Here is a 72,089-nt window from a genome sequence, read left to right as displayed (position 1 = left end):
CGAGTGCTCAGGTATCAAGGGATGCTAAATAATCAGGATAGGACCCTCCATTCCCACCACCTTCGCATCTCTCCCACAGCCAATACGAAAGAGCACCTTCTCGCATCAAACTTGAAGGCCAGCTCTGAGAGTCTCACCAGAGCTCAAGGCTTCTATTTTGCCACCTGGAAACTGAGAATAAGGACGTGGCTTTCTATTTATAAATGTTGTAGCACCACTGACTACAAATAGAGATTTTTAACTACGGTGCCTTTAAAGGTGCTTAAGCTTGAGAGAAGACCTAGGTACTGAAAGCAACATGTCCTTTCTTGCCGGAAGATATTATCAAGTACCTTACCCCAGAGGTTATCATGAGAGGCTTGGATCATCAGAAGCTTGATAACTACATCCCATTGCACTTTTAGGGTCAGCTTTCAGAGTGCTGGGACACCCTGACCTGAAACAACAAAATTATGCCTCTCATCACACCGAGGACCAAGCCCTACAAGCTGCCAACTTCAGGATGCTTTTGAGAAGAAAAAGATTTTTTTGTTGTTGTTATTCTTATTACTGAGAGGTGCCAGCAGCAAGCTCACTATCTCATTTGCTGTCACCACGTTATCATGTGCACATCAGATGCCCCCAACTTTATTACAGCGCACCCCCAACCCCTGCCAACGTTCATTCCCACAGTTACTCACAGCAAGGCATTTTTGTGACTCGCAAAAGCCTAAAACATCCTTTTTCACTCTATAAAGAGACACGTACCTACAGGGACTGGCTTACAAAGTTACTGAGACCCCTAAACTGGACTGGTTGCAAAAACCAGTCAGGGCCCCTGAGGCCCTTGAACTATGTGTTCACTTGGGCAGGCATTAACTCATTCAGTGCTTGCAGACTGCCTCGTGTACCAGGTTCTGGCCCACAAACAGCATTTTTAGTATTGCTCTGGTTTTAGATATTACCCTGAATTTCTGGCTGGACCTTCACTTGCAGGCAGACAGCCCAGTGGCTCTGGTGCTTCTTACATATTTCCATCATTTACATCAGCTGAGAAACTGGCTCCTATTTTATGGATTTTTTTTTTTTTTTCCTCTGAATCACAGTCTCCAGACTAAAACGCTACCAAAATCTCTGCAGACTTCTCCCTCCCTCAGTGGTTTCAGCTGTTTTTATTGCTGTGAGGCACCAGACAGTTTTGTTAATAACGGTAAATCCTTTTAGCCTCTGGTTAGTGCAGGTTGTGCTGTGATTGACAAGGTAATAAAAGTGTTAATGAGAGAAACTGGCACAGCCAGAGATCAATAGTTGCCAATAAGAAAAACAATTCTGATACTTAATTTTGTAGAATTCCCCCAAAGCGGTTGAAAATACATCACAATTGGTCTATTTTATTGTTTAATAGATGTTCTCTCCCTGGTGCTCTCAGATAGCGATCAAATTAACAAGAGACTGGGTAAAATGGCAAAGAAGGGAAGAGGATCCTCGTTTCTCCCAAGTTTGCAGGACTGTTGGGACATGGAGCTCTGGGGCAAAGCCATTTCTGAAATAAATGCGTTTGGAGCTACCTTTCCCAGCCAGATGATTTCCCCAAATTGCTCCTTTGTGTGCATTCTTCCTGCAGTACAAATATAGGGGGACTAATAACACACAAGGCCAGCTGCAGTGCCAGTGGTCACATCTAGGTTAGGGCCATAAGATCAACCATAAGCAAAAACGTTGCGTCAACTGCGCTGCCCCAAAGGGCAAAGCTACAGGGATGCTGAAGGAGCCAGGGCAAATGCCCTTTCAAAACAAGCGGGTTTAAGATTAGTGCCAATCAGTGTTTCTGAGAGTTAATCAGGGTGGTAAAGCAGATGAGGTGCCTACAACTTGTAGTACAGATTAACATGTCGCCTGCTAACAGGTTCCCGTGCACAGCACAACCCTGCGTGGCCCTAAGCACCCTGTAATACCCTAAATCTCCTCTCACAAATCTATCTGGGGCCAGATGCATATAAAAGCCTAATCCCGTTTCAAGGGCAGCTGTTAAATGTAGGAGAACGTGTGCTGGCAGTAGGAAGCGCTGCCAAACTGGGAATACACTGAGAGGAGGGAAGCGATTTCAAAAGGGGCACAGAAAGGCTGTAAGTCAAATGGAAGAGAGACTGCGATGAATTTATGAAAATACGGAGAAGAGGAGAAGGACCAGTCCTTTACAACACAAAATGACTGGGAATACATTTTCCAGAGGCTGGTAAGACTATCTGGACAGCTAACAGATGACAGTTTGTGCAGTCCCACTGGCTGTGCACAGGGTGTCCTAGCAAAGTCAAAGTGGAACACTAAAGGAAGCCTCTCCACGGGAGCTGTGCTCACGGAGCACACTGCTGTGAAACCCTTTGCTGCACAGGACAAAGAAATCCGCAGCTGCAGTGCTGACAGCAAAAATTTTTGGTACATATACATTATTATCTGACAGAAAATTTCCGTTTCTACCCCTGCATTATGAGAGGTTCGAGGCATTTTGTCAAACTGGGGAACACAGAGGACAGCAGAGGATCATAGAATGGTTAGGGCTGGAAGGGACCTTCAAAGGTCATCTAGTCCAACCCCCCTGCAACGAACAGGGATATCTCCAACTAGATCAGGTTGCTCAGGGCCTCGTCCAACCTGGCCTTGAACGTCTCCAGGGATGGAGCATCCACCACCTCTCTGGGCAACCTGTTCCAGTGTTCTACAACTCTCATGGTAAAAAATTTTTTCCTAATATCCAACCTGAATCTACCTCCCTCTATTTTAAAACCATTACCCCTTGTCCTATCACAACAGGCTCTCCTGAACAGCCTTCTCCCCATCTTTCTTGTAGGCCCCCTTGAGGTACTGGAAGACCGCTATAAGGTCACCCCGGAGCCTCCTCTTCTCCAGGCTGAACAGCCCCAACTCTTTCAGCCTGTCCTCATAGGAAAGGTGCACCAGCCCTCGGATCATCTTCGTGGCCCTCCTCTGGACCCTCTCCAACTGGTCCACGTCCTTCTTATGTTGGAGGCTCATAAGGATACTGGTACAGGGCTGACTTTGGGCTCTGAGCCCAGCAGTCACCCAAACTGGTGGCAATACTTCACTGGACTTGAGAAATAGCAGAGCCTGGGGGATGTTGAAAGCTTTTGGAAATCCCCCATCCGTTGTTTTTACGCCTAGGAATAATACACAGCCTCTAACGTAGACTCTTCCAGCATCACACCTCGCAGGTGTCTGTGGGCTTTCGGGCAGGCCCAGGGAAGGCTGGGGGATGCAGATACTCTCACGTTACACCAGGAACGCTCTGCCCACTGATAAAGCCAGGGTAATTTTTCAGCTACCCAAGCATGCAGATAGCAGCATACCAGAGGGATGCTCTTTCCTGAAAGCTTTGGCACGAGCTCAGAGGTGCTGCGAGCTGTGCTCTCAGCTGGGAGGAGAGGAGCTGGTGCCTGAGTTTTCCAGCATGGGCCCTTCAGCTTGCAACTAAACCTACATGGAGCCCATCTGCAGGTCCAGTCGGGCACGTGAAGTCTTCAGAGGCAAGCTCCACCAAGGCAAGTACTGATTTCTGCTGAGCAAGTACCACTTCAGAAGAGCCAAGAAAGGGTAGCTAGATCCAAATCTGTTCTTCCTTCTCCCTCTTGTCCCACAGCATAATTAAACAAATATTCCTGCCTGTAAAGAGATGAGAATAATTGGAATCAAAGAGCACAAAGGGGGAGATCAGTATGAAAGGATACCCAGATGACACGAAGGGGTTTGGCTTATCCCTTTGGCTTTATCCCCCTTTTCTCGTCTGTATTAATGTGGTGCTCAAACCTTGTATTGTCTGACTGCGTTATTATTAATGGCAAGTGGAACCCCAGAGGTCAGGCTGGCACTGCAGCTTGCCATTCGCTTTAATTATCGACGCACATCACCAGCTTGAGAAATAAGAAGAGATAAGGTGAGGATTATTGAATCCCATTTATGCTGTGTGTTATCACACACTCTACATCCAGATCGGTTCCTATCAGCCTTTCTCAGTTCACTGTGGGAGGGGAGGGGGAAGGAAGAAGGCCTCCCCTTTACATTTTAATTTTGCCCACATCTTTACAAATTTGGCCAAAGCAAATGGTGATCATCACATTAATGGCTACGTCTGCCCAGGGGCTTGGCTTGTGGCTGCAATATTTAGCTCTTTAACCCTTTAGATATCCAAATATTGAAGTATTTAGCTCTGTAGAAACTCAAATGCTTAGATGTGTCTGCAGGAGCTCTTGTTGTACTTCAGGACCTCCACTGACACAGGTCACGTTAGAAGTACATGGCTTAGTCTCACTTGGTAGGACCAGATCTCCCAGAGAACTTAAAGATGTAGATAAAATTCACCATTCTCTGATAAAACTCACGATTCGCTGTCATTTTACCCAGCCTCAACACTGAGCTAAGCAAGAGGAAGCAAAACAGAGGAAGGGATGGATTTTCCAATCAATTAAAAAGATGAATAAGGCCTCAAGTGCAGTAAATATTTTCCCAGCAGAGTCCTCCTGACCCAAAGACCGAGTTCTTACGTGGCGTATTCAAAGAGAGAGACAGTCATCGGGTGGAAAAAAATGAGCAGATTCCCTGCATCTGCAGAGAGTCCCATCCACCTAGGGGGCATTGCCACTAAAATAATATTAATGTATTATTTATGGAAATGTATGCAAAAGCTAAACAAGAGAAGCTCCCCATATGTGCTAAGCACTCGTGCTAATTTTTGAAAGGCAGCTCAGAAAAACCGGCAGCATTTTATCCATCCTGTCATTTACAAGCCACGTAACTCAGCTCTGGAGTTGCAACAGCTTGCGTGCTCCCAAACGTAACTCGTCGTGTTTGTTGGTGATAAAACAAGATTAAGAGGAAGGAGGGGGTTGAGAAAAGCTTTCTGTGGGGAACACTGCCCAAGCCACTACTTGGCTTTGTCCCATTTTCATGCAAGGCACACGTACCTTGTTAGCATTTCTTTCAATACTTCCGATTGCGATCAAGAGGCAGGTAGGGCCGCCACGTGAGTCGAAGAAAAGGTCTTTGACACCCCCATTTCTGCACTGAAGCAGTGAAACACACACACAGCTCCAAACACTTCACTCCCTTTCAAAGCATGATGATTCCCTCTTACGGATACAATGACAAGAGGTGCCTTTGGCGATCCCACGGTCCCCTTCTCCTTCTGACGACTGGCAGAACGAGGGGGAAGAAAAGCCCAGAAGCCATTTTTAGCCTCCTTATTTTTCTTTGTCACATCATTAAGGGTTCAATGAATCTCCAATTAAATTTCCCTGACTGCTGTCACCGTTTTGAGTGATGGGTGTCCTTGGATCAACCTCAGTAGGGCATGTTGTTGCACCGAGCCCCTCTTTCCCCTTGCCATCCATTATCAGCCCCTTGTCATCATTACCTTTACATGTCAGTTCATTTACCACAGCAACCGTGTCACCAACTAACAGGGGCAATAGAAAAACATTTGTTACAAATAAGGGAAAACTCTAATAAATCAGGTTACGCTTCAGTCTGAAACTCGTAGAGAAATAGTATTTCTCCAGCACACTTGTTCACCAGTCTTTAAAATATTTTCTCCTGCACTTATATAAAACCCCAAACAAAACACACACAAAAATACTAATTCTCAGAAGGAACAAACAAACAGGGCAGAGCCATGTGCAGATAGAGTTAAAACAGCTTTTACACCTTTGGATTTTCTTCATTTTCAACCAAAAAAACTCCACCTCAACACTTCAGTTAACCTCAAGTCCCCGCTACACTAACAGTATTTAAGCTACAGAAGCTAAGAGTCCTTGCTACTGACCCTGTCTGGAGACTTTCTACCAAAATGTTTTTTTTTCATCAGAAAGCAAATACTTTGTCAAAATGGAAGCCATTTGTATGAAAGGGTCATTTGTGATGAATTTCTAAATTGCAAAAAAGAAATCAGGAAGAAGGGAGCAAGATATTTTAGGCCTCTCAAAATTATATATTTTTGAATTTCATCTAGTTTGAAACTTAAATTTATAGTAAAAACTATTGTTAAAAAATGAAATGTCTACAGCACAATGTAAAATTTCAAATTTATCACAGAAAGTATTTAAATGTATTTAATCTGATTTAAAAGAAATATAAAAGTTTCCTTTTGACTTTCGCAGTCTCGGGACAGAATTTGACTCCGTTTGGGAACTTCTCTGAAACTCAGAAAAATCAACATGGGGTGGGAAAACCGTTCTGTGTTTGGCACCAGAGCAAGGAGCAGTGCACACAGACTTCAGGTTACATACGTACTGTCCAGGTGACCTGGCTGGGACAACAGCCAGGTTTTTGCTCCCTAATTGTTCAGCATCTTATGGAGTCTTGTATCTGTGACAGAGGTGCCTGTCCTGGCAGTGATTTATCATATAAAAAGGTCTTTCTATGTTACACAGCAAGGACTGTATCCCCAAGGACTGACACACAACCATTGCTGCAATCTTTCTTCTCCCTTTTTCCTCTGATCACCATCAAAGCATGGAAACAGCTCTAGTTGCCTGTCAATTGACAGCCCAGCAGGGAAGATCTGCCCTTCAGGAATGAATACGGAAAACCAGAACAGCCTTGCTAAATTATTTGCAAATGAAACCTAACTCCAAGTGTGCTGCAACACATCATCATCCCCATCCCAGCAACAGCTCCTGATAGGAGACAAGGTCAGCACACACTGCCCTGGAGCGGTTAGGGCTTGGCGAGCCGCAGCTGTCACGCGTAGGAATGAGTTTCATCCTTTGCTAGAGGTTTTTCCACCACAGCAGAGGTGTTGGTGCAACATATTGGGCAATTTTCCTCAAGCTCCAGTCCAGTCCTTACCTCTAGTTCCCACAAGCTCCATCTATTCCAAGGGGGACAGCCAACCTCACGACGGGGGAAGACTAGCTTTTTCCTTAGAGGATGTTTGGAAGACCATCTAAGCAATTAAAAAGCTTGGCTGCTATTGCAATCAAGAGGATTAATGCTTTTAAACCCCAGGGATCCTTGGCTCATGAATCCACCAGCACGTGCTTTTTCCTATCTGCTTATAAGTGATTTTGTCTGACGCACCCAGGAGCAGCAGGACAGCGGGTTGACACGGGGCAGCGGCTGCTTGGTGAGCAGAGGACGCAGGTTTGCAAAGGCCACTCTGGAGCACCACAGCATGGCGCAGTTTGCATTGATTTATTACACAATTAGTGGTGGGTGCAGCTCAGTGCACCGTCTGCGAGAGACAACAATGGCAACACTCGGTGCTCAACGCTGACTTTGTACCCAGGCACCTAAATAACCACTCTGGTTTTCTTCACTGATTTCTATGAGAATTTTGTCTGAAACTGCAGGTGAGTTCTACAGATTGTCAGTGCCGAAAGACTTGATTGAAGACCACAAAACTAGGAACCATGATTTTAAATGGATTGCTTTCACGTAGCCTTACTGTGCTGGATGCTACACAGACACGGAGCAGAGTCTCAGCTTACTGCAAAGCCACAGTGCAAACGTTGCTATAAAATGGAGATGCACAGACAACCAGAGATGAGGGGTTCCTGTGGGAAATCAAGTCATATTGTAGCTTGTCCTGGTTTAGCCCAGCCAGCAGCTAAGCTACCACGTGGCTGCTCGCTCACTCCTCCTGCTGCCAGTGGGGTGGAGAGGGGAAAAAAAACCACAAAAAGGCCTGAGGGTCAAGATGAGAACAGGGAGGGATCACTTGGCCCCAGGCAGAAGAGAATCCGCTTGGGGACAAATCAATTTAATTCATTATCAGTTACTTTGGAGAGTATAAGGAGAAAAAAAGCCAGATCTTAAAAGCACCCTCCTCCACCTCTCCTTTCTTCCTGGCTCTACCTCCTCTCCGCAGTGGCACAGGAGGACAGGCAACAGGGGTTGTAGGTCAGTTCATCACATGCTCTTTCTGTCACTCCTTCCTTAAGGGGGAGGACTCCTCACACTCCTCCCCTGCTCCAACATGGGGCCCCTTCCCACAGGAGACAGCTCTCCATGATCTTCTCAGCCATGAGTCCTTCCCACAGGATGCAATCCTTACCCATCAGATTGCTCCCGAGCAGGCTTTTCCCATGGAGTCCCGGCTTCTTAGAGCACAGCCACCTGCTCTGGCATGGGGTCCATTCTGATGGACTGCAGATGCATCTCTGCTCCACCATCAATCTCCAGCAGTGTGGTGGTCCTCTCCCATGGATACATCCCTCTATGAACTCTTTTGGGCGCAGGCATCTCTGCTCCAGTGTGGGGGCCTCTCCCACAGGTTGTGGGTGAGTCTCTGCTCCACTGAGCCTCTCATGGCAGCAGAGGGGCCACCTGCCCTCTCACCATGGGCTGCAGGGGAATCCCAGCTCCAGCTCAGGGAAACTTCTCACAGCTCATTACAGGGGCTATCTCTGCAGCCCCTCCGCTGCTACCGAAACCACCACCACATAAACCCAGCACATAGCTATAAAAACCAGACGCGTATGGGGAAGGTGTTGAACACACACGCATGGACCATGATAAACCGCAGGCACGCGAGGGCTGGGTGGATCAGGTAGGGCTCCTTCCCATACCCCAGAACACACCATCAGGTGGCAAAATATGGGGTGAGCATCACCTTGCAAAAGGCAACGTGGTTTGAACTGCCTGATTTTCTCTGCAACTTGCTTTCCTTCAGCTGAAATCCTCTGTTTGCGGCAGAATTCTCAACTCCTGGGCCCCTCGCAACGTGGATCAGAAAAATGACAAAGTCACCCGCTGCGTTTCTGTTGGATATTTGTTCCAGTGGCTGCCGCTCGCTCACTGGATAAAGGGAGTCAGGGTGAGACAATTACTGGGGAGTTTTTCAGATGGCTGTTCTGAGGTCTGTGAGCCCCTGGCTCCCAGAGGCTATTGAAGGTGCCCTCAAGGCAGCTTCCCTTCCCTCCGCCCTTCACAGCAGCACACCTGTCCTAATTCTTCTGTCCACAATTGAAAGCCTCTAATGGAGCAAATAGTTTTGTGGGGTAGAATCACTCCCCTTTGGCTCAAAAAACCTCACCCAGCCCTTACAGAAACGTGGGTAAAACACAGGCACAGAGAAAGGAAAAATTTAAGTTACTGCTGGCGGAGAGTGTTCAGAGATGAACAAGAGCCCTCCACCGTTGAGGATGGGACATGGTGCTGCAATTCCTCTCACAGGGGAAAAACTCTGCTGCCATAATGTGCCTTTTTCCAGTGTTCATACATTTCTTTCTTTCCTAGCAAACTGAGAAGATTAAGATACAGAAATGCCAAGCCACTAAGAGGGCTAAACCAGACATCAGAGAAATAAAAATGAAATAAAACCTGACTGCACATAGCTTTTAGTGATACTGTTTGTAGGAGATGCCCGAATTGCAGTTATAAAACTAGTAAAAGGAGCTGAAGGGACAGCCTCTCCCAGCACCACAGGCCCTGCATAAATCCCAGGCTGTCCTTGGGCATCTGGTGCTGCACACCTTTTTCTTTTCTTTCTTCACCAGTTTGACCACATGAAGAAGAGTTTACTTAAAACAAATAGACAAATAATTAAGCTGGTTTTTAATTTTTTTTTTTTTTAAATCAATGATAACTCACAGTCTGAATTCCAAGTTAGATGAGAAAGACTGGCAAAAGCATCCCTCCTCTGCCACCTCAGTCGCACTGGCTCCCCAGCCTCCCCACAGTGGTGGCACACAGGTCCCAGGGATGCTGAAACAAGGCAGCTTGAAGGAGAAACTCAGCTCCCAAAGGGCATGCCGGGTTCCAAATAGTTCCAGATGGTTCCGAGGCAGCCCCACAGCTGGGCACCACACAGCCCCTTGGCAGCACCTTGGTGAAAAACGCATTCAAGAAATGGCAAAAAGCCACAACCGGTGAGGAGCAAGGGAAAAAAGTGTGAAAACCAGCCCTGCAAGCACTGAGGAGAGAGAAAAAGGAGGAAAGGGAGTAGGTGCTCCAGGTGCCGGAGCAGACATCCCCCTGCAGCCTGTGGGGAAGAGGCCCCATGCCTGAGCTGAGGGGTATTTCCTGAAGGTGTGACTTATTTAAATTAATCCTCGTTAAATTAATCATTTTTGAGAGATGGGAAACAATCAAAAGATTATTCCTGATGGCTAAGCAAGCCTAAGTGCCATGAAAATGAGTTGTTCAGCATCATCACTACCAAAAATGAACTTCACTTTGGATGTGAAATATGTCTAATGAGCACGGTTTAAAAAAAATGGAGGGTTAATTTATGGAAGGGAATAAAAAGAATTTTCTGACTGCCCAGCAGCTGTTTAATAGGGTATCCACTATCAACTGGCAATTAAGAAGCGGAAAGGGGAACAAATGCAGAAAGAACAGGAGTTGCTAAGTTCATCATATCTTGGCTTTCCTGGACCTCAGTCAGCTCGGCACTGCTCACATCATGACGAGAAACCATCAGGAACGACACAAAAATAATTAGCAAGATTTGCAAAGGACTTCTGAAAGTCTTTGATAGTATTAGATTGAAAGGAAATTTTGCATTTTCTCCTTATACGCATCCCAAACTAAAGCTCAGCTAGGAAGAAATTTAAGGGTCAGAAAGCTACAGAGAGCAAGAGGGGAACTTTTTACCCAGCTATGCCTGCAGCTGGGCTGGAAACTTTTAGTCTGAGTCACAAAACACATTTCGGAGAGAGGCAAACCATTTTGCTGGGAAGACTTAAGGCAAAAGGCCACACACCACGTCTCTCAGTGAGCTGTTTCAACAGTTAATTCCCTCGTTGTTAAAATCTGCCCTTTGTTTTGTAGCCTTCAGCTTTCAGCCTTCAAATCTTGTCGCACCCTTGTGTGCTGGACTGAAGAGCTCCTTAGCTAAAGAAAACATGGCTACAGTCAGTCTTTGATCAAATCACTTTTCCGTTTGCTCTTTGTCAAGCTGAACAGGCAGAGCTGCTCAGCAGCTCCCACATCTTTCATTCTGAAGGGCAATCATGGAAAATGCAAGGTGTTATTCCAGGAGCAGCTTTACAGGGGCTCAATACAGACCTTATCCTCTTGGCCCTACCTTTTTTAAAAGACCATCATCTTTACACAGCAGCATCTTATTCAGGACAAATAATCATGCAAGAAGCTAGGCATTCCCCCAGACTGCACAAGATGCCAGCTATTTCCCAGCTCTGCATCTTGCATCCTGCAAATTCCAGGCAGCTCACAACACAGACCAGAAGAGGATTAACACAAACCAAAAAATATTACCCAGTTACACCCACATCTGTCCCGGTGCATGAAAAGAAGAAAGATTCCCCCAAGACAGGGCAAAAAGAAAGAACAGCATGTCAATGTGAGGAAACAAAGCCAGCATAACAACCACTAAAGAAAAAAAATAAAAAAAGTAAGAAGTTTGTCCCCAGGTGTTGACCTTGCTGCAGGTTTCCATAGCCAAGGATTGGTTAGCACTGGTTTAACAGGTGCTGAGAAAAGCAAGAATTGGTGAAGGCTGTTAAAGTGCCTTTCAGTGATAGAGGAAGCAAGGGCTTGGGCTGGGTGTGCTCAGCACATCCACATTGCTCCCTGCCTCCTGCCCTGGTGGAAAAATAGCAGCACTGGGAAGAAGAGATCAAACAATTAAAAATTTCCAAATACACAACACAAAGAGCTCCACTCACTCACTTTAAAGCACTGCTTCATTTAGTGTCTGAGGGTTTTTTTCCACCTTAATCTTAACCCACTAACTCACCAAGATTAAACTTCAAAAATAACTAAAATGAAGGGTTCCCTCCTAGCTGTGGGTACGAAGGGAGGCGCAGACTGGAACAGTTTGATGTTCATTTCACTGCAATAAGTGGGTAAAAACACAGATAAAAGTAAATGGTGCATAATTATTATCACCATTAACACCATCTGTCATCATCCATGTGTGCTGGTGGGTATATTATTTATATTTTCTAATATATATATACGTATGTATACCCATACACACAAATCTTGATGTAACCTCCCCCAGACAGCAGATTCTTCAGGACAGAGCCTCCCTCTTTGGTCTGCAAACTGCAGCACCACAGCCCTGACCCTCTTTGAGCTGCTGGCTGCCCTCGTAACATACCCACCAACACTCAGGGAAGACAAGAGATGCTAAGCAACCCGCAGCCCCCAGCCCCTCTGGTCATCCAAGGGGGACAGAAGGGCTCCATAAGGTGACATCAGGCCCAGAGACTTCTCTTTATAAGGGCAAAAATAATGGCTTAAATATACGATGTCCAGCTCCTCCAGAGAAAGGCCTCCTGTTTTATTCTGCTCCCAAGATGTCTCGCAGCTGTGCCTTTGAACTAGACCTTTTTTCCATTGTTAAAGAGTTGTGACATTTTCTTTATTTAGCACTTGAGGTTTTATTTAAAAATACGAACCACCGAATTGTAAATCTTAGCTGGGAACAAGAACCATCTGTGTATACTTATGAAGTAGTCTGGCTGGAGATACGTTAACGATGGAATACGGTACACATGCAAATTCCTGCTTGGGATATATTTTTAAAATGCTCTTTTTCTACAGAGGAGGCAAATGACTAATTGATTCTCTTGTTTAGGTGCTTGAAGTGGAAAATGGGCATTTCTGCTGTTCTGCCTCCGTTCCCAGGTGTTAAGCCCACACATGCACAAGAAAGATAAAGCAATCCATGAACGTTGAGACCTTGGCACAAAATCCCTCCCTCCCGCCTTGCCCCCAGGCTAAATAATATCTGGACTGGTTGCTGCCTGCACATGTATGTTAAACTGTCCCAGATGTTTTATGATTTACTGTTGCAAAATGAAAATCAGTCTAAAGACATGTGAATGAATCCGAGGTTAATCACACTTCAGCTACTGACTCCAACTTCCCCACCACAGACCTTCAGAAATAGGGGTTCTGCCCATGTTTTGTCCTCATCCAAAACCAAATATAGGTGCCTAAAGAGTTACCTAGTTGGAATTCAAGCCACCAAAGTCTAACCATGACCCTGAAAAAACATCACACAGCTTGTTGCCTACACACAGCTCACGTAAATTCATCAGGCACCATGCTAGATTGTCAGAAAGTTTCCAGGTGCTCCAATCATGCTCTGCATGCTGGAAAAATCAAAGCCAAGCCACTGGATTTCTGCTCACACAGAATCCTAATAACAGCCTCAAAACAAGAGGCTGTTATTAGGATTCTCAAAACCCTCACTCATTTCCTTTGGGCTTGCTCCAAGGTCTCCCGTCTCCTGGGGTTTCATGCCAAATGCAGCAGGAGCTCCTACTCAGAGGGTAACATGCAATCCTTGTCCTGTTATGGTGGATCTGGACCCCTTCACCGAGCGATCTCAACACCAGGGAAGAGCAGCACTCACCCTCCTTCCAAACAGTACAGCCATGCTGGAAGAAATTAAAGATGCCTTTGGCCAGGCAGGTAACTGGAAAGATCTTGTGTTCCTCCTTCTATTCCATAAATAAGTGTATGCATTGAAAAATAATGCATGGTTGGACTGACCCTTTCCAGCTCATTGGCTACAGAAAAGTATTTTGAAAATTACTTTAATATGTATTTACCCAATGGACCAGAATGATTCACTCTGGCACATGAATATGCCTTATTACAAGCTGCTTACACACAGGTTGCTCAGCCCAGCCCTTGGTTTCACCTCTCCTAGGTGTATGAAATAGCATGTTCACTACATGTAAGTCTGGGGGACTCAAGTTATTTCTCCTATTTCCTGCAAGAGAAAAGGGAGCACCTTAAAAAGAGGATAATAAGAATGGTTACAATGAGTGTTGCCAATGTTACCAACTGGCTGAAGAAATTCTGTCTGTAACTGAAGCTGAGGGATGAACCCCTGGCATGGCAAGCCTTTAGTAGGGCCTGTTGTGACAGGACAAGGAGTAATGGTTTTAAACTGAAAGAAGGCAGATTTGGACTAGATATAAGGAATCAATTTTTTATGACGAGGGTGATGAAACACTGGAACAGGCTGCCCAGAGAGGTGGTAGATGCCTCATCCCTGGAAACATTCAAGGTCAGGTCGGACAAGGTGCTGAGCAACCTGACCTAGTGAGAATGTCCCTGCTCACTGCAGGGGAGTTGTACTACAATGGCCTTTAAAGGTCCCTTCCAACCCACACGATTCTATGATTCTTCCCATCCCCCATATAAAGCTTCCGCAGAGGGTACAGCCCCCCAGGGTGTCGAGACCCTTTTGCAACATGTTCTGGAAAAGCTCGTTTTTCAGCAGGATAAGAAAACCTTTCTATTATCCTCATCTTCTGCGACAGGTCAGCCCACCCGCTGCGTGCGCCCGCATCACTTTACACGTTGGGGCCGAGTAGCGCCCGAGCAGCCTCAGGCAGAAGTGTCCTAATTGCCAGTAATGCAATATCTCCACTTAGCACCTGCAAAGCGATTCCAAAACGGAATCAAACACTTTCTGGCTGCACACTTAGGGAGCAGCCAGCTGCACTGGCGTGTTACTCCATTACTTAACCACTGGGTCATATATCTGTGACTATAGATGGCTTTCACATCCACACCTCTTAAGCAGCATCCGATACATCACCAAACCCTGGCCCAAGGTTGAATCCGTTCTGGCCAGAAAGACTTTTTCTTTGCATTAACACCATCTCAGCCAAGGCATCAGAAGGTTTTTCTGAGGCCCCATTAGAGCCAGGGAAACAGCCTTCCTCATCTCCAGCATGGGAAGCACTACCCAGCTGCAATTCAGCTGCAGCTCTACCTTGCAAAGGACAAGAATTGGCAAATAAAACAACCTTTCCCAACTGATCTCTCACCAGCAGCCCAGGACACCCACATTGCTTCCAGAACATGGAGTACTTCTAGTGATGTTTCTTAATGATATTTTTCCTCCAACTCCCCTTCACCTGGGTCTTTTCTTCCAGGCATCTCCAAGGCACCCACAGCCTCCAGTGCACACTTGTGGTCTCTCATCCCTATCCTCAACCAAGAGCTAAATGTCACTCACCAGAAGAAAGCTGCAGCTCTAAAACAGGTTGTCACTTCTCCCCCAGGCAGGGGGGAAATGGCCTGCCTTTTGTAGGAAGGGCCTTAACATCAAGGTAATTGATTACAAATTCCAATCAGCTGGATCCACAGCTAAACATCCAAATGCCTCGACTTTATGAGAACTCTCACTTGCTTAAACATTTTGATGCCTGGGGTTATATAGTTGTGCTGGGTTTGTGTAAAGGGGTTCTGGTGGCAGGAGAGAGGATTTGCTCCCTGTGACCACCCTGGTTTTGGAACTGGGTCAGATCAGGTTCTGGCCACCAGATCGGACTCCCATCCCCCTCGGGGCTGAGCCAATCGATGCCTCTGCGAATTGTCCTATTTAAGTTGGGACAAAGGAACAGGAAAAGGTGCTTTGCCCAGGAGTGAGGAGAGAAGGGAGGAGGGCACTGCCCCGGCTCCCAGCTGGGGGCTGCCTGCATCGGGCTGGTGCCACCCGCTGAGGATAGTGGTGGCGGAGCTGCTTGGGGAACTCAGGGAGCGCCCCGTGCCTGGGGTGCCCACTAGGCTGAGTTCACCCAGAGAGGACTGAGATCTGAGAGAAACGGCCACACCGACACCAGGGCAGTGAAGATGGAACGGGAGGAGGTGCCCGAGCTGAGTTTCCCCTGCAGCCAGTGGCGAGACGGCAGGCGGCCCCCTGCAGCCATGGCGGCCCCGGTGGAGCAGAGACCCACTTGCAGCCCGTGGAGAAGCCACGTCGGAGAAGAGATGCCTGAGCCTGAGAGAGGTCATGGAGCATGGGACGCACGACAAGGTAGAGGCATCTAGAGTCCATGGGATGACTCACACTGGAGCGAGTGGCAACAACTCCCTAAGAATCCGAGACTGTGGTAAAGCCCACACTGGAGCGATCCGATGGGGAAGGATTGCATCCTGCGGGTAGGACTCACTCTGGAGAAGTTTGTGGATTTTTCCTCGTGAGTAGAGGATCCACTGGAGCAAGGGAAAAGGGTGTAAGGACTCCTCCTCCTTTAAGAAAGAAGCAGCAGTAACAGCACGGAATGAACTGACCTGCACCCCCCCAGTCCCTGCCCCCTGCAGCACTGGGGGAGGAGGTAGAGCCGGGAAGAAAAGGAAAGGGGCGGGGGGGAGGGGGGGAAGGTGTCAGTTTTAAGATCTGGCTTTGTTTCTTTTTACCCTCTCAAGTAACCGGTTTTGTTTCCCTTTGTCTTTTCAAGTAACTGTTAATAAATTGTTTTGCTTTATTCTCCAGCCGAGTCTGTTCTGCCCAGGACCGTGGTTGGTGGGTGCTCCTTCTCTGTTCTTGTTTCGACCCTCAGTCCTTTTATTACATTTTTCTCCTTTCCACTTCACTGGGAAGGAGTGAGAGAGCAGCTGTGTGGAGTTTAGTTGCCGGATCAGCCTAAACCACGACAATAGTGAAAGATTGGTTTGTTCAAGAAAAACACTGATGAGTGAAAATTTCATAAAGCTCCTCTTTATTTGCATGTCACCCATACTAGGGAAGGCACATATGGCAGCAAAGCTTTTCCAAAATCTATTCTACTTGTAGAATAATCCTCCAAATTTTTTCACATTATTAAGGACCCACAATGTATAAAATGTGAGCAGTACCACATGACACACTTCAGGTTAACCAAAACAATTTGTTTGACTCAAAACAAAACTTTTCATTCCATGTTTGAGGACTGGCTTTTCACCTTGCTGAAAGAATTTGCTCCCAAAACTAAAAACTGGGGCATTTCTTCTTTATTTCCCCATTTTCACCTTGTTTCCATACACTTCTTGAAAATATCTGTCCTCCTTTCTTCAACCCAAAACTGCTTCCAAAGCTCAGCACACTTGCAAATAGAACATCAGCCCAAACCTTACTTTTATAGCAAACATTGCCCTCATCCCAGCAATTCTGCTGCAGAAGTGAGGAGGGTGGGCTTGGATTTCTTCCCATTTAATATTTAAGTGGCTTAGACCCGATTTGCCTGGAGATTGAAGCCCTCTCTTTCCATTGAGTACTCTGCTAACTTATTGGTGCTGAAGATCACCTCCCTATCTTTAGAAAGAAAGTTGCAATAAACTTGAAAATTAAGAATTATTTTGTGGGGAGAAAGAGGAATGAGGCTCTGAAGCTGAGAGCAAAATTGGTCTGAAATCTTCATTTTAAAGCAGAAGTGGTAAGGGGGAAGTTCCTGTTGGTTTTGTGGTTTGTTTTTTTTTTTAATTCCCTATTGAACAATTTTTTCCCTATCGTTTCTTGAAGGTATGAAGTGCGCTACCTCTCACTTCAACAACAGGTCCACAAAGAAAAGGAAAGGCTACAGAGGATGCAGGGGAAAGAAAAAACCAGGTCATTTCAGAAAGCCCTCAAAAGAGAGGCAAAGAACGAATATTCATAGAATCATAGAATGGTTAGGGCTGGAAGGGACCTTCAAAGGCCATCTAGTCCAACCCCCCTGCAACAAACAGGGATATCTCCAACTAGATCAGGGTGCTCAGGGCCTCATCCAACCTGGCCTTGAACGTCTCCAGGGATGGAGCATCCACCACCTCTCTGGGCAACCTGTTCCAGTGTTCTACAACTCTCATGGTAAAAAATTTTTTCCTAATATCCAATCTGAATCTACCTCCCTCTATTTTAAAACCATTACCCCTTGTCCTATCACAACTGGCCCTCTTGAACAGCCTCTCCCCATCTTTCTTGTAGGCCCCCTTGAGGTACTGGAAGACCGCTATAAGGTCACCCCGGAGCCTCCTCTTCTCCAGGCTGAACAGCCCCAACTCTTTCAGCCTGTCCTTCATCTTCTTGCCCAATGAGAGCAGGAGGGGAGAATTAGTGTAATGAAGAGGACAGAGAACGAGGATTTCTTTTTGCAGCCACAGGGTACAATTACACATCTCTTAGGGGCTTACCTGGCAGGACTGCCTACAGAGTGAGTTAATCGACAGAAAAAAGCAGGTTTTCACAGAAACTCAGCTCCCAGCCCATTCCGGTAACACCAGTAGCAGGGACCTCCTTTTGAGTGTAAAGCTGCCGGATTTAGAGGCTGCCTCCAGTCCTCTCCAAACAGAGTCCTAATAAAACACAGACGATGCTAACTGGGTGGAGTTTTCAAGCCTGTAAAGAATGAGGCAATAATGAGAATTACTCCACTTAGAAGTTAACATTTCTTACAGTTTACCATTATTAGAGATGTATTTAACCTGCTGTCAGTGCTGGGGAATGCAGCATCATACCAAGAAAAACTGGTTGTTTTAAAACCTTTTGTCTTGAAACTGCATTCTCAAATCCATCAGTTGGAACAATGTTTCTTGCTAAAGGAGGAAAAAAAACCTCACACCCCAGAAATGAAGGACATGGAATGCAAACTCTATGGCAAAAAAAAAACATTCAGGTCAACATTTTGAACCCCGGCATTAGAAAATACAAGGTTATAGTTGCCATAGCGACTACAAATCAATTACTTTACACACGGCTATTACAATATTAAAGTAAACACGTCCACGGTCAAAACTACTCTGTAGCCTCGTGGGGACTAAGTTAAAATTGTTATGGAGCCCAGAGCACGGTGGTAATGTAAATTCATTATTACATGATTTTATTTTATTATTTTTTTTGCTTTGCATTTCAATCTCTTTAAGCCCCTCAGCACCACAGTGCAGTTGGATGGGAGGACGTGGGATTTCTCCTCCCCAAAACCTCTCCAATTTGGCCTCACTCAGGCCTGAATAGCTACAGGGGACCCAGGCGATGGAGACTCAGACAAGCAAGGCCAAATCTGTAAGAAGACATCAACTTTCATCAGGTCCTGCCACTCACAATGAATCTCTCTATACTGCCTTTAAGGCTTGAGTGTCCACATGGGGATGACAAGCACCTCTGAAAAGTCAGGTGCAAGGGTGAGCATGGCTCCCTTTTGCAGTGTGCCATTTACACAAGCCCCAGATCCACAGGAATATCCACCAGAGCTGACACGTTTTCATGCATGTCCTAATGGCTCTTAGAAGCTGATCTCTACCAGTGTTAAGAGTATCGCTATGGTTGCATATTGTGTTACAGCTCTAGCTGCTTTTTCTCTTAATAAGTGTCCTTTGGGGGACAGCAATGATGACGAAAATTCACATTTCTGAGCCAGGTGCACCCCGTTCGGTCGAAACGTGGCACTTTGGACTTCCCTGGGGCCAGAGAGGGGTGAGCTCAGACCCATCCACGTAACCTAATCATTTGCGATGACATTCAGAAAGTCTGAAAGCTTATTGATTTGTTTGATAATCATATTGTACATCCTTAAGAGCCAAACAAGTGCCTGATTTAAATGATTGGCTTGATTTTTTTTTTTCCCCTCCACTTCATTTCAGCAAAGGGTGATAGCACTTATCACCATTAACAGACACGCGATTTACGTTTGGGCTTTCAGATCTTCCATCCTGATAGAGGCAAATGTCAAAGCAAAAGGGGGCGATGCCTGAGAACCCACCTGACTTGCTTTTTTCTTCATTTTTAAACTGTTTTAAATTTTTTTTCTCTTTATTTTTTCTGCCTGATAGAAGGCAATAGTCCTGTTTGCTTCTGCCCTCCTCCATTTTGCATTACCCTGTGTCTGCACAGGAATAAGCCAGGATGATAAGCATCAGCTGCCATTTTTGTTTTAAAAGCTTATCCAACAAGCTAACGCTATTCTACCAGTGTAGTCCTACTAGTCCAAACACCAGGCAAGGTGTTGGGCCATGAACTGACAAGCAAAATCGTTAGGTAGGAAAACATATTTAAAAATAGCATACGCCACGTGCCACAAAATTGTCACCATAAAGCTCCAGACAGAAACTTCTTTTCCCCATTGAATTGAAAATTTTAAAGTATGCCCAGAAAAAAGCCCTATTGTCGTTTTATTACAAACTTCTCTCTGTGCATCTCCTTCTCCAGCATTACCTAGAAATGGGAAACAGGGACCCCGGGGGTGGCAGGGGTAACGGGGACAGGCAGCACCCAGGGAGAGGATGGTGCTGCCACCCAGCCCTCCGCCCTGGAGGGTCACCTCAGGATACAGTTGGGTGCTCCAGCAAAAAGCTTGACTGTTTTCCAGCAAAAAGTCATTAAAACTTTTGAGGATATTTGGTTCCAGTTGAGACAAACGAGCATTTTCCCAGAGGGGAAAAAAAAAGTTTCACTGGAAAACTCACCACCAGCTTTAGTGTCCCAATAATACAACACCCATTTCACCACGGATCCACAATTTGTTTGCTTTTCCAAGCACGACTGTTTTCCCACCTCTTTTCCCTTCTGTTTTCCCACATCCGTGTTTATCGGTTGCGCACAGAAATCAAACTGGTTTATGGTGAACACCCTCATTAACGTGCTTTAAACACTGTTGACTTTAAAACGACCCACTCCACCGCTCTAAAGGCATTCTCCAGATTAAAAGTATCATTCCCCTTCTCGTGCAAACAACGCGACGGCGCCGGATAGGAAGCAGAGATAGCAGAAAGCCATTTCCAAAGCTGAAAGGGATTCAGGAGATTTAGCAACAGCCTATCCAGCTTAAAATAAAGTTCCAGCCCTGTCCTTTCCTGTGGCTCACGTCTCTGACAGGGAACGTCGTTAAAGCCGTACGGAGAGGCACGGCTGCTTGTTCCGAACCGCTGAAACTTGACGACCGAGAACATAACGCCAGCTAATGCATCCGTCCAAGGCCAAGTCTTTTCGTGGATTTGGGGTTTTTTCTCTGTTTGGGCAGGGAATACTGCTGAGGGAAAGCGGTGCAGCAGGAGGAGGTATCTCCAGGCTCTGGGTACACATCTTGACAGTGTTGTCAAAATTTAGAGCTTGCCCTTGCTCTGAGGATTAAGGTAGTTTTCCGAAGGTGCTAAATGTCATTTGAGCTTTCAGACGCTTTAAATCAAGTTCCCAGGACGTACCAGAACGATCTCCTACCTCGTTCCCCTGCAAGGAGCCTTTAAACCCACTTCTGCACACGCACATACCCAAACTGCCTCTGCTTCCAAGTTCAGCTTCCCTTTTACTGAAAAATCCAAAAAGGCAAATTATTCATTTCGATGTCAGACCACACCAGGTGACTTCCATACTCAGCCCGGCTTTGCTGCATAAAAGTCTCCCTTCTTTTTGTGTTTGCAGAGGAAACCAGCTCGTGGTCCCTTCTGCAAGCCAGAGTGCTCCAGCCTCCCAGTAACTCACCTCCGCTTCTCTACGGCGCAATAACATTGCACTTTTGGGGACTCCCTGCATAGTTGCTTCGGATTTTACCCCTGAGGAATCACTGCCGGGACCCGAATCAAAGCTGTCCGTTCCTGTGGCTGCTCCCTGCTCCCGGCAATAACGAAGCTGTCACTTGCAACCAGCCTTTGTGGCTTACCCATATACGTTTTGTTCCTGTAAAGCCTCTATCAAGGATGCCATTCCGCCATACGTAGTTAAGTCGGTATCTTGGCACCGCGGTTGCCTGCGTGAAAGAAACCGAGAAACTATTACTGTGAAATTGCCTGCAGCTCTTGAGCACAGGAGGTAGCAACTGGCTAATAGTTTCTTAGACAGCCCTGGCAGATGTGTCAGGTTGCTTCGCAACTGCACACCTCGTGGGAGAGCAACGCACGCAAAGCTCCCCCCTCCCAGTGTCCCCAGCTGTAATTAATCCATAGCATCATTTCTATAGTGTCAGCAGCACCATATGGACCAAGCACTACCTTGCAGGACTAACCACAGAGGAGGAAGATTGCAATTATGCCTCTGATCATTCTTCAGGGTGGTCACGGGTTGTTTTATGGAAGGCAGGAGGGTCCAAAAGGGGTGGGATCATCACGGATGTGGCCAAGAGGAGGAGGACGACCACTGAAAGACAAAACAGCGGATAAAACTACCTCTCATAGAATCATAGAATGGTTAGGGCTGGAAGGGACCTTCAAAGGTCATCTAGTCCAACCCCCCTGCAACGAACAGGGATATCTCCCACTAGATCAGGTTGCTCAGGGCCTCATCCAACCTGGCCTGGAACGTCTCCAGGGATGGAGCATCCACCACCTCTCTGGGCAACCTGTTCCAGTGTTCTACAACTCTCATGGTAAAAAATTTTTTCTTAATATCCAATCTGAATCTACCTCCCTCTATTTTAAAACCATTACCCCTTGTCCTATCACAACTGGCCCTCCTGAACAGCCTCTCCCCATCTTTCTTGTAGGCCCCCTTGAGGTACTGGAAGACCGCTATAAGGTCACCCCGGAGCCTCCTCTTCTCCAGGCTGAACAGCCCCAACTCTTTCAGCCTGTCCTCATAGGAAAGGTGCTCCAGCCCTCTTATCATCTTCGTGGCCCTCCTCTGGACCCTCTCCAACTGGTCCATATCCTTCTTATGTTGGGGGCTCCAGAACTGGACGCAGTACTCCAGGTGAGGTAATCTTCTCCAGGCTCATCTTCTGAACTGCTACTGTCCCGCACAACACTGCTCCCAGTCTTGCCTACAATGGGAATCCAAAAAGGGCAGCTCCAAAATAAAACATCCAGGTGGTATTCAACTCACCAAGTTGTCCACTGCATGGTACGTGTTGAGTGAGCAGTTAAGAAGGGTGCAAGGACAGATTACTTTGATACCAACATAACAGCCTTGTCTTCCCAAAACTCATAAAGGGCTCCAGGGAGTTCCCAGTCAGAGCTGAGTGGTTTCCCACAGCTATTTAAGTTAATAGGAGTTATGAACCTTTACAGGTCCAGGTTTAGGTGCAAAATTCCTTTAATTGTCTTTGAAAACCTACCCTAGAAAGAGAGAAACATTTTTTAACACAGAACAACCTCTTTAAGCCTGTATTAAAATCATTTTGTTGGCAATGCCATTATTTACCAATTATCTACTTAATTTATACGTCTATATTATATGCATAATGAGATTACATATAAGCTGATTTACTCAAGGAGACAACTGAGCAAGATTAAACACTGTGTTTCACTGGTGGCATCAGCATTGCAACATCAAAACTCACTCCAGAACCCTAAAGGAGAGGTCAGTGGGTCCTTGTGCTCCCCTCAGCAGCCCCAAACCGCCTCGTGCTGCGATAGCCATGCCCTGGTGTGCTCGGCAATGCATGTCAGATGCCTCCAAGGCTCCAAGAAAACCCTACCAAAACAAACCATTGCACTGTTTTGTTTTGTTTACATCCTTCCATCCTTCCTTCCCTCCTTCCCTCCTTCCTTCCTTCCTTCCTTCCTTCCTTCCCACCTTCCCTCTTTCCTTCCAAATTTGGTGTTTACCAGGAACACGTTTTTCATCAATTCAATGCAAGGAAAAAGAGTTTATACCTAAAAAATAATCACAACTGCTTCGATTTGAATAAGCCTTACAGAGACAGTTGAAGTAAAGCAGTTATGATCTCTGTGACAGTCGCTGCTGCTAATGCCTGTCCTAAAAGCCAGTAAGGAGGCAGATACGTTGATTTATCATGCATTGCTGCTCCCATATATCTACTTTCTAATAAAAATCTGTGGAATTATTGCTTACGCTGAGCTTCATGTGCCTATATTTGTATTGCTAACCTCTCCTGGAAGATTTCAAAGTTTTATTTATGGGAGGCTTTTATCTACCCCTAGGAAAGGAGCTCACAACAGGAGCATGCCTGCCCCAAGACTCGAACCCGTTAAGAGCACAGATTTATACCCCCCAAATTCCCCAGTGGAGAAACATGCTCTTTATCTAAGCTCTCGATTAAAGCATGGCTCCAACTCACGCTTGCTGGCACTGAGGATACTGGTGACCAGGGATTTTTGTATGACCTCCAGATAAGTCGTCCAGCACCATCTCTTCTGGCAGGACCACATGTATCACCTAACATCAAGCTCTCCTTGTAAAGCACTTAAGGTTTGTTCCACAGCTGTGGTTTTTCCTCCCCAATGCATTGCTTTCTTACCTGCTTCTTAATCTTATAAGAATGTTTTTTAGATTTTAGAAAAAAAAATTTCTTTTTTATTATTTTTTAGCTTTTACTACCTACATACAGCATGTGCTGAGAGGAGCGACGTGTTATTTTGAGCCAAACTATCTTAACTATACTCTTCAGGAGTATAGTTAAGGGATAGGGATAGGTTCCCTATCTTTTCTCTACAGTTCTTGAAGATTATAGTGAATTTTGCCAGATTTAAGAACCAAAGAAACATACCAAGTGCTGCGCTTAAGAGCTACAAGGTTGTGAGATGAAAGAGGTTGATGCTTTGGAGAAAAAAAACCATTATTTCCCATGCAAGACCTGCTTGAGGATGGAGGTGGATGAAGCAAGAAGCTAATTCCTGTTTCCAGCAGCACTTTGGAGCTGTGTCCATCCTACCTTGCCTCTCTAAGCCTCCAAATTCACACTGAGGGCACATCACCTATGTCCATCTTCAACTGGCGTGTCGTCACAGCTCTGAATCTGGTCATGGAGAAGGATCAGCATGTAGTGCTAAGCTAAAATGGCTTCTTCTGGGACAAATACCTCAAACCAGAGCTGCCTCTTTGGAAATTTTCCCACACTGGGATTCTTTTCCAGGTTTGGGATGCCATGTCCTGTCCATGTCCACAGGAAGGCTGGAGAGGGACTTTCTACAAGGGCGTGTAGTGATAGGACAAGGGGCAATGGATTTCAACTGAAAGAGGGGAGATTTAGATTGGATATAAGGAAGAAATTTTTCACTCAGAGGGTGGTGAGGCACTGGCACAGGTTGCCCAGAGAAGTTGTAGATGCCCCATCCCTGGACGTGTTCAAGGCCAGGTTGGATGAGGCTTTGGGCAACCTGGTGTAGTGGAGGGTGTCCCTGCCCATGGCAGGGGGGTTGGAACTAGATGATCTTTGAGGTCCCTTCCAACCCAAACCATTCTATGATTCTACAATTCTATGTTTTTGCAAACTCTCAGCAAACAATCGTACCACACGTGATCCCATGGGCACAGCGCTGAAGGGGACACGTGAAGGATGACATGCTCGGCACACGGCATGGCTTAAGGGGTGGATTTGTGCAGCACCCAGCAAGAGTTCTCTTCCAAAAGGTCACCGCTCCTTCGCTTCCTTCCTTGAAACCAAACTGCAGCCCCCTGGTAGGTGCTCCATCACAGTCAAAAAGCAGAGACCACTCTTAGTTGAGGATGAAGCACAACTCTGACCAACAAGTAATTAGCATTGGCTAATTAATCAGACAGCCTGCATGCATGGATTCTCTAAACCACAGGCAAGGCGAGCCCACGGGAAAGCAAAGCCCAGTATGCACATACTGCTCCTCAAAAGGGGAGAGACACTAAGGCAGCAAAGTCAGCCCACCTCCACCATCATTTCCATTTGCCTCAGGATAGTACTGCTGTTGTAAACAACCTCCTTAGAGGAGTCACCTGAAGTAGACCAGAAATTCAGTCCTGCTGAAAGAAAAAGCAATAGAAATATCTGCATGTGTTCAGAATTGGGGCCAGAAAATTATTTCTTGCTTCTTCCACTTATTCCCTCATGAAAAACATTCGCAATAAACTTATCTACGTTATCTTTTTCTCTGAAATCCCACCAATAGGATATTGGCCCGTGGAGGATTTAGTGCTTCAGAACTTCATTTTTTCCCTTTTTCCCTCAAAACATTTTGACCTTTTTTTTTTCCTCTTCTGAATCTATTCAGGCTATACCTGTCCAAACTGGAGTTTCGCAAATCCATCTGCTTTAATTTTCTTCTCACAAATAACACAGGAGCTATTTGGGTTGAAGCTATCACAACAGTCATTTGATGGATGAGAAGGGACAGCTGGGTTTCACAGGGTCTCCTCCACCAGTTCTGCCTTGAAACACAGACAGGCCCCATTGAACTGGACCCAACCACAGCTTGAACCCTGAAGTAATGTACAGCTGCATGGTGGACATGCTTGCAGAGACGCTGGACAAGTGTTCACACCTCTGCATGATCCTCCAGCAGCAAACAGAGCCAGAGCTGGTACCACGCCAGTGTCATCCACGACAAGGGCCAAGTGGAAGAGCAGAGATTGAACCCCAGCTGAGATCTCACCATTTTTCACAGCTCTCCAGCCTAATGTAACATTTCGATGAGAAAGTGCAAAACGGTGAACTGGGTGAAGGTGCCCATCTTGGCTCTTTACATGGAAAAGACAGAAATTGTGATCGACCTCAGACAAAAAAATATACCCCAAATAAACCTTGAGGTCATCAGGAACAAGATGTCCTTACTCAGTAACCCCAGCAGCGTGATGTCCTGGCTTCGCTGAGCTCAACACACCTTTTGCTATTGACTTCAATGGGATCCAGGGCCTCCTCGTTACCATTTTAACCACACTTTAAAGGCTGGGGCTGCCTTTGAAGAATCACTTAAAGACTACGGTTAAGTGAAGAGTGAATTTTCATCTATCATCTCCTCTGTAAAAAATAAATAAATATGGAGAATCTTAAAAGAAGAATAACTTTATTCCACTTCAGTTCTGCAAACTGAAATGTTTTCTTTGTGCATTTGTCAAAAACATTTTATATGGGGAGGAAAAAAACCCACAAACAGAAAGAATCACCAACATTTCTCCCAGATAAATTTTCATTTTTTATTAAATCTCTTTCTGTTATGCTTGAGGATGAAACATATCAAGTCTAGGAAATAAGTGTGTGAGCAACTTCCAGGAATAATCAGGATTTACAATGACCTTTTATTCTAGGCAAGCAAAGGCAAGCAGTATGATGGAAACAGAAAAAAAATTACTGAGAAACAAGGAAATTTGCATCCAGCAGCAGTGAAGGGGACACTGAAATGTGCTCGCTTTACACAGAGGGCTACAGTGCCACGTTATTGCAGACAAATGAAGGGCTCGTATTAAAAATGCATAATTTAATCAAGAGAAAAACTACTAATCAGATGGAAATATGCAGACCTGATATTGGTTTTTTAATATTAGCGTTATTAAATTCTGCTATAGTTTCTTACGGAATCACCCAAATGTAAATTAATATAAGGAGAAACAGTTAACAAAATTACAGGACCAGATCAAACATTCCTGCTCATTCGCGAGCGTCCCGCTGACTTGCAATATTAGGGACAGCATAAAAGGCTTACCATAAAACACTGCACGCGCCCATCTAATTGTATTTTTCCCCCATCAGAGCAGCTTGAAATGAGCCCCGACGCAGCTGTTGGTGCCAGGCAAACAGGAGCTGAGGTTTGGTGCCAGCATCAGTCTCTGCCTTGGCCCAACGCAGAGCTGCCGCCTCCGTGTGCCATCACCTGAGCATGGCCAGAGGGCTGCTGGCTCCACCCAAAATCAGCCCATGCCACGAGGAGCAGGAACTTCTTCCCTGGACAAAAACAGCCTCCAGAATTAATACCTGCCCTGATACAGGGCTGATCATTCCTCTGATTTAAGACATTGAAAAGCGTTAGAAATATTCCCCATCCGTGCACGCACAACGGATGCGAGAGTCATTGCCTGCCCTCACCCAGGGCTCTTCCACCGCCGGTGCCCAAGTGTGCGCTTCCAACGTGCCCATTTTACACGAGCGGGAAGGGACTGTCACTTGCCAAGTGAAATAGTGCCTTGGGGTTAAAGCTAGGAAAAGGCTCCAAGTCCCTTTTCTCATCTGAGCGTTTCTGATGCGGCAAAGCTCAGCAGAGAGAGATGCGTTTGCCTTGAAACTCCGCCAAGGAACTTGGGGCTCACGTTGCACGCTATGCACCTGTCTCGCTCTGCTCGAGTTACAGCAAGAAAGTCACTCAGTAACACCATTCTTCCAGAAAACGAGGAATTATTAATATTGACTCGGTTTATAAGACTGCCTAGAGGCCCTGGCCCCGCTGATTCAAGCAGTGTAGAAACACTAGAAAAATTACACTTATGTATTTTTTTTTCCCTTGTCAATCAGAACGTAAGCACTGTAGAGCAGAGATTCTTTCTTCTCGTTTGCACAGCACCTTGTACCATAAGGTCCTAATCTTCCAGACATACCTGAACGCACACAAAGAGGATCAAAACAGGTACGGAGCGTTTAACGTTAACACTGATTCCCACCGACACTTTATTTGATATACACGTATGAGAGAAAGAGAAGATGCACAGCAGGAAAGAAGGGGAAATTAAGCAGCATGTGTGACCAGTGGTACACAAAATTGCTCATTTTGCAAAAATAGCTGTAGACTCTTCTAGGCTGAAAGCTGATGTGCCAGTCTCGCTTCCTACTTCTTTTTCATTTTATGTTATTTACTGTATGAGTGTTTGTGACACTGCTCGCACCAGGGGATAAATAAAGCCAAGCCAGATTCCCTCTGCTTCCTTTTTCCCCCCTGTTTTTAGCAGCTGGTCCCTCCCCCTGATGGTAGGTCCTACATGAGCACGGCACCGCAGTCGGAGAACGGCCAGGAAGCTGCTGCTGCTCTCGATTCCCTGCTATGTTACACCAGTGTTAACGAGGAGTAAATACTAAATAATAATAATGAATCAGCTTCCTTCAGGTGGCAGTAAGGTGTTCAGTATTCGCTGAAGCCACTGGCAGCTCAGGGTCGGTTCCCAGAGGCCCCTGCCCAGCGAACGTTGCAATACCGCAAACACCAGCTATTCTGGAAGAGCAGCTCAATGGCACAAACTTCAAAGCACCCCGTCCTGCCGGATTAGGAAACCCTTTGCAGATGGCAGATGAATGAAGCTGGAGGGGACACTCGCCCCCATGGGTTACAGCCCGCCTCATGCAGCTCGTGCCTGGCCTTGGTGTCATCTCTCCAACCAAGGAAATGCTGCAGCAGAGCCCTTCTGGCTCGCAGGGTGGGTCAGGAGCCAGCAGATGTAGATAAATCCTCAGGGGGTCGTGGGTGCCCTGGCCAAAAAGGTTGCAGTAAGCCATGCTGCCACACAATTAGAATCATAGAATCACAGAATGGTTTGGGTTGGAAGGGACCTCAAAGATCATCTTGTTCCAACACCCCTGCCATGGGCAGGGACACCCTTCACTACACCAGGTTGCCCAAAGCCTCATCCAACCTGGCCTTGAACACGTCCAGGGATGGGGAACCTACAACTTCTCTGGGCAACCTGTTCCAGTGCCTCACCACCCTCTGAGTGAAAAATTTCTTCCTTATATCCAATCTAAATCTGCCCTTTTTCAGTTTAAAGCCATTGCCCCTTGTCCTATCACTACACGCCCTTGTAAAAAGCCCCTCTCCAGCTTTCCTGTAGCCCCCTTTAGGTACTGGAAGGCTGCAATAAGATCACCCCGGAGCCTTCTCTTCTGCAGGCTGAACAGCCCCAACTCTCTCAGCCTGTCTCCATAGCAGAGGTGCTCCACTGCCTTAGAGCTGCTCAGGCAACGTTGCTCTGAGCTGCAATCCCACCTCAGTTCTGCTTCCTACCATAGCGGCACATCCTCCAAAAAGAAGCCCAGCTGCCTCTGAAGTCAAGGTCCCTGCAATCCCCAGGGAAATCTCACAGGGCTGGGGGCAGCAGTTCAATCACAGTGCCATAACCAGGCCCAGCAGTGCCGTGACAGGGGAGCTTACGTACACGCACCGCTCACACGAGATCCCTCCCAGGCAGCAGCAAAATCCTAAATAATTTTCCAAGCTAACGCACCGAGCAGTGCCTTGGTCTTGCTGTAAATATTTCTGGCTTTAATCAACATGTTAGGCAGAGTTATTGCTCGCTGATTTGAGCCAGGTCACATGGGGTAGCTCCCAGGCCAACAAGCATTGTCCCAGATGGCTTCTCCTGTCTGTGACACAGAGCTGGCACCACCATCCTCATATTTGAGGACTTTTGCTGTCCCAGCCTTTCTAATAACTGCAATAGAGCAGTGCTTTCACCCAGGACTCAGATATGACCCGAGAAGTCAGGAGGCAAAGGCACTCGGGCAGACGGATGACAAAGTGTGGACAGGACCCTGCCCCACAGCTGGAATCAGATGTCATTGGCTTGGTCACTGGTAAGCACAAAATTTAGGAAGATCCCCAATAAAGCATAGCTAAAGGCGCATTGTTTTCCAAAACTCTTAAAAGATCAAAGCACTGGTATCACCCACTCTGTTTCCATTGCCTTTTCGATGTCCCCTTTATTCCATGGAGGCTGCTATGGAGTTAACAGCTAAGAATTGAAAACATGGAAGGAATGAGTATGAGCAAATCAAGAGGACAATCCTTTAACTTCTTGAAGGTTTTGAGAACAAAACACTGGAAGGAAGACTTAGCAATTGAATTCCACTTCATTAGAGGGAGAACCCTTTGTAAAAGAAGAAATAATCATCAAGATGGAAATCCAACAGTTGAACAACAGGTCTGGAAGGAAAAAAAAGATGGGGCTTTCTGTTGAAAGCCTTGCAGCAGCCTTGTCCTACACTTTATTGGCCTCTAGTGGAAAACAGTAGCTATGTCTTGTGATCACAAAACTTCATTTACAGAGCACAGGGGAAAACATACCACTCCACATGCAGAGTTTGAATACATACTGGACGAAGGAACACAAGGCACGGGACTAAAAAGGACGACTATTCTGCATTAGCTACATACACCGTCTGGGTATTGCCATCATTCAGGGAAGACTTGGAGTTAAACATTAGTTCTTTTCCACATGTGTTCCCATTCAGGTGCACCTCTGAGCTGTCTGCCATAGAAGAAATAAAATTTCACCTGCACAGGCACTAAGTTTGTCAATACTGGGGCTGGAACCTCCGAGCCATTGTACGTGCTCCACTGAATGTTAAGCCTTGCAGCGCTCCGACTGCAGCAGTTTGGCTATGAAGTGGACTCTAAAATAGGGAGTTCAGTTGCCATCTTCTGCAAACACAGGCTCTTGGAATGAAAACGTATGCCTGTACGGAGCAGACAGTGACTGTGACAGCAGTTCTGCCTAAGAATAAACTTAGTGACCCAAAACCCATAGCTCCAGTTTCCATGGGTATAAACAAGACAACAACTCTCCTCGATTAATTAAAAATACAAACTGCAATCAAAAGAAAGCACTAAGTAGGATCATAGCAACAAACCTCTGAAAAGGTAAGTCAGTGGAGGGCAGTAGGCTCAGCACAGACGTATATGATAACATAAAAAACCAAGTCACCCGTCAGACAGAGCAGAGCTCTCCGAACCAGAGCCAGCTAAAAAGCAAACACTGCCCCCAGCAGAGCTGTGCACGCCGACAGCGAGCAGGTACCTCCTGAGCAGAAAAGGGATGCGGATCGCTGGCGGATGCTGGCCTCCTTTGCCTGAGCATAAATCTCTGTGCATCCCTCCAACAGCTCTGCCAGCTTGGCTGGGTTTCCTCCCTCCTCCAGCGCCTGCCTTCGGGAGCCCAGGGCGGCGCAGCAAGGTTTGCTCCCTGGGAAACGGCATCCGTCACGGCAGCCTTGAGACGGTGGAAGGCAGATGGCTGCACCGGACTCGGCACCGAGGGGATGGCTTGGCTGGCGTTCAGCAGAGGCACAGCCCTGCATCCAGCTCCAAGGATGTGCCTTTGGATCTCTGCAGCGGCTTGGCACTCGGGAGCCTCGGTACACGGGAAAAGAGCAACAGGCACTCTCAAGCCTGGGAAAAAACTTATTCAAAACATATTCTCGGTGTATTTTGGCTGTTTTGTGTGTCCATTTGCTCCTGCATTCATTTTATCAGCCTCTATGCTAGCCTAGGACACACGGCATGCCATTAAAAGCTCCTTCGGAGGCTGAATTGCCAAAAAAAAAGCAAACAAACAAAAAAACCCCATGCCAAAACAACACAGCATTTGTTCATTCAGAGTGAGATGATGTGATCTACCTAGCAAATCTGAACAAAATATTTTTGAAAGCCAAGGGCAGTCTTCTGACTAGTTTGTTCTGGTTAAATTGCTTCCATTCCCTGTTTACCTTCAAGGAGAGAAGGGAAGAGACACCAACGACCAAAAGCCACCACATTAATACTTTTTCATAGAGTCACAGAATGGTTTGGGTTGGAAGGGACCTCAAAGATCATCTAGTTCCAACCCCCCTGCCATGGGTAGGGACACCCTCCACTACACCAGGTTGCCCAAAGCCTCATCCAGCTTGGCCTTGAACACTGCCAGGGATGGGGCATCCACAGCTTCTCTGGGCAACCTGTGCCAGTGCCTCACCACCCTCTGAAGTGGTGAGTGAAAAATTTTTCTGAGTGAAAAATTTCTTCCTTATATCTAACCTAAATCTCCCCTCTTTCAGTTTAAAGCCATTGCCCCTTGTCCTATCACTACATGGTCTTGTAAAAAGTCCCTCTCCAGCTTTCCTGTAGGCCCCCTTTAGGTACTGGAAGGCTGCAATAAGATCATCCCGGAGCCTTCTCTTCTCCAGGCTGAACAGCCCCAACTCTCTCAGCCTGTCTCCATAGCAGAGGTGCTCCAGCCCTCGGATCATCTTCGTGGCCTCCTCTGGACCCGCTCCAGCAGCTCCATGTCCTTCTTGTGCTGGGGTTGGATTTGCCTCTACATCCACCCCATCTCAAGACACAAATGAGCACACGAGCTCAGAACTGGCTTGGTAATCTCTGAGCAGTGACCCCGTGGCGCACAGCACATGCTGAGCAAGTAACTCACATGCTACGCTTGCAACTGGGCTACAGCATACCCACCAGCACCTTCGCTTGGTCCTGGGCCACTGGGCAGCCTGCCTCCTCCCGCTGCGCAGCACAGAAAGCCAGGCAATGTGCAAAATTTATAAGACCAGTTTTTCTCCTCTAAGATAAGAAAAATTTAAGTTGAATTCTTTCACATGCAAGATAAATTAAACCTCAACTTGTTGTGCGCACCCCCCCGAGTCGTCCACCTTACCTATTTATCACTTCTTACAACTCCTGAAACTTTTTAGACCTTCCAGTGACATGACAAACTTGAAACAGGACGTTTATGATCACTGGAAGAACTGAAAAAACACCACACCACCACCACCCCCCCCAGTCCCAAGGAAAAAGAAACAAACCAATACAAAGATACAAGACCAAGAAGCTCCTTGCTTCCCAAAAGTTAATATTGGGTCACTGTACAGACTTTACTGGAACTGCCCTCTTTCTGTGAAGTTATGACTGAGTCTAATTGGCATAGGAAGGGCACACGTTGTGATTCTTCCAGGTTAAGCCAGGCAAAAGAAAGAGACGTATCAATAGGAATAGGCTGCCCAGGGAGGTGGTTGAGTCCCCATCCCTGGATGTGTTTAAGAATAGGGTGGATGATCTACTTGAGAATATGGTTTAATGGGGATTAGGGATGGTTGGACTCGATGATCTCTAAGGTCTTTTCCAACCTAGAAATCTATGAATCTATGAATAACCTTCCTGCTTATCAAAACACAGTACATGACTGATGTGGTTATTGCTCTGTTTCTGTCCAATGCCTTGATTTGACCCAATTAACAAGAAACTATGATGGACTGTTCTGGATGAAAGCATCTCCAAAACACTGCAGTGAAGAAAAGCAGGAATGATTCCTCGTGTCAGAGCACAAGCACAAGAGAGCACAACCCTGTCTGAGCAGTCAGGATGAAGAAAGAATCCCCAGATCCATGTCCTGCTTGAGGGATCCTACAAAGCAACCTACTCGAGTCGTAGCAGGTTTGGGCCCTCTGTAAGGTGGCAGCCACCCTCTGCTTCCCGCTTGGCACAGCCCAGGGGCACAAGCGTTGTGGACGTGTGTGCACCTACCCCAGCAGGCAGAAGAAGCAGCAGGCAGCTGAGTGTCAGAGCCAGATTCTCCTCTGCTTTACGTGATGGTAAATACGTACTGGAGTTGAGACAGGGCTCCAAGAGCCACGAGAACCACAGGTTGAAAGCCTGCACCTGCAGCAGGGCTCTCGCCAGCAAAATGCCAACAGGTGCTGCTTGGGCAGAGCTGATGGGAAGGAATGTTATAAATGGAGCTTATAGAGTCTTCTAGGAGGAGAAAACCCCTCTTGCTCCCTTCTCTGCAACATTTAAATAACTTAATACACTCTCATTCACAGCGTCGTTCAGGAGATCTTTTCCTCACCCTCTCGCCTTCAAAAATTGTTTTGGTTCCAGAATTGTTTAACACTGATCCAGACTCACAAGTTTTAAATGCTGGACAACTAACTCTACCACCCAGCTTATAACAAAAACTGAGCTCAGATGAGGCAAAAATACTTCAAAAAACCCAAATAACCAACCACCACCACCGAAAACAAACCCAACAACAACCCAGCACCATGCATAGCACACTTGAGTCCAACTTGGATTTTAAATCATTCCCAGGGACACCTACTTTTACTACCCACAGTAAAGATTTTTTGAGAAAATGAGCTCATTGCTGTGGAATTAATAATAAATCTATGCAGATTGATATTCCCAGGAGATAAAGGGAAAGGGAAAAATATTAAAAACGGATGCTGCTGGCAAATGAAAACCTAATGGACCGTATTTTCCCAAAGGGATGGGAGGTGCTTTCATTTCATTTCGCTCTGATGATTATGCAAGACCTGCTGTAATAGGTAACTCTCGGGGAGCACCATTTCCAGCTAAATGGAAACACCTTGAAAATTTCATAGAGAATGCAGAGGAGAGCATAAGTCATCACATACCAAATCTGAGGAGCACTGAACGATCGTGACACTGCAGCAGAACGCAGCTCCATTTATGATTTACCTGAAAACCAAAAGAATTCTGCAACATTTCAACCCAGAGTTTCTCTGTAACTATGGCAGGAACAGCAAGGATGTGAATTGGAAGCAAAGCCACCATCAAAAGCCACACTGTTTTTTCAAAGTTAATCTGTATTGGCATCAAAAAGGCCAAGTGTCAGCTCCTGCAGTTGGGTCACCACAACCCCATGCAACACTACAGACTTGGGGCAGAGTGGCTGGAAAGCTGCCCAGCAGAAAAGGACCTGGGGGAGTTGGTCGACAGCCGGCTGAATAGGAGCCAGCAGGGTGCCCAGGTGGCCAAGAAGGCCAATAGCATCCTGGCTTGCATCAGAAATGGTGCGGCCAGCAGGACTAGGGAAGCAGTCATGCCCCAGCACTCAGCACTGGTGAGGCCACACCTTGAATACTGTGTTCAGTTTTGGGCTTCTCACTACAAGAAAAACATTGAGGTGCTGGAGTGTGTCCAGAAAAGGGCAATGAAACTGGTAAAGGGTCTGGAGCACAAGTGTTATGAGGAGCACTGAAGTGGTTTAGCCTGGAGAAAAGGAGGCTCAGGGGAGACCTTATCACTCTACAACTACCTGAAGGGAGGTTGTAATGAGGTGGGGGTCGGTCTCTTCTCCCAAGTAGCAAGGGATAGGACAAGAGGAAACAACCTCAAGTTGCACCAGGGAAGGTTCAGTTTGGATATTAGGAAAAATTTATTCACCAAAAGAGTTGTCAAGCATTGGGACAGGCTGCCCAGGGAAGTGGTTGAGTCACCATCTCTGAAGGTATTTAAGAGACATGTAGATGTGGTGCTTAGGGCCATGGTTTAGTGGTGGATGTGGCAGTGCTCGGTTAACCGTTGGTCTTGACAATCTTAAGTCTTTTCCAACCCAAATGACTCTATGATTCTACTCTACGAAACACATTTTACTTTCAAACTCCTTTTAAGAGTTTCAACAACTCCAACAGAACAGTTGAAAGATTTCACTGCATTTCCAAAACTGTACAGACTACCAGAAAATTAATTCCTAAATGATTTAGGAATCAAAGTAATTAAAACCGATTTGCATTATTTAACATTTATTGATACAAAATAATTTGTAACAAACCATGTATTTACAATTTACACTTGGAGAAAGATCTTTTAACATCAATGAAACGACATATCCCTAAAACTGGGGTGTATTTCCAGTTGGATGGTAGTTACGGTGTTCTTTAGAACTCCTTCGCATTAGATGATCTTCAATTTGCAGGCAAGGCTATGGGGAAGAGGTCTCCAACATCATGTTTCTTGCTTTTGGTCTAAATTATAAAAAGAATAGAAATTAGTTCAAATCAACAGTTAAAAAAAGGCCTACCTGGCTGTGCCACAATATTAGGGAGATACTGGACAGTAAAGTGGAACAGCAAATGATGCTCACAGCAGCAAGGACATTAGAGCATCCACATACTCCAGTGGCAAACCAATAAAAATGTTAGTATCACTTCAATTATGCTCAAAAGAGCACATTAGCCTAATTTAATTTAGCTAACAGTGGTCTCTAACAAATCTCTTCTTTTGTGCCAAGTCTGGAGTCGTCAAAGCCACACCTGGTTGTGACACTGACAGTTCCTCTGGATGTATTTTCTCATGCTGTCTCCAATATGAAATGTTTTATTTCGGGCAGGACCAAGAGGTCTCAGTAGTTAATGTGCATGTGAGTTTCGTGCTATTTCTATTAAAAAATCTTGTATTTGAATTCGCACAAGCTCACGTTCAGCCAAATGGTCCACAATCTATGATTTACAATCCCAAAGGCTACATCAAGCTGCTGATAGCAGGGAAAAGTCCAAGAATTAAAACTGTTGCCAACTGAGTGAATAACGTCTGCTGCAACTCACCACACCAAGTGACAGCTGAGGACTATCACTGCAGATGTAGAGTTACGTGGAAAAAGCAGCCACTTGATAGCCTGGACTCCACAAGGTGCCAAATTGTCAAGCTGGTTTAAAGCCCCCATGCAGAATGAAGACCACTGTTAAGACTTGCAAGTGACAATAACAGCCCACTATCAAAATACCTTATACTAAAATGTTTTGGGGTATAGATGCAGAAAATTGCTCGCCAATTCCCCAAAACTGAAGACTTCTCATCAAACCCAGGTATGTGTCTTCCTTAGAGGGACATCTCAGAGCAAAGACCAGAAGGGGAAAGTTAAAGCTGAGAGTTTTAACACAATTTAGTATGCACATTTCACCCTTTTGCCACAGAGGATGGCAAACCAGTGGCTGTTCACCAGGGGCCAGGCGCTCCGGCACACCTCACACGCTCTCACGGGTGGCATGTTCACGGTCTGCTGCGTCACGGTCAGGCTCTCTGCTTGAGGTGTACAGCATAAAGGTCCTCCCAACACCAGCGTGAACTAAACTTCAAGAGGAGCAGCTTCCATAGCATGAGAGTCTCTGATTTCACAGAATGGGTGAGGTTGAAAGGGAGCTCTGGAAGTCATCTCGTCCAACCCCTCTGCTCAAGCAGGACCACCTAGATCCGGTTGCCCTGGATTCAGATAAGCCCTCTTTCCCCACGTATGAGCTTCTGTCTCCTGATCTCTTCTGTACCTCTCAACCTCTCCACAGCAACTGCAGTGATAAGATTGAGGATGCCAAGCGTGTACGCAAACACCCACATGGACTTTGCAAATACACACTCCCACCCATGGGCAATAAGTAGGGTAGAACGGAGATGGCAGGTTAGGAACTGTGTGGACAGAGCTGTTCCACATGGAAGGATACGTCAAATGAGCTTGGTCAGGTCTCAGCTCTGTCTCTAAAAGAAATGTACGAAGGTGATCCTGAAGGGCCACCCAGCTCTTCCATCTAATTCAATCCAGGCTCCTCCTTAGACACCACAGAAACATCATGCAATCATCTGGTTGGAAGAGACCCTCAAGATCATTGAGTCCAACTATTCACCCCGCACTGTCAGGGTCCCTAAACCACGTTCCAAAAAATCAAAAACCAGGAAGATTATTTTCTCCTGGCATTTACCAGAAAAGTCAGGCAGCACATCCGTATCTGCAGCAATGGGCACACACTGCCATGCTAGACCTCTGTGCCAAAACCAGCTGGTGCCAAACGGCATTCCCACTGGCAAGAGGAATGAAGATGTAAGAGCGAGCGAATGCCTGGACTAGCCTGCCAATACAAAATCAGGGCATGGCATGGTGCTTAAGTGATGGCAGAGCCACAGCAAGACAGTGCCAAAGCAAAGGAAGTCACCAGCACGCTGAGCTAGAGCTACAAGAGGGGCAAAAAGCACAATGCTACAATCCTCTGGGATAAGTCTGGCCAGGGAAGAATGGTGCTGCGACCAATTCTTTCGGCACTGCAGAGCGAGCCTCAACAGATGGATGAGGCTCAAGGGCAACCACGCGGGCCTGAAGCGGTCTCAGTTCTGCTTCTGCAGTCTGGAAAACAGCAGATGACTCTGATAACAAACGTCTTGCCAGCGACATCCCAAACTGACCTTCTTGGGATTAAAACTACACAAAAGTCTTTCACAGAACAGAGGCCAAAGGAAGATTCGCATCACTTCTCCGAGACAGAAAACTGGGAGTTTTGCCAGGCCCTGTACAAAGCTTGAAGGAGAGGTAGCAAAGGAACCTTTAGGCACAAGAACAGCTCTGAAATAATTGAAATACCTGAAACTGAGTTAGGAAAATGATACAATCCTTGCAAGTGCCACCAAGACAAAAAAAAAAAAAAACCACAGCTTTGGTAAGGGAAATGCATCCAAAAAAAGGTAAGAAACTAGTTTAGGCAGCAAGACAAAAAACAAAGGAGCAGATTGAAACTTAATACAGCAGCTGAGGAGCTGAACCAGTGGCAGGTTCTGTACTTCATCAGTATCACAGTTCCATGGAAACAAGCAAGGAGGGGCGCAGGAGGACTGGGGCGTGCACCTCATTTGCAACCCTCAGCATCTCACCAGAGATGAGCTTCGCAAGCTTAACAAGTCCTTCAGAAGAGGAGCTGAACAATTTTCAGTAAAAGCAGTATTTCTGTTATAGTTCCCCCCCCTCTTTTTTTCCATCAAGAAACACCACGATGCAGCGTGGGTGCAGGATGTAAACAACAGAAGCCATTTCGTGACAAGGTAATGACTTCTGTGAACTTAAGCGAGGTTAGCAACTGAACAAAATGAAGCTATTCTGAATTCCAATAATTCACTCAATGTAATTCGTTTGAAAGATTAAACAGGAGGCTAAGATGGACTCAGTGTGCCACAAAACAAAGAGGCAAATAAAGCAAACATTTAGTTACTTTGTCTTTAAAACACAGCAGGGGTTTTTCGCTAGCCAAAATGCTGCTGGAGTCTGGCAGCTGTGCTCTAATTTATTCCTGCAGCGACCTCTATGCTTTACCTATGAATTACCTTAAGGGTGCCCAGCTGAGCTCAGCTGCTCAACAGGCAAATGTCTGCTTCTACTAATACGAAGAAAATCAGCCACAAAGTCAGAGAGCATTTGCTGGATGCAAAAAGGCCTCTGCAATTATCACTTAATTGTCCTTCATGGGCCAATACTGGGAGTCTCATACTCTCCCCTTAAGGTCGATCCCTCTTTCAGCACTTTTTCTTAACTGGCTACTTAATTAGTCTTCCCTTCCTGGGCTTAATTGTAAATTTGTTTTGATTAATTAGCTTCAGAGCTGACTTGGCACTAACTGAAATATAGGAGACGTGCTCAGTTTCTTCAGTGTATAGGCTACTGCATCCCAAGGGAGACTCTTAGTTGTCAGCAGTAAAATTTCAAGTTCAGATTGTGTTTGGAAAAAAAACCCACTTCTTCATAATTAACTTTCATTTCTTGTAATTGCCCCCTCTGTACTACAACACAAAAGTGATGATAACATAAAGAAAGAATAAAATTCAGTGAAGTTCAGGCCTCTTGTTCAGCGGATTATACATCACGGTCGTTAGCTGAATCCCGCATCCTTAATGCTCTTAAGTGATCATGGCACTACCAGAATCCCAAACTACGAGCGTCGGTTACCAGCACAGACAGCTGCGTTCTCATGGCACCGACACCAGAAAGGTTTCCCATACCCATCGGAAAAGTCATGTTCTGCTCTTCCAAAAGCTACTGGATTTCACTGAAAGTCCCATCTAGACAAGGCAGTCTGCAACACCTTTGGACACTGCTGTAGCTCTTTGTTACGTTTACACCTCTCATATCGCTCCTTTCCCCTCCCTCTTTACGGCACGTTGATTCCAGAAGACACCCATACGGCATAACCATGCATCTGTCGTCTTGATCAATTCTCATTTCAGCTACTGACACTGAAAACACAGGAAAAGGCAACTTCAAACATCATGGCCATGAAAAAAATGTAATAAGCTAAATAAAATAACGTGTGTTAACAGCTATTGAACCCATTTCTAAATATTTGTCAAGAGTAGTGTGATTCTTCAGTTTCCAAATTTAAAAGTCCTTATCCATCGAGCTGCAAAGTTAAAAAAAAAAATCTTACTCAGAATATTAATGTGTTTTTCCATGAACACTTTCAGATTTGCACCTCAACTGAAGAGTCAGACTGAGAAAGTAAACGCTTCGCTCCTTTCAGCTCCTTGTTTTAATTATTGCCTCTCTTGTTCTCCAAACAAGAGGAGACTGCAGAAGTGCAAAGTAAATGTGGTTTTACAACCTTTCGCACGCGCCTTTACTTCATTGAAATTGCTGTGCCCAAGTACAGGCGCACGCGAAAGGCTGTAGAAGCAAACCAGCAGCTTGGTGTGTGTTTGTGAGAACACGGAGAACTGGACCATAGGAATCACTTTGGTTGTCGAATCCTAGATGAAGCTTTTCCATGCAACCTGAGAAACGTTTGGCTTCGAGATCTCTCCTGACTACATTTGTGAACATCCATGAAGTAACAGGATATTCTGAAGAGGAAATGTACCAAGATATTCAGTTACAACAGCTGTCAATACCATTAAAGCAGCATGTTCCATACCTTCGGCTGGATGTATTATCTGCAATCAATCACCACTTAAAGCAAATCCTGTGTTACAAAAGGCATCATGCAACACAGACTACACATTGGCAGAAACGTAAGAAATACTCATTCATGCTGAAATGCCTTTTCAGCTGCTACGAAACGAACAAAATAGCACTTTAGGTTTATTGCATTCCCCAAATGTTAATTTAAAATCATCCACAGATAACCAATTCAGCTCCGTCGTTGAAAAATAGAAGGAACTGTATATGTGCCTCCACAGTCTGTTTTATTGGCGCTGTTTATTTTTCTGTAATTACTCAGCTCATATTCTCCTATTTTATGTTTACAAAGAAATATAAATGTGGACATGCACACGTATCTAACAGTTTTGCAACCATTCTTCCACAGCTTTGTGCTGGGTTTGTTTGGCGGGGTTTTGGTAGCAGGGGAGGGGTTCCTGTGAGAAGCTGCCAGAAGCTTCCCCAGCTCCAGGTTGGACCTATCTCTGGCCAAGGTCGAGCCAAGCACCTCTGAGAATAACCTATTTTAAGAAGGGACAAAGAAATTTGGGCCACATGGGACCAGCAGCAGAGAGAGAAACAGCATCGGCAGCTGTCTGTGCTGGGCCCCCCTAACCCCCACTGCACCTGGTGGGAGAGGGGGAGCACGGCAGCCACGGCTCGGAGCGCTCTGAAGGTCCTGGTGGGAGAGGGGAAGCACGACAGCCATGGCTTGGAGCTCTGAAGGTCCTGGTGGGAGAGGGGGAGCACGGGAGCCACAGCTCGGAGCGCTCTGAAGCTTCCTGCTCCTGGGGCGCCCGCTGGGCAGAGCTCATGCCACCAGGGCTGCCAGGGTTTGTCGGACCAGTCGGGCCCTGTGCAGCTGCAGCAGAGAGAGGACCGAGATCTGAGAGAAATGGCCACGCAGACACCGAGGTCAGCAAAGACGGAGCGGGAGGAGGTGTGCCGGAGCTGAGATTCCCCTGCTGCCCGCGGTGTGAGGCCAGGCTGTCTCCCTGAGCCCATGGGAGAAACGGTGGAGCAGTCTGCACTGCAGCAGGTGGCTGTCCCCGTAAAACGCCGTGACCCCGTGGGAGGCCCGCACTGGATCAGGCTCCTGGCAGGACCTGTGGACCCACGGAGAGAGGAGCCCACACTGGAGCAGGTTTGCTGGAAGGACTTGTGACCCCACAGGGGACCCACACTTGGAGCAGTCTGTTCCTGAAGGACTGTACCTTGTGGAAGGGACACAGCTGGAGCAGTTCATGAAGAGCTGCAGCCCGTGGGAGGGGCTCACCGTGGAGAAGTTAATGGAGAACTATCTCCTGTAGGAAGGGACCCCATGCTGCAGCAGGGCAAAAGTGTGAGGAGTCCTCCCCCTGAGGAGGAAGGAGCAGCAGAAACAACGTGTGACAAACCGACCGTAACCCCCATTCCCTGTTCCCCCTGCACCACTTTCAGGGAGGAGGTAGAGAACTCGGGAGTGAAGTTGAGCCCAGGAAGAAGGGAGGGGTGGGGGGAAGGTGTTTCTAAGATTTGGTTTTATTCCTCATTATCCTACTGTAATGTGATTAGAAATGAATTAAATTGATTTTTTTTTCCCCAAGTCAAGTCTGCTTTGCCTGTGACCATAATTGGTGAGAGATCCCTTCCTGTCCCTGTCTTGACCCACGAGCTTTTTGTTATATTTTCTCCTCCCCATCCCACTGCAGAGGGAGGAATGAGTGAGCGGCCATGTGGTGCTTAGCTGCCAGCTGCTTTAAACTGCAAAAAAGCTTTGTTTAATAAAACAGGAACAGCTTTCTAAACAAATGAAACTACAAAAAGATGGATTTTCAAAAGAACCTACTAACCCGTAAAGTAATTTTTCTCAAAAGGAGCCAAAGCTTTCAAAAACCTGACTTTTTATTGAGGTGGGACATCATCAGTTAAGCTCCTTAAAATATGTACACAATATGTACAGTAGACCACATGTACCTACTAACTCGGAGCTGATGAAATATGTGACTCGGCTTTTGTTCCCAGCTCTCTCAATTACTGTTGACAGAAAACAATAAATTAATATAATTGATCAGTGACATCCTCCAGGAACAGTATGTGTACCACACAGCCACCACAAGAGGCCACAGGTCTTTCGCAGTGCCAGTCCCAACTCCACAGCAGGTAACAGTGGCTAACTGACTTTGAGCTTAGTACAAACCTGACTCCCATCTCTGTTACTCTCAGAGGTGACATTCTGTACTCTAGTGCAAGTAAAAAGTTGTGCCATCTGAGCCAAACTCATAAACCATTATAGTCTGTGAACCAATTTAAAAGCTACAACAGGCAATTAACATTATAAAAACCCTAAAAATATATGTATTTAAGCTGCAGACCACAAAATGCTCTGTACAGGCTATTATTTAGCATTTTACCAAGCCTAAATAGTTTTGCCATATACCTACTTGAAACCAGCACAGTAGTCAGGGGAAGTTACACTACTCAATAGAGTAGAAAACATGCCAGTAAAAAGAAACATATGCAGGAAGAGGAATGCTAACTTCTCACATTTCGGAGAAAGCTTTTTTCTTTCTTTGCAATGTCGCGTTTGCAAAGGAAAAAATTAGACCACCAAAGGTTACCCACGACTACTAATAGTCTGATGTACGCAAAAAACGTAGGAAGTGGGAGCCAAAGTAAGACCAGGTGGAGGTGAAACATCAGCTGCTTCTTCTGACTAACGACCAATTCTTGTTTGCCACACTGCACAACCCAGCACCCACAGGAGTCCTGGAACTCAGAACATTCTCCCGCACCTCCTCATGCTATTTTCAGGCTAATGACACGGAAGCAAGTTTTTTACAAGTGTCAAGCTGAAGAAACAAATTTAAAAGGCAATCCAGACAAAGGGTGAACAACAAATGGTGATCAGCTCAACTACTGCTGTACAATAATGTTGGAAAAAACAACTTTGAGCAAGTGACTGCAACTGGCACAACATACATGCTAGCAGAATGAGCTTAGCAAGGTTCAGTGCCAAGTCCTAATGTTCATGGAAACTGATTTACATCTCCTTGCAAGAGAATTCAACTGAATTTATCTCCATCTGTAATCTTCTTCCTCCCTTTCAAAAACCAAACCCTGCTGAACGTAGATGCTGCTAGCCAAGGACAAACAGCTGTGCTTGAAGACCCATCTAGTGACACATAGTGGAACTGCTGCTAAACTAAAGCAACATCCTACATGCATGACCACGCTTGGCACAACTGATTCTGCTACTTAAAAAAAAAAAAAACACACCACCAACAAAAAGGCCCCAACCAAACATCTCGAGATGTAGTCCAAGTACAAAATGTTCTCTGCAAACTATACAAGACACTTCTCCCAAGAAACCAGCTAGCCAGGAAGCAACAAAACCATCCAGTTCTAAAAAGTCACGTACTTTACCAAATCCACCCTATCATGTTGACAATGCCAGCCACAGAATTAGGAAAACACAAACAGGTCTTCCTGGCATGCTGACCTCAAACCTGCACTTGAACATCTGCCACTTTCCAGCCTGTGTCAGGAAAACGTCTGCATACGTGTTACTTCTGCTTAAGGAAACATCCTGAAGGACATACTTCTCACCATTTAATCAGGACCCAAAAGAAAACCCACTCAAAACCTTGCTGCCCAGTTGCAGTGTAGTGCAGTGGGGAAGACACACGGGTGCCTGATACAACAAGGGCAACGTACCACTTCTCCTCTGAACCCATCAAACTAGAACACATTGCTGGAAAGCAGCAGGCTGCCTCGAGCTCCATCACAGCCTACATCCACACCTCCCTTTGGGGCCATGACCTCCGCAGTCCAGACGTGTTCACTAACCCCTTAACAAAGCATCCTTCTGCTACCCAAGCTGCAGGCAGGCAATGCAGAAGAAAACATGGAGAGTATCTTCCCTCTGAACTCCCTGGCCTTTAACAAAACTGAAACGTGCTCTTGTTCTGACTTTCAGCCGGAACCACTGAGCTGTTGGGCTCAGACCACCGCATCCATGCCCTGACCACTGGGAGACATGCTTGGGCAAGGGGCAGAGGATCTTTGGTCTAATGCTAGCCCTGTACTGTTTTCCAAGTGGCAAACTTCCAGACCTCTGCAGGCCTGAGGAGCTGAAAGACTTAGAAACTAAACGTTTTAGTGGGTGGGATCCCCTCAAGCAGTGGACACAGCCCGCGTGCCCATCTGGTGGCTGGTATGGCTCCAACACAGAAGGGACAATATTTGAATCTTGCTGACCTTGAAGAGACCAACTCAAGCCTAAAATTTAGAAAAGCTGCCAACATCAAATTATTATCAGCTGTAACTGAATGATTTTTTTTTTTTTTAATTTTATTTTAACTCTTAAACTGCTTACAAAAGTTAAGGCTGAAAAAAAAACTTCTGTGCAGTCTGAGCTTTGACAGAGGACAAACTAAATGGCAGTAGGCATGTTCCTGTTTCATCTTCTCAGAGTTAAGCACAACCTAGCCATGAATGCAAAGATGCCACATGCTACTGAGCATTGCCACTGTCAGTCTATACATGCACTAACCATAGAAACTACTGCTTGAGAATGATAAAAACCCCCATATTATCTCCAGTTCCCCAGTTTAAATGGTCTTTAAGAAAGGCACGGTAATCTTGGTGTCCAAGCCCTTTCACAGACACACAAAGTTAGCTGGCATCTGAAAGCTTAAAGGAAGCACTAAAGCCGATTCATCTTTCCTACTTCAATCTATACTCTAGTTTCAGTGCAAAGATCATGGCCAAGACAGTTTACAAGGTCAATATTCAGCCCTCAAGTCCTTAAAATTTATGATTCCAATCCGATTTTCCCCATCTCCTTCTCTTCTAGAATAGCAGTGACCAGTGAGAGAGAGCACCCTACCAGAACAGCTGTAGTTTATCCTTATCTTCAGCCAGAAGGAACCTTGAAGAGCTTGGGAGACAAATGCTCCGTAGAGCATCTGCTGTCTAGACTTGACTTCTGAAGTATACAGTCTAATTACAGTTTTCCCAAAGGTCCTCCTCATTATCCAGGAACACAGCAAGTGAAACAAAAGGACATATTAAAGTAACACATTTGGCAACGACCTATGGCTGTTACACAAAATAAAGCTATCTGCAATGTTCAGAGCTAATCAAGCCATGGCTTCCACGCAAAAGATACAACCGATCAGCTCCTCCTGAAGAGCTCTTCTCCCATTTTACAACTCGTATTTGAGGCACTAATCGTACATCTGCTGTCATTAACATGTTGGAAGAAGGCTGGACCCCGGCACACTAGCATTCCAGCAGCCCAGCTCCTAGACAACAATTACTGGAATGCCAACAGCACAGTCCTACATTTAAACAGAGACTATTCTGAGCAGTTCATACCAGACAGACATTAAGACTATGAGATTTTAGCTGAAGATGTCAATTTTTTTGCAAGTGCTAAGCATATTTAGGGAGATTAGTCACATAAATACAATCTGGAACAACAAGGCACTTTCCCTACATATTTTAAACGGATATCTTTGTGTCTTTGGATGACACAAGAATGGTAACTGATGCAGAGTGAAGCCCTTCAGCACAGCACTGCAGTTTGATAGCAAACTGCTGAGGTTTTTGGGTTGTTCTTAACTCTTCAAACGTTGATTTCAGCTGCTCTGTATGAACTTGTAAAGTTAAGCTGGGCACACTCAAACAGTTTTTGTACGTAAAAAGAACTTCAAAACGTACAAAAGCTTGGAAAGTGTTTCAGCAAACTTCTCTGCAGAAAGTTCTTCACCTGTCTTTTTTGAGTTGTGTGAAGAGGAGAACGCTGTCTTCATTCAGAAGATTACGTATGTTATATCCATTTCCTACAAACGAAAACAGAGAAAGTTTTCTTTAGAAGCCACTAGCAATTTTTGAAGCCCTGTCATCAGCCAAGTGTATTTTTATTTTACATATTTTATCAGAAGGAATATTAGCCCCTAATCTAGTATGCCACTCTCACAGGTACAGCATTGATTTCAAAGAGATAACAAGGAATATAGCTAATGTCATTTATGTTAACCTGTGGTAGGAATAAAGTGCATCTTTGCTGAGAAGATTTTTACTAAAAAGAGTGTAACAGGCTTGAGCGCTCAGCTCTCAAAACCCACAAGAAAACTTTAAGGCAACTGAATCTACTTTAATTTATTCCCATGAAAAAATCTCAATAGAAACTGCACATGGAAACTTACCTGCAGGTCTTCACTTGGGATTTGCATACTAACATCACCACAAATATAGAAACATCTAAAAGGCACTCAATGTCAGGAATGAGCAACATCCTAACATTCATATAGAGCCACGTTTGACGAATTCCAAAGAAATCACCCGCCACAACCATGGCATTGCCCATCCAAGCACACTGAGACATGCCATCAAGAAGCAGGGAAGAATGGAAATTAAGTATAGATCCTTATGGCCATATGGAACTTCCAGCTGTTTATATAACCTGCTTTGCCAAAAAGCAAACTACAGAATTGTCTCTGCAGAGCCCTAAACTTTTAAGATTAAAACAGAAAAACTCCTTCAAAGCATCAAGCATTAATTGAACAATGATTGTTCAATCGGGACATCATGGTGAAAAGTTAACGGAAAAACAAGTGGCAGCTTGTCATGTTCCAACACTGCCTCTTCACGAGAAAGCCCTACAAAAGCTCTCTGCAGCTCCATGAGCATTTTGCTTTACAACTACTACAAACTCTCCTGACTGTCTTACTCACTGAAGGACAGCTTCCCAAATGGAATTCATTCCACTTTGATCTCAGAAGGGCAAAATCAGAGGCGTCTAATTTCTCAACAAGCCACATGAAGTTACAACCCACTCAACAAGACATTTTTCACCTTCTGTATATCAAGCACAAAATGTAAAATATGGTGAACAGATCCCAACGGATTTTTGTAATTTTAAGTAGAAAAAACCACAAACAGATGGTGACCAAAACAACTAAATCAACTACCACTATATTAAGCTCTCTGTGAAGTTTCCCCAAGATTACAGCTAGGGACAGGACCAGAATACCATGGGAAATTCACTCTTAGAACTTGGTAGTGTTGTCAAAAACTTTGATGTCAACTCATATAAACAAGCAGTGTTTCTATCACTGCATTCAAAGGTCAAGTCATCAGCTCACACCTAGTGTTAGGTCACATTCATAGAATCATAGAATCCTATAAGGGTTCAGGTTGGAAGGGACCTCAAAGATCATCTAGTTCCAACCCCCCTGCCATGGGCAGGGACACCCTCCACTACACCAGGTTGCCCAAAGCCTCATCCAACCTGGCCTTGAACACCTCCAGGGATGGGGCATCTACAACTTCTCTGAGCAATCTGTGCCAGTGCCTCACCACCCTCACAGTGAAAAATTTCTTCCTTAGATCTAATCTAAATCTCCCCTCTTTCAGTTTAAAGCCATCACCCCTTGTCCTATCACTACACGCCCTTGTAAAAAGTCCCTCTCCAGCTTTCCTGTAGGCCCCCTTTAGGTACTGGGAGGCTGCGATAAGATCACCCCGGAGCCTTCTCTTCTCCAGGCTGAACAGCCCCAACTCTCTCAGCCTGTCTTTATAGCAGAGGTGCTCCAGCCCTTGGATCATCTTCGTGGCCTTCCTCTGGACCTCATAACCCTATTACTTTCCCACTCTCTTCTCAAACTTATCTCTTCCCACCATTCAGCTCAGTTTTACTTCCTAGCATGCTAATTCAGTCTCATCCGTCTCCAACAAACTGGTTTCAAACACACGTACGTACCTGCTGGAACATAGAAGTAGTCCCCTGTAGTCAGACAGTACGATGTCTTATGTAAGGTAACAATAATTTTGCCGTAGATAACATGGAAAGCCTTAATGAAAGCCAAAAGGTTCTAAGATTAGCAATGTTTCCTTTGCAAGCATTTAAGAAAGTTATCCAAGAAAACTTAAAAGAGGGGTGGGTGCCAATTTTATTTATTTGATACTTCTATTTTGCCTGCAAGATCCAGGTAGGAAATGTACATGGACACATGGATTTCATGTGAGGCAAAGCAGGGCAATGTGCAGGCAAAGTACCTCTAGCAAGTTTCTTTGGTTACAACTGATTTCACAACTGAAACAATTCATTAATGTTTCCTGTATTTATCTGCAGTATAGGGGGAAAAAAAATCCTGAAAAACCTGTCAATGTCACATGCTACTTCTAACCATTCTAAGATTTTTCTGTTTACACAATCCGTTTTACAAAACCAAGAAAAAAGCGTACTTACTATTGTATCCGTGTGGACATACTGGTGTCCCTTTTCTTTAAATGGTTTCAAAATCAATCTACCAGTGGCAAAAGCAGCTGTATTCAAATCTTTATATATCTCTACTGACCCATCTTTGAAGAAGCAGGAGTGATTGTTTTCAGTGTTAACACATTCTACAAAAGAAGTTGGGAGATGAGCGTTAATGATAACACATAATTAGTCTTGTTAATTGCTCAGTCACTACTTACTAAATCATACACATTAAGCATTGTTTCAGTGCAACACCAAGAGCTAGACTCAATATTTAGCTGAAAAAATCGGGACACTTTTTGCGTCTTCCTCAGAGTTTTCTCCAGAAGAGCAATGAACACTTCAACAGCTCCCCTTTCTACGCCCAATGTGGCATGAACAATTTTTTTTTCTTATCAGCCTAAACACTTGATAATTCAGAAAAGCCCTTGGTCACATCCCCTCAACTCACCGAGAAGAACTTCCTCATTTGTTACTGGGTCCAGTACAACGGTTGGCTTAGAAGTATCAGCAAGGGTGTAACCCAAATTTGCAGGTATCTCACTTCCTGAGGAGAAAAAAACAAAAACAAAAGCAGAAAAATAATCACTCTACATTTTAAAAACTTAATTATTCAACCACAACTTTTCCACAAGTTTAGATTTTACACATACATGAATTTGTTTTATTAAGTGACTAAACTGACTGAGTACACTTTCTTCAAATAAAAGGAAACCATCCGTAACAATTCTTTGAAAATGTAATTTTCATGGGAATTATTTCTGTGTGTAATAGATAAAGAGTCTCTAAATCCTAAAGAATTTTCCAGGGGAATGTCAACTATTTATCCTAGGCTATTAATGAGAGTATTTACTCAAAAGTACCTGTGCTGTGAGAGAAGTGCTTTTCTGGCAACAGATGCTGAGAGGACAGCAAGTGAGAGTATGAAATACATGATGAAGAACAAGTTTTTTCCGTTTTCCTACTGCTGATGGGCATCAGGAGACTTAAGAGATAAAATGTTCCAAAGAATAAGCACATGTTCGATTTTCCTTTTCTCAAGAAACACCATTACAGGAACCTTACTGTAAGTTGTAAATCAGAGAACTATTTCTATAATAAAAAGGATTTTTCCAGAGAAGGAAACAGCCTAAGAGTTGACGACAACCTTATGCTTTTCAAATAGCAAAGAGCTGCTGGAGAATGTTCATGGCAGAATAAATATCCCAAAGCTCTCCTGCAGGGCTCTCTTAAGCAGACAATTTTAGCACATGGATGTTAAAGGCAAGCTCTGGCACTTTATAGGCACTCGTGGCTGCTTAAATACTCCTACACCAAGCAGCCAGAGGTAGGAAGAACGTCGCTGTGTTTGAAATAACCATCTCTATAAAAAGAGGCAGCAACAGATGCAACTCCATAGTTATAACCACAGAATTTTTAGCATATCAATAAAATTTAGCAATTTGTCCTAGAAATTCTCCTCAGTTGATGGTCCATATACACATTACTTAAAATTCAAGGATGCTAGCAAAAGATTATCTCTCAGGATGAATGTCTGTTAAAGAGGAAATCCATCACTTCTGGAAACCAGTTCAAATGCACCTAAAGCAACCAATAATTCTCGTAAGACGTGGTATGAACAGTCACTACCAGCTCAGGTTTACATGGACTACAAATGATTTACGGTAAAAACAAACTGTACTTAGGTTAATCTAGACACCGCCAAAAGCAGGTACCCCTTCCATCCCCAAAAATGCTGCAACAGAGCAATGGCACTTCTATGGAACACTTCCCACCTCTAACATGGAGCTCACACACTTTATTTAGAGCTGTTAACCGTTAAGTCTTCTGTGAATTTACCTAGTTCTTGCCTTGAATCTACATAAATATTTTTATCACAGTATCCTGGGGCAGGGAGCACGCAGTGAGAAGAGCCGCCTTATTTTATCTGAAAAACCCAGCCCTCTCTTTCTTCCATACCTTCCAGTTCTTGTGTTTAAAAACAAACAAACAAAAAACCCCCAAAAAACAAACCACAATTTATATAGAATCATAGAATGGTTTGGGTTGGAAGGGACCTCAAAGATCATCTAGTTCCAACCCTCCTGCCATGGGCAGGGACACCCTCCACTACACCAGGTTGCCCAAAGCCTCATCCAACCTGGCCTTGGAACACTTCCAGGGATGGGGCATCTACAACTTCTCTGGGAAACCTGTTCCAGTGCCTCACCACCCTCACAGTGAAAAATTTCTTCCTTATATCTAATTTAAATCTGCCCTCTTTCAGTTTAAATCCATTGCCCCTTGTCCTGTCACTACACGCCCTTGTAAAAAGTCCCTCTCCAGCTTTCCTGTAGGCCCCCTTTAGGTACTGGAAGGCTGCAATAAGATCAGCCCGGAGCCTTCTCTTCTCCAGGCTGAAGAGCCCCAACTCTCTCAGCCTGACAGATCTATTCCTCTTCTTCATGCCACTCATGATTTCACAGGTCTTCCTCACCCCTCTGCCGTACTCTCTTCAGGGCTGAGCAGTCTCACTGCGTAGTTGCTTCTTATACAGAAGTCCTTCCATCTTTTTGACAAGCTTTCTCTGAACCTTCTCTAGACCTACTACTTTCTTTTTGAGGTAAGGAATAAAGTTTACATGCAATACTAAAGAATCAGAAATTTGTAACAACATTGACTTGTTTTCTTCCTTATCGATTATTTCAGCCCTGATTTGTTTTAGAACTGTTGTGTCAGGACACTATGGGATTTTCCAAGTTTGTTAGCATTTGGTTTATGTTCTGTAACTTCGCATAGAAATGTTTCAGTCTCAAACAAACGCTCTAGACAGTCCTCATAAAGAAAGGTTCTTTAGCATCAAAACATCTTCCACAGAGCACAGCAAAAATAATTCCACTTTGGGACTTTGACTCTATCTCCCTTTTCTGAGCACTACCTACTGGCCCTAAAGGCTCTAGCAAAGTTCTTGTTCCTGTTGGTTTAAACAGGGATTTATTGCCCATTTTTAACCACTTTATGCACTGTTCCTAAAGCTCTCTCTTCACCTACCCTGTTATGCTTTTGTATTTCACCTACAACAGCTTAAAACTCTTTTGACATCATATGCTGTCTTTTCAGATGTGATATTACAGGTATCAGTAAAATGACCAGAAGTTTTTATACCTTAACTGCACATTATGAAACTAAATACTTAGCATCATTATTCAACGAGCTCAACAAAGACAGAAGTACAGCTTATTTTCTTCAGCCCCTGCTTTAAAGGCACCACAACCCTCCTGGGTATGTCCTCTATCTCCTCCTTTCTACTGCAGAGAAGTTCAAGTTTTTACAACAAGATTATACAGCATTGCTACAGGTACAATACGAAGAGGTTTTTCTACATTAACACATCTCATTATAAAATTATTTTCACCCAGACAGAGAATCAAGTTTTTACAGGAGAAAAATCTTACAGCAATGGAGTACTTGATTACAGATTGATTTAATTTTTGACGTATCAAAAGAAAAAAGTCTGTGTTCATACTTCTTTCATCTCTTTTCTGCTTGTGACCTCCTTTCCTCCGATTAATCTTCCTGTGAGGTTCTGTTTCTGGACACACTATTCCACTAATCACAAGCGCTCCTGAAACAAAAGAATGTTTCACAAAGTTCACAAACCATAAGAATTTTACAAGAATGCAGACCTGCACAACCAACAAGCATTTCGGCTGAGGGTGTATTTCCTTGATGCTGAACTTTTCAGACAGCTTTGGAAAGCCAGAAAAAAACAAAATGCTTTTCAACATCAAGTATTTTGGGGTGCAGTGTAACTTGAGACTTTTGAAAAGAATTTGATCATATCTCAAACAACATTTCAGAAAATCATGACATGAGTCAATTTTTAAGGCAAAATTTCAATTTTAGGTACAGAAAAACTATTTTCAAGCGGAATAATTAATCAGGAAACAGCCAAATTAGGCTGAATTTTCAGAAAAAAAAATCCCTGAGAACAAGATACATTCTATCACTTTGGGAATTTAACACTGAGACTGTATAAAATATCATGGTGTCTGCTCTGGAGAACAATCCTGACACAAAGAGAAATGATCTTTTTCCAGTATCATACAGAATTTTGATGTAATAAACCTAATAGTACAGAGAAACCATTTTGTTCTTCCCTGAACAGTTAAGGCAAAGGTACTTAACACGCTCTGCTGATACTATTTCTAGCTGACACAGAGTATCAGGACAGAAAAAGACTACACAGAACCATGACTAAATAGCTGGAGACCATAAATAATCTGCTTTTTAAAAAAATTACCAAATGGTAAGCATCCCAAAGCTTTCCTGGCACGAGATCAACCCACAGATTTCTCTCTACTGCCCTATCAGGAGAAAGGAAAGAAGTATTTTGGAACTAATACCTGAAGGCCTCATGGTATAGTTTACACGCTCGCCTCGCCAATATTCCAGAGGTCTGATGCGTATCCTTTTTGTCCGACGAACATTTGGTGTGTTGGAAGGCATTACTGATTTAAAGGATGAAACCATTCACATTAAACATGAGAGGAAAATTCAGAAACGGAAAACATTAGATACCCTTTCCTGGTGTTCCCTATCAGGGGTCAGCACTTCCCAGGTGATATTTATATCACATCACTATCACAACAGGAAAAAGGAATCACAGATTACCAAAAGCCTGCTTTGGCACACATCAATATTTCACCCTCCGTTTTCTTAAACAGTCACCATGCTGACTTTATATTAGATTTCATTCTACATGACTTAGTGCATCACCGAGATACAGACACGAGGGGCTCAAGCACACGAGCAGCAAACATCCCACAACTGGGAAGACAAAGCTCTCAACAGAGACTAAGAAGTCTAAATCTGAGGGATTTCACTGGCAACAGTGGAAAGGCAAGAGGAGAGTAACAGAGATTGCACAAGCAGCCCCTCCTCTTCCAGATTCTCAAGGCCCATCTCCAAGGTTCAGAAAAGCAGCACTTTTGCCATCTGAAATCCCATGTTTCCAATACTTCTCAGATATTTATCTCCAGACTTACTTACTACACAGTCTTGACTTCCAGTTTTTCTAAGCTGCCATATATGAATACAGTAAGATTTGATATTTTAGTGTTTGTAAGAAAGAATAAAAGCCCCTTAAGAGTTGAAAGCAAATTAGTCAAGAATATTTAAATGTTAAAAATAAAAATGAAAAACAGTAAATAAAAAAAAAACTTGCCAAAATAGTTTTTGAAGGTAGACAACTACAGTGTTGTGCATAAAAAAAATCACAAAGGGAATAAAACCCAATAAAAACAGACTAATATGAGACTGGAATCGACTGCAGGCCCATTGTTGCATCCTGTCCGGACTCGGACCACCACCAAAGGCAAGTTATTTGCACCCGCAGTTACACTGTGTAAAACAAATTCAAACTCTTCCTGCTCTCACTGAACTGTGTCTTGGCTCAATATTAAAGGAAAAATGGAAATGTGACAGTTAAAAAGAAAATTGCTGAATACAGTAATAAAAGAAACACTAGAAGTTTTCAAAGTAACTTAAAAATTAGAGAAGGGTCATAGTACCCTAAAGAACTAGCACGCTTTATCTGTAAATACTTACTAACATATGAACCATTCCTGTGTCTCCTTCAGCAAAGTTTACATCAAGTTGGAAATACATTGGTATTTATGCACTTACATTAAGATTTCTTAAAATAATCTTACCTATTTTATGCCTTGCTACGTAGTCTGACAACAGTTCTCTCTCTTGGTAATCCGAGTCTTCAGAATTATCTGAAAAAACATGCAAAAAACCACTATAGGCATTTACTATTTCTGATTTTTATTCAATATACTCAACTAGAAGCAATCAAAGGTACCACAAAGCAGAAGTATTTCCCACTAACATTTTTTTCTTTAAACCCAATGTAGATAAACAGCATATGCAATCAGTTTCTAAACAGTGAAAGCTTGAAAATCCCACGAAAACTATACATTGAAGTAAATATTCCTCAGACCCATCCCTCTGATTAAACATTGGCAAATTTTAAGTACACATAAAATTTTATTGATTGAAATGCAAGGTCATTCAGCATTATAGCACTCACCTCTGACTCCAGAACAAACTTCTTACCAGACCACACACAAAACTAGGACTCTGAAGAAAGAATTCCACGAACTAACAACATTGACAACTGGCCTAAAACACTAAGGAAAAGACTTTCTATCCCCGGGGCCCATATTCATTATGACAGAAAGTGCAACTTGTGTAGGGAAACTTCAAAGAAAATCAAAATATTTTTAGACAAACAGGCCACAATTCCATAAGGCTGTAAAATTTGGTCTAGGGTGGCCTGAAGTGATTGTGTACAGCACCATCACCTGGCAACGCATCAAACCGAGTCTAAAAAATTTGTTCAAAAATATTTTGGAAGGATAACTTTAACCTGGCAGGCTTGATGCCAAACATGTAGTATGTGCCCTTCCAAAGCGAACACAACATAAAGCTGGCATTCTGTTATCACATACTTGGGCATAAATCTGCTAATAAAATCTGCATTTCTTACTCTGGACAAGCAGAATACGACAGGAATTACTGTACCATCAATTACAGCTTATAAGAAGCTTATACATAAAATGCAAGAAAACACCAACTTTAAACGTTACCTGAAGATGTATTATCCTGTTCATAAGACTTACTTCTGGAACTAAATTTATCACCACGTTCTAGAACAGGTCCACTTCAAAGGAAAAAAAAAAAAAAACACCTGCTTGAACATGTTAAATGTCAAAGGAACATTACAGCACTATCAAGAGCAAATATAAGATCACATGGGGTGAGTTTTGTTGCCCTTTGTCTGTCCCAGACACTGAAGCAAATGACTGTGAGTTAGGAAGCACAGGTCTGAAATTCATCAATGGCTTCTCTACTCGGCCATCAGGCAGACAAAATGGCATTCACACCTTCTCTCTAAACAGGCTTCCGAAAAATCTTTTGAGCTTTTTTCTTTTTATTCCCTTCCAAAAGAAACAGACCTCCTCTCCTCTGTAGCATTATGTTTCAAGAAATTTTCCATAGCCCACGGTTATAGAACTGCTTTAAAGAAATGTTTTGCATACCGTAAGGAAAGGACAGTAAAATAGTTTGTAATTGTAATTTGTAATATGCATTCTGTCATAAAATCTCCCCCACCAAATGACAATGATTAACAACTATGTAACTCCACCAGAGACTCTAGAGCAATCAAATTTCTTGTAGCAGGACTTCTCTGACAGCTCAACCTCTCCTCCCTTCCCCGTCTGTGACTGTGCACAACCAAGAGTTCGGGTCGTAGGTACAGTTCCACACCTTACTTAACAGTAACTTTATCAGCACAGTTGTTACTAGCTCCAGGAGCACTGGTGTTTCTGTTCAAAAACCACACACCAATGTGGAAGCAAGCCTCAAAGCCAAAAAAAAATCCCCAAGGGCAAGAAACTTACTATGACCCCTTACTCATGACAGGAAGAAGAGTTTTACTAGTTTATTAACTGCATCAGCACAGTATTTAAACACCTCAGGCATGAACCACAACTCCTTTGCTACTAGGTTCTGCGCCAGTAGAACATGGAATGCAGTAGTAGCACCAAACAGCTGTTCTCAGTGAGGCACAAGTGAGATTAAATGCAAGTTTTGCAGACAATGCAGGAAATTACCTTTCATGACTTGTAGCCTTCTCAACTGCAAAGAAATCTCTAGAAGAGAAAAAATTATTATTATTATGTTAAGTCAATTTTACTTAACCTGCAGGTTCCTTTCAGTAATAACTTTATATACTGAATAGAACCATAAAATAGACATTTAAAAAAAAAATACAAAGCACGTTCTTTGCACAGTGATTAAAACTCAATTAGACTGGTTAAAGAAGCTTATTCTTTTGATCACTTATCATTAGTAAAGTTACTTCCACCAAAATAAATACAATTGAAGAATGAAACATTATTTTCTCAATTTGTAAACAAAGTAACAAACCTGGCAGTAAAGTTTTTCTACAGGTGGTGGGGTTGTGCGTGCATGTGTATCTTTTTTTGTCTATTTTTTGTTTTTAAACTGGATCTGCTACTCCAGTCTCAAAAGAACACTTGAAAAATTCCAGCACAAGTTTCCTTATGTAGAAGCAGCCACTGGATTTGGTAGCCACCTTTGAGAACAGGATGCTGATACACCATTTGGTTTCTCTAGTAGCTATTCAACCAGCCTGAAACCATCACATGACTCAACTGGGCCATTACTGTTTAAAAACTAACAAGATGTGTTTAATTACCTACCAAGTCATACCGCATTTGTAAGGAATTACATAAAAAGCTTACTGTAGTCCATGCTGTGCGTTACGTTTTCTTTTGCTACTTTTTGTTTTCCCATCTGATGACTTCTGGCTTTTTCTTGCTGCTTTCTGCACAGAAGAGCTGTCGGAATCCGTTTCAGACTCAGCGTCCTCAGGGTTTGAGCAAACACCTTTGCTGGTTCTGCGATCACTTTTTTTGGATACCTTCCCTGCGGACTTGGCTGATACTCGTTCCTTTCCGGAATTCTTCACGCTGCCTAGGGGAAGCTGTTGTGCTTTCACAGGAGTTCTGTTATTTGCACCACCGAGCGACTCCGAAGCCTGCGACACACTTTTGGGCTTTTCAGACTCAGGCAGCTTCTGAATCCCAGACGTCTGGAATTTGTGCCGCACAGGTGAGGCAAACACTTCATTCAGTTTTCCAGGCTCTCTTTCGAGCTCCTCTTCACCAGGCTCGCTGTCAGAACTCTCCTCTCTCTGTAACCGAGGTTTTTTATCACTACTTTTCTTGCCAGATTTTTTAAGCTTCTTCCCCTGACTTTCTCCCAGTTTCTGAGCTACTGTATCTTCTGTAAGTTTCTGCTTAGTGTGTTTCGTGGGAACTAAACGCTGGGAAGAAGCTTTTGAAGCTGACTGCAGAGACTTGGAAGACTTGAGATTCTTTTTTGAAGACACAGACGGCTCTTGCTGATGACCAGCTGAGGGCACAGGAGAATCCTCACTTGGCAGCAGCCTTGCTTTACGTTGTCCTGCATCAGATGCTTTTGTTCCCAACACAGAACATGACAACATCACTTCTTCAGCTTCTGGTTTCCAGGACCTCTCCTTTTTCCGGTTTGGAGAGCCCTGCTTAAGTGCATCCTTTTTAGTCTTTCCTATCAATACACAAAACACTTGGAAGTTAGTATCTTCTCCCATCAAACCTGAAGATGTGTGTTGACATCTGAATGCATACAAATAAACCAAAGAATTAAAAAAAAAAATAAAAAAAACCCACAAAACCAGATTTTTCCCTGATGATTAAAAGGTTTTCTCTAACTATAGTGTATGGAAAAGTCACAACAGAATTTTTGGTGTACTTCCAGTATTTCCTAGCAGAAAAAAAGGGCAGAAATGTTAAATTCTATCTGTTTTCCAGTTTTTAGTGCTTCCTGCTACAAAACTCTTCTCAAATAATTTCTAAAAACTGATCCCTTTCAGTTCAAAGCATGTTTCTTAATCTTCTTTCTATGGAGAAAGGAGCAAAAGCTTGTGGGTTCTTTGTGTGCTCACAAGAAAAGGCAACACTGCTAACTTAATTTTTAAAGTCCTATGAGGAAGGAGGACGAGGGGAAGAGTAAAGACACTGTCTCACTGCCTCACATACACCCAAACCTAACTGTGCAACTGAAACATCAATTAGGAACCCACTAATGTCTCTCATCTACTTTATCCTTATTTCCCAATAAACCACCACCAAAAAAATCCAGCAATGTGACCTGGAAGAAGAAGGCTGAAGATCTGTTAAATAACTTACCCACATGAGTACTGTTTTGCCTTTGAGATTTAAGGACCTCTCCTTCACTGTTGGAAACTGGATCAGACTCTGATGTTCCTCTGAAGTCAGGTACTCCAACATCCAAATCATCCATTTTCTGTTTAGTAAGTGCTTCAACCTGTCCTTTTCTGTTCTTGCCTTTCTTAGTCTCTGTCTTCTCCTTCTCAGAGGGCTGAGATTTAGAAACAGGAGTTGCAGAGCCATCTGGTTTTGATTTTTTGTTCTTACGGGGTATTGAAAACCAAGAATTAGAAGATACACCATCTGAGTCATCAATTAAAAATTCAATTTCATTTTCTATTTCTGTATCTTGATCTTTCACAGGAGGTGGTGATGGCGGTGATATTGAGGCCGAATATCTAAAGAAAGGAGGGACAAAATATTCATATCATTCGACCGGAAAAAAAAAAAGACTTTCAATCTTGCAAATCTAGCGGTGACTCCAGAACACCTTGACAAGCTACAGGACATTCCTTGGAAGAATTATTATAAAGTTCATCATTCATTGCCCTTTAGCTTCCAAAAAGAGCACAAGGCCTGCTTGTCCTTGCTTGGTCCTCAGATTCACACCTCATTATTGCTCAGGTGCTGGATAGACAACTTCCTGTCTAACTGGTAACATCCTTACTAGCTCTGAAAAAGACTGCTTGATCACTGCTAACTTCAGAATCACACTAGGTTTTCCCAAATCCTCCAACCTACCTGCCAAAACATCCCAGGCTCAATCTGAAACACTATTCAACAGCTACATACTATTTCACTGGCAGGCAAAAGCAACAGCACTGTTAAGTCCTAACAGCACAAAACTTCAAAACAACTATTCAAACCCTTCCTCAAGCGGCATTTTTCAGTAATGCTGGACTATCTCAAACACATTCTCCCAGACCATGTTTATAGACAAAAGGATGTTCCTCCAGTACTCAGGACTGGGTTATTTTACTAGCACGTTATGTTCCATATTAAGCCTCAAAACAAACCTTTTTCCAAGCGTTCCTGTTGCTACAGCTGCCAAGACAGCCGAAGAGAAAGACTTCTCTTTCTGTACAGAAGACATAGCAATACGTTTTGTTCCTAGCACAAGAACAACCTGCTCATCTCTCCCAGTCTGAGGTCCTTCCAGGCTCTTTACTGCAGCAGGAGTATTTTGGTCATCGAATTGTAACCTGTGTATGAGAAACAGCATTCAAATATGATGCTACAAATCCTGAGTGCACATTAAAGTATCGGGTAGATGGACAGATGCCCTCATTTTCTCCTGCTGACAGCATCTCATTTCTTACGAATAAGCTTCCACTTGGTAATTTGCTGGAACACAGGTTAGCAGTACTACTTCCCAGCACAGTAGCAAGTGTCCAAGAGGCAACATGGGGTCAGCTTGTGATCAAAGTGAAGGCTGCTCAGCAAGCCAAATTCCTAATTTTAGGAGAACGTGCTTCAGAAATCATCAGGTTTCCTAAACCCTAGGTGCACTCTCTTCCCAGTCTCACTCCATCAGTGGGAATTAATGGGATCAGCGTCAGCCCCTCTCTGTGATCTACCCCAGAGATTCACTACTCCAGGAAAACAGAACTGTGGCTGGGACCACTGGCCACTAGCGCAGCTGGGCTTCAAATTCTCCAAAGAGGAGATAACGATCGCAACTGAAGTTGTTCTACTTTGTATAAAATATTTGCATATTCAGAGTGAGAGGAACCATGGCTGCTAATATCTGCAATTTTTTGTTAACTTTTAAAGTCAACACTGTCACTAGGATTCACTGAAAAAGTCTGGACTACCTGAGAAAATGATAAATTGGGGCACTTTCCTGCGAAATAGAGTTCAAATCTATTCTGACAGGCTTCCTGCACTTGGGTACTGCACTTTGAGGAATTAACCGTTATCACCAGTAGAACAACAACTAATAAACAACAAGTCTGTCCTTTCTAAACCCAGATGGAAATTTTCTAAAAAGCTTGGAATTATTTTTTATGAGTTCACAATCCAAACTCATCAATGGAGTTTAGCCTAAGGAGTAAGGTGGGGGGACAAGACACCACCACCATGTTCAGTTCTACTTACTTATGTACAGGAGAACTTTTCGCTTCCTCCACAAGAAGAGGTGATTCAAGAGACTCGTGATCATCCTCAGGATCCGAAGGACTTTTGGATAGTGCTTCAACATCTTTTAATAAACTATTTGTTTCTCTTTTAGACACAGGAGATTTTGTTTTTCTAGAACCAGCGACATAATGACGTATTGCAGGCTTCAGGGGTGATCCACGTAACCAGTCTGCCATACATATATAAAATAGGTTTGATTCTTGGACTCAAAACGTTACAAAAGCCCAAGAAACAGTAACCCACCAAAAATTAGTTCAATAATAGTGCTACCAACCTCTGCTGCTGACTGGTTTTAGTGGTGATGCAAGTAAGGGCTCCTCAGAATTACAGGCTCTTTTCACAGAGTTAGTTAACCCTGCCTTTGGTTGTCATAGTCGATAATGAACAATGAGAAAAAATAAAATATTTGATAAAGCAACAGTATTTTGACAGGAATATAAACCTCTGCAGAACACAATATAATTTCCTTCCCTTAACTCTTACTCGGACTTCATTTGAAGCACAGTTCTAACTACGCACTTCAACTTTCTGTCACAAGACTTTCTAAAACTAACTCTAAATTTCAAACAGGTAAAACAGTGTGGACAGCAAAAATCTATCTGCAGCTTTGAACAGACATCTTGCTAGTCCACAGGCAAGATTCTTTTCATTAGAATGAATTAATTTAAACAATTTAATTCACCTTTGTTAAGTCAGGTTGAGGTTTTGCAAGAATATCTTTGGGATTATACGATATTGTAACATCAGACTGAAGTAAACAATCACCATTATAAAGGATGCCTGTTCTCAACACTGCCATTAAAAGAATATCCAATTTTTACAAAAAACTATTAGAATCAAAATATTGAAACTATATAAACAAACTGGATTATTGGCACCATTCTCTCAGACGGCACATTAACAAGTCCCTCAACTTGTTTCCACTCTCCAAGGAAGTTACAGATACACAGTTGTTGTTCAGATCACTGTTTGTCAGGAGTTGACAAGCTGCTTTTATACAAGCATCACCTTTCAATTTTACTATCCATTAGACAGCCAAGAACTGTGTCCACAGAGCTGGCAAAGGGGCCGAAACCAACCCAAATGGAGTCCAAGGCAGCCACACCCACCACCAGTTATAAGACAGCGTGCTTCAACCTGACACCACAGGAAATTTAACTGTCCTGGACAAAAAGCTGAAAAACCTTTCATTAGCAAATACCCAAGAAAACAAGGTCTTCAAGAAATCTAGTTATAGAATATTTACTACTAGAGCACAACAAACTAAGAAAAAATATTACCAACAACTACAACAGAAAGTTAAATCATAGCCTCTATACTAATAGAAGTGACACGTGGAGCTTATTCATTCCACACTCATGCAGAACCAAATCCCACAGAATCATAGAATGGTTTGGGTTGGAAGGAACCTCAAAGATCATCTAGTTCCAAGCCCCCTGCCATGGGCAGGGACACCCTCCACTACACCAGGTTGCTCAAAGCCTCATCCAGCCTGGCCTTGAACACTTCCAGGGATGGGGCATCTACAATTCCTCTGGGCAACCTGGTCCAGTGCCTCACCACCCTCACAGTGAAAAATTTCTTCTTTATATCTAATCTAAATCTCCCCTCTTTCAGTTAGCCATTGCCCCTTGTCCTGTCACTACATGCCCTCGGAAAAAGTCCCTCTCCAGCTTTCCTGTAGGCCCCCTGTAAGTACTGGGAGGCTGCAATAAGATCACACCAGAGCCTTCTCTTCTCCAGGCTGATCAGCCCCAACTCTCTCAGCCTGTCTCCATAGCAGAGGTGCTCCAGCCCTCAGATCATCTTCGTGGCCTCCTCTGGACTCGCTCCAGCAGCTCCATGTCCTTCTCGTGTTGGGGACTCCAGAGCTGAACGCAGTATTCCAGGTGGGGTCAACAAAACTAGGCTTGTTTCCAGGTGAAACTGTGCCCAACGCTGTGTTGTGACACTGCCATAACCAACGTACCCTTTGGCTCTGTATCGATGTCCTGTTCTTGTTTCTGACAACAGGAGTTGAGCAACGGGGAGCACTTGGAGACCTTGTTGTGAGATCACTGTCACAACCTAGAAAGGAAAAACCGTAAGTAAGGGATTCTTGGAATTGTCCCGGCTTCATTTATTTTGACAAGTTGCAAAGGCTCGTTAAGGTGACATAAATCCAAGCACGAAAGAATCCTGCTACTCTGGAGAAAGATTACCTTTACAAAACTGTTAAGACAGTTTTAAGCACCTGGGAAGGGAGTGCTTTTAGAGACTGTGAGAACGACTTTATTTTTATCCTTTTATCTCTATTTTTTATTTCTATTTATTTACCACTAAATACAATACAAGGAAGAAATGATTTTTTTCTTTAACCAGAAAATTAAGCAAAACACCAAATGAAAACCTACTTTCGAAACAATCCTGGATGATTTTCAGTACGTTTTGACCTGGCTGTACATCAATCTTGTTTCTGGAAAGAAGAGGGGAAAAAAATATTTTCAATCAAAAATACTAATTGTTCCTATCCCAACAACATAAAAGTGGTAAGGTTCTTGCTACTTAATATTTTAGATTATTTCCACTAGCCCCAATTTTAATATATTTTCCCTACCATTGCCATGCCCAGACACCTGCAAAGAAACTTGTCTAAACATAAACTCCAGGAGAAAAAGCCCCACTGCCACAGAATATGATGAAAAAGAAGAAATCTCTTTACATAAGAGAAAACATACAACTACTGCAGCAGCCATCAGGTAAAAGAGCTTTGGCATGAAGAGAGATTCTCACTTGAAATAAATAAGTTTTTTTTAAATCAGTCCTCAAGTAATGTTGCCTGCACAGTTATCCCATCCCAGTAAACCCAGAAATGAAATGTGCAGGCTGCACATCTATCCCTTCATACAAGGAGTCATAGAATCACAGAATGGTTTGGGTTGGAAGGGACCTCAAAGATCATCGAGTTCCAACCCCCCTGCCATGGGCAGGGAAACCCTCCACTACACCAGGTTGCCCAAAGCCTCATCCAACCTGGCCTTGAACACTTCCAGGGATGGGGCATCTACAGCCTCTCTGGGCAACCTGTGCCACTGCCTCACCACCCTCTGAGTGAAAAATTTCTTCCTTAGATCCTATATAAATCTGCCCTCTTTCAGTTTAAAGTCATTGTCCCTTGACCTATCACTACATGCCCTTGGAAAAAGTCCCTCTCCAGCTTTCCTGTAGCCCCTTTAAGTACTGGAAAGCTGCTATAAGATCACCCCGGAGCCTTCTCTTCTCCAGGCTGAACAGCCCCAACTCTCTCAGCCTGTCTCCATAGCAGAGGTGCTCCAGCCCTCGGATCATCTTTCTGGCCTCTTCTGCACCCGCTCCAGCAGCTCCATGTCCTTCTTGTGCTGGGGACTCCAGAGCTGAACACAGTATTCCAGGTGGGGTCTCACGAGAGCTGAGTAGAGGGGCAGAATCCCCTCCCTCGACCTGCTGCCCACGCTGCTTTGGATGCAGCCCAGGACACGGTTGGCTTTCTGGGCTGCCAGCGCACATCACTGGCTCATGTTGAGCTTCTCATCCACCAGCACTCCCAAGTCCTTTTCCTCAGGGCTGCTCTCAATCCATTCTCCGCCCAGTCTGTACTTGTGCTTGGGATTGCCCTGACCCACGTGCAGGACCTTGCACTTGGCCTTGTTGAACTTCATGAGGTTCTCACAGGCCCACCTCTCCAGCCTGTCAAGGTCCCTCTGGATGGCATCTCTTCCCTCCAGCGTGTCCACCACACCACACAGCTTGGTGTCATCAGATGTTTGCACAGACTACGGCTTCCATGCTCAGACAGCCTAGTCAGGGGTAGCTTAGGTATAGCTACACCATGGTACCACAGCCTGCTGCTTCAGCAGAGGAACGCAAAAGAAATTCGTGGTGCTTTGTCCCCCAGCACAATTTGCTCCTCTCAACACTAAGAAATACAAGAATTTTGGGAAACATCATAGCATCAGTTTAATAAGATACACTGAATAGTTTTGGCATTAAGCTCTCAGACAAAAACCAATGTTTTCCAAACAACTGTATTTAATAATAAAATTTTAAATGTAAATTACCCTCCTCCATGGCAGAATCTTGCTCTGTAGTCTTTTTTAAAATGATTCTGTGAAGAAATAAGAATCAATTTTTACTAAGCATGACAGAAAAACAAATAAGTGACCAACCTCCCATTCCTCGTGTAAGCAAGTCTTGAGGATTCCCGATCCACCTGAAACTAGTGGGAGTTTTGCAGCCTTGTTTTCCTTAGAAGGTGGCAGCAGTTACAGCCCCTGTAACAACTGCCAGAAATTCAGCTTTCCTCAAGAACCACCAAGCATCTGTTGCATTTACAGCCAGAGAGACTTGCAGGAGAGTCACATGACAGAAACCACAGAGAATCTAAGGATTTAGTTAACATTTCTGTGACAACTACCAAAATAATCTTTTAAGTAAGGAAAAGGAACGATCTACCACAAATCAAGCTAGGACACAACCTTACGGCACATCTGCTGCTCTGTAAGCACTGCTCTCACGGAGAGTCTCACCCTGTGTTTGTCACAGGGAAGACCATGTTGACAGGCAGTGAGAACACATCAGCTGTTCCATGGTAAAACTAAAGCCTGGATTAATTCCCAGCACTTCTTCATATACCTGAATCCCGAGTGTCATCAAAGTCATTTGAAAAGCAGACATGACTCCAGCCATCTATTATCACAACTAGAGTAGTAATAATTCAAACGACCATGTATTATCAATGTTACTTTCTATGCCAACAAACGAAATAAAGCCTACTGAGCTGGGAACAGGGAAAGACTGTAGACAATACAAAGAGGAAGGGCGAGCAAAAGACCTAAGCAAAATACTGTTTTTCACCAAAAAATTCTAAATGTTTAGCTGAAAACCAATTATGACCTCTTCTTCATTTGTGTAAACTGGAGCAGAATGTATGTGCAGTGGGGAGATTATCCAGTCCTAATACAACAAAACTCAGCACATTTTTCCTACGTTTGCCATACTGACATTACCCTGCACTTCCTTGTGACTCCTCTTTGATATTACTTCTTGCAATAAAAATAACCCAAAGCATGTAAGGATTTATTCCACTGCAAACCTTCAGCATCAGCTTAAAATGGCAGGAAGAAACTCTAGGTTGCATGGAATAACGACTGACCAAAAGTCATCACTTCGGAAACAGCAAAACCATAATCCACAGCAGATCATTCACTCGGGCTCACACTTGCAGCGGAGTGCAGTGTAGTCAACTGGCAAGCAATCTTTCACATAAGAAAATGAAAAATTCCTGTAACAGACCTAAAAAGCTTTTAACAGTTTATAATGTTCATACCCCGATACACACAAAGAGCTTTTAAAACTTAAGCTCCTCGCGTACCTCTGGCAGACACCGGTAGGAGAAAGATGAGTAGGTCTCTGGCACGCCTAGACAAAGTCGGTTTTTTACGCGTTAACCCGTGAAAAACAAGATCTCAGCGACGAGCGACCGGCGCGGCTGCCGGCGGCCTCAGGCGAACGGGGCGCCCAGCAGAGGAGCCCTCAGAACAGAAGTGTTTGTGGCGGCAACTGGCGCCAAGAGGGAGGGCAGAGCGATAACAGCGGCCCCGCTTTCCCCGGGGGGAAGCGGGGCATCCCCACAGCCTCCCCGCGCTGCCGGGGGGCGGGAAGGCGGCCCCACAGGCCCGCCCGCCCCTCAGGAGCGCAGCGAGGAGAGGGCCGCGCCTCGGCTGCTGCGGAAGGGAACGGCCGCTGCCCACCCCACCGCACGACCCCCCACGCCGCCTCCCCGCGCTGTCTCACCAAGGCCTCCGCCATCCCGCGCCGCCGTGACGAGAAGGACGGCAGCCGGCGGCGGGACCGGGCCGAGCCGCCCGCCGCCGCCGCCGCCGCTTTCAAACCTCGCCCGCCCTCCCGCCGCGCGCGCGCACCGCCGGCGGGCCACGCCCCCTCCCCCCCCCCACGAGCCCCTGCCCCATTGGCCGGCGGCTGCTCGGCGCGCGCGCGCCCCGCCGCGGCCGTTGCGGCGCCTGCGCGGGAGCCAGCGGCTGCCCCCGCCCTCCCGCCGCCGCGCGCTCCGCGGCGCCGCTTCCTTTCCCTGAGGAGAGGCGGTGGCGCCGCCTGCGCCCGTCGCTTTTTCCCCTCGAAAAATCAATCCCCGGTTCAAATCCCTGTTTTTTCGAAACGCTGCAAAACGTCTGCGGTCCACCACAGCAGGGCTGCGATTTTTTTTTTTTTTCTTTAAAACTATCGTGAAAAACTCCACAGTGAACGGAAGCAACTGCTTGCAAAAATAATGCCGTTAACAGTCACAATGTTTTAACACTATCTGCAAAAGACAGCCCCAAAATCTAATTTTAAATGATGCTTTTTATCACACACCGGCAAGCGGTGGGCTAAGTGCTGGCTCATCGTTAGCCTTGCCAAGCAACTCTTCAAGCACCCGTGTTAATTAGCTTTTTCGGCAACATTCAACAGCAAAGTCAAATTCTGCTATTCAAACACAATCAATAGAGAACGTGCACAAAAATCTGCAATTTAGCCAAAATCCGAGAACAGGTACCCGTCCCCAGCCGGGTTTGGAGATGACATGGGGAATTTACTTTGACACGTAGGGCTGAGCCCCTCAGAGACTCCAGCAGAAATCGGATCTATCACAGATCACCGCACCGGCTCATTATGTGCTCATCTTACACCTGCTCGCAGCTGAGAAACAGGAAAGCCCATGAAGATGTTCAACCAAAACCAAGCCTTTTATTTATTTTTTTTTAATAATGTTTGCTTTGCATTTAGGAGCAATCATAATTGATTGAAACACCCAAGTCTTCTCATCATAGAATCATAGAATCACAGAATGGTTCGGGTTGGAAGGGACCTCAAAGATCATCGAGTTCCAACCCCCCTGCCATGGGCAGGGACACCCTCCACTACACCAGGTTGCCCAAAGCCCCATCCAACCTGGCCTTGAACACTTCCAGGGATGGGGCAGCCACAGCTTCTCTGGGCAACCTGTGCCAGTGCCTCACCACCCTCAGAGAGAAGAATTTCTTCCTTATATCTAATCGAAATCTGCCCTCTTTCAGTTTAAATCCATTGCCCCTTGTCCTGTCACTACACGCCCTTGTAAAAAGTCCCTCTCCAGCTTTCCTGTAGGCCCCCTGTAAGTACTGGAAGGCTGCAATAAGATCACCCCGGAGCCTTCTCTTCTCCAGGCTGAACAGCCCCAACTCTCTCAGCCTGTCTCCATAGCAGAGGTGCTCCAGCCCTCAGATCATCTTTGTGGCCTCCTCTGGACTCGTTCCAGCAGCTCCATGTCCTTCTTGTGCTGGGGACTCCAGAGCTGAACACAGTATTCCAGGTGGGGTCTCACCAGAGCAGAGCAGAGGGGCAGAATCCCCTCCCTCGACCTGCTGCCCACGCTGCTTTGGATGCAGCCCAGGACACGGTTGGCTTTCTGGGCTGCCAGCGCACATCACTGGCTCATGTTGAGCTTCTCATCAACCAACACCCCGAAGTCCTTTTCCCCCTGTGCTGCCCTCAATCCATTCTCCGCCCAGCCCTGTTGTTTCTGACTGATAAGGGGAAGGCCAGAAAGGAAGTTAAACATCATGGTTCTGTGAAACTGATGGAAATTAACACCCCTCATTTCATCAGGACCAACATTTCATTCCTGAACTACCATCTCCCATCACGATTTCTTTAAAGACTCTGGTACATTAGCTCTTTCACAATGGAAGTCTCCCTACATGCACGTTGCAAAGTTGATTTATCCTTGCCAGTTATAAACAACTTTAGATTTATTTCCAATATTACTTTAAGTGTCCTGTAATCCCCCTAGCCATTTGCTAAAGAAAGTTCTGTGCTCCGATAGTCTCAAAGTTAATCCATGTTCCCAATGAAAAATTTAAATATTATTTCTGAGTCAGCTGAGAGCAGTCCCCGCCCTGGCAGCAGCCCTTGAAAAATCTGGTGCTGGAAGCCATAAAAAGCGGGCTTTTCCACCATGACCTCCAGGTGACACCCGTCACAGTAATGATGCACTTTGGTACCAGCGTGCTCATCATTCGAATGTCTTCCCCTCGAGCAGTCCTGAGGAGCACGCTCTGAAGGAAAAGATCGGTTTAATCCATTCAGTCCAGTTCCCCCCACAACCATACACGAAGCAAAGAGTCGGCGGTGTGCACTGACCTGAAAGCACGTACGGAGACTTCCTCTTTGAGATGTTGCTTCTTCCTCCCGGTCACCGGGTGAGTTCTCTGGCTGAGGCTGATACGGAGCAGACTGAGAACGGGAGAGAAGGGAAAAAAAGAGCACAGCAACAGAGGATATCCAGATACCCTGCTGAGATATCCAAAGGATGTCTGGAGGCATTAGGGACCAGCCTGAGGAAATTCCTCAGCCAACCCCTCGGCGAATCTTCCAGGAGAGGCAGAGGATCACGGGTCTGCCGTTGTACTTCCAAGGTTATCTGTCTGTCCGGCACTCAAGATGCCAGGTAAGGTGCGCAGTCCCGGGAATTGGATGCGTTGAACTATTTTTTTCAAATCTGTATTGGTGGGAGCTACAAGCCTGCGATGGGAAACATTTCTCAGCATTGGCTGACATGAATGGTTGCACCAAAATAGAGACACCGAGTTATTTCTGTTCACATTACTGGGGAGATGGTGTAAAATAATCACATAAGGTAACCATCAATATCTCCATTATAATTTACTATTACCTATTGACACGTGGGATGCATTTGACTGATTTCATAGCTGCCACCGTGGTGAAAAGCCAATGCAATATTTTTAATACCAAGAGCAAACTTTGACATGGTTATATCGCTCTGACGCATCCCCTATTTACTGGAGAACAGCATCCATCCAGAAGTCTTCAGCGACACGCCACTAGAAGTACCTGTGAGATTCTCTACATCTTTTTTTTTTTCTTGTTAGTAAGGTCTGATGATTTACCATATGTGGACTAACTGGGAAAATAAGAGTGATTTTTTTTTTTTTTGACCCAAGATAGCTCAGACACAAATCTGTAAACACCTCAGTGCTTGTTTACGTTACAGTAGCATGTATGTTCAGAGCATGTCCCTAATCGAGCTGATTCATAGAATCATAGAATGGTTAGGGTTGGAAGGGACCTCAAAGATCATCTGATTGCCCTTTTTTAGCGCTCGACAATGACAATCCCTGTACTTAGGGTTACAAAGTGGTTTTCACCCTCCTTACACTCACATCTCTGTAAATGCAGAAGCGCAGAGTAGAGAAAATGAGAGTCACGCAGTGCTAAAGGCAGATATAATCACAAGAACAGAATAAGCATGGTGGTTGGCAAGTGGAGGACTGTCTCCCTTGGGAAGGGACCCCACGCTGCAGCAGGGCAAGAGAGTGAGGAGTCCTCCCCCTGAGGAGGAAGGAGCAGCAGAAACAATGTTTGATGAACTGACCTGCAGCCCCTATTCCCAGTCCCCCTGTGGGAGGAGGAGGTAGAGAACTTGGGAGTGAAGTTGAGCCCAGGAAGAAGGGAGGGGTGAGGGGAAGGTGTTTCTAAGATTTGGTTTTATTCCTCATTATCCTACTCTGATTTGATTGGTAACAAATTAAATTCATTTTTTCCCCAAGTTGAGTCTCCTTTGCCCGTTACCAAAACTGGTGAGAGATCCCTCCCTGTCCTTGTCTCGTCCCACGAGCCTTCCATTATATTTTCTCCTCCCCATCTCACGAGGAAGAGGAGTGTGCGAGCGGCCATGTAGTACTTAATTGCTGGCTGGGCCTAAACTGTGACACGCAGAAAATGAGAACTCCAAGAAACAAAAAGTAGACTAATAATCTTAGTATTAATGCTTCTGCAGTGCTAGAAATTATTTAACACATTGCCCTATTCTGTCTAGCAGGAGAACACCTGCAAGTTTAATAAAGCTCCTTGTTACATTCCTTTATTTATATCCCTTTATGTAAAACCTTTTTTTCCCCCTGAACAATCCATCCTTCTGAAATTCAGTAACTCCCATACTGGAACAACAAAAACTCACGGGGCAACGCAGAAACACGCAGCCAACCTGAAGAGACTTGTGTGGGACTGACCAGGTGTATTACCACCATTGCGAGACCAGACGCCCAAGAGAAAAACATATTCGTGGCTGTGAAACAGTAACAAGTGCTCCTGGGCAACTACTACGACTACATTTCCATGGAGCAGAAACTCCAGTTCCAAAATTTCCCATGCCATCCAGCCCCATACCACAGCAAGCAGCCTCAGCCTTCGTTAACTTCCCAGAGGCAGATGGTTTAAGAAGGACGTTTACCTTCACACAGCACTGGAGTGTTCCTAGGATGGGGCTCAGAGGCTGAATGCTATAGAAATTTTACACTAGTGATTTGACAGAAACCACCAGAAAGACCAGTTAGAAGCTACCAGGGTAAAGAGCAAGGATCACCTGCAGGATACTCCAGAGAAACGTCGCTTGCTTTTATTTGTATAACCTATCAGACTTCACAAGTTATTTCTTTTCTCAATTTTTGTGATGGTGTTTTAAACCCCCACCTCGAAAAACAAAACCAAACCCAACCCCAAAAACCAAGCAACAAACACAAAACAGGTAGTTAAACTGAAAACTAGAACAGAGTTTCTGTTTTACAGGAGTTACCTTCCCCTAACAGCTATAGTTCTCAGGGTATGGGGCACATGAAAACAGAAAAACCTTTCCCATCCCTCTGGCATGACTGCGTTAGGGAAGTTAGAAGAGTCTTTCAATGGTATTTACCTTGGCATGGTGTTGATTTACAAACATTACTAACAGAATTTAAAGACAAAGCGTGTAAAACAGCACTTCAAAAGCAAGAAATCCAGTTAATAGGTCAGACTACAATCCAGCTCCATGATCTCCTCCCTGTAGGAAGTAAACTGTCAGGGTCAAAACTCAATGCAAATAGGCACCTCAAGAGAATGGTGTTCAGAAGACTGGAGTCTTTAGACATGTTCATCTCACACCATTTTCCACTTGTAGGCCTTTTAGGGAGAGCAAGATTTTAAAGTGGCATTTAAAATACATTTTCCTTCCATTACATATCCCCTTTAAATAATTTGACAAATTGTTGAAGAATGTTTAAAACATTTAAATTAGTTAAAAGTAAAGTCTTCTAGTTCCATGCCAGATTAGGATATTAGAAAACAAAGCCTAGATATATATAGCCTATAGAGAGAAATATATAACCTAGAGCCTATATATGTTTTTGCCTGTAAAGAATTATTTACTCAACTTTTTCTTGCATAAACTGCCTGCAAAAATACATACTTGCTCTTCAACCATCTTTAAAACACTGAAAACTAATGTATGACAACACAGTTTCTTCTTAGCAGTTCTTTCACTTTCAGCATTTTGTGGGAACTAAAAAGATCATTT

General features: G+C 44.6%; 2 protein-coding genes across 2 annotated transcripts in view; one reads left to right on the top strand and one right to left on the bottom strand.

Moving 5' to 3' along the window:
• Nucleotides 1-35,724: 35,724 nt before the first annotated feature.
• CENPC (centromere protein C) lies at nucleotides 35,725-66,524 on the bottom strand. The gene is made up of 19 exons (XM_086612254.1): nucleotides 66,497-66,524; nucleotides 64,762-64,808; nucleotides 63,079-63,140; nucleotides 62,655-62,752; nucleotides 60,960-61,044; nucleotides 60,644-60,854; nucleotides 59,563-59,748; nucleotides 58,565-58,944; nucleotides 57,074-57,923; nucleotides 56,420-56,458; nucleotides 55,391-55,464; nucleotides 54,449-54,517; nucleotides 53,141-53,245; nucleotides 52,261-52,359; nucleotides 49,207-49,302; nucleotides 48,744-48,898; nucleotides 48,255-48,345; nucleotides 46,260-46,332; nucleotides 35,725-35,807 (listed from the first exon to the last, which is right to left on the bottom strand). Exons 1-19 carry the CDS (start codon nucleotides 66,509-66,511, stop codon nucleotides 35,765-35,767), a joined length of 2,778 nt encoding a protein of 925 aa, XP_086468380.1. The 5' UTR covers nucleotides 66,512-66,524; the 3' UTR covers nucleotides 35,725-35,764.
• A 2,526-nt stretch (nucleotides 66,525-69,050) lies between these two features.
• Nucleotides 69,051-72,089, top strand: part of STAP1 (signal transducing adaptor family member 1) — an 8,860-nt gene continuing 5,821 nt past the window's right edge. Inside the window, 1 exon segment of the mRNA XM_086612521.1 lies at nucleotides 69,051-69,188. Within this exon segment, the coding sequence (XP_086468647.1) occupies nucleotides 69,051-69,188 (138 nt within the window).

Source organism: Tauraco erythrolophus, chromosome 5 (assembly GCF_009769465.1).
Source record: "Tauraco erythrolophus isolate bTauEry1 chromosome 5, bTauEry1.pri, whole genome shotgun sequence".
NCBI classification, from domain to species: domain Eukaryota; kingdom Metazoa; phylum Chordata; class Aves; order Musophagiformes; family Musophagidae; genus Tauraco; species Tauraco erythrolophus.
Note: the sequence above shows the minus strand (reverse complement) of the source record. Positions and strands in the feature narration are given on the sequence as shown.

What these genes read in the sequence shown, in the direction of transcription:
- CENPC (XM_086612254.1), bottom strand. An exon ending in ACAGGATAATACATCTTCAG is followed by an intron (nt 54,518 to 55,390) that starts GTAACGTTTAAA and finishes ATGTTTTTTCAG; the next exon opens with ATAATTCTGAAGACTCGGAT. An exon ending in CTATACCATGAGGCCTTCAG is followed by an intron (nt 52,360 to 53,140) that starts GTATTAGTTCCA and finishes CTTTTGTTTCAG; the next exon opens with GAGCGCTTGTGATTAGTGGA.